The 71,438-nt window shown below is 47.1% G+C and overlaps 1 protein-coding gene across 1 annotated transcript; it reads right to left on the reverse strand.

Annotated features, from left to right (window-relative positions):
- Positions 1-21,655: 21,655 nt before the first annotated feature.
- On the reverse strand, positions 21,656-48,436 carry GARS1 (glycyl-tRNA synthetase 1). The gene is made up of 17 exons (XM_058808156.1): positions 48,275-48,436; positions 44,845-44,946; positions 41,624-41,726; positions 40,492-40,633; positions 39,781-39,869; positions 38,409-38,485; positions 36,853-36,998; positions 36,208-36,357; positions 34,418-34,580; positions 33,291-33,455; positions 30,958-31,065; positions 30,497-30,642; positions 29,231-29,316; positions 28,660-28,769; positions 26,294-26,387; positions 24,839-25,029; positions 21,656-22,002 (listed from the first exon to the last, which is right to left on the reverse strand). Exons 1-17 carry the CDS (start codon positions 48,413-48,415, stop codon positions 21,877-21,879), a joined length of 2,139 nt encoding a protein of 712 aa, XP_058664139.1. The 5' UTR covers positions 48,416-48,436; the 3' UTR covers positions 21,656-21,876.
- Positions 48,437-71,438: the final 23,002 nt, after the last annotated feature.

The raw sequence follows: 71,438 nt of genomic DNA on the forward strand, positions 1-71,438 counted from the left end.
AGAGGGGACTGACAGCTTCCCAAAGCACAGGAGCAGCTCTGGGTGACAACAATGGGGCATTTGGCTCCCAGCAAAGGCATTGTGCCTGCCTGGAGAGTCCTCCTGTTCCCAGTTCTGCAGCACAAACCACCAACTCAGCCCACTGAGCAGGAGATGAGTGCTTGGGATCACTTAAAATGACTTATTGCCACAAAATTAGCATTTGTATCAGGGAGCTGCAGCAGTTCTTTCTGAAGTCCACAATACAATGGAATTTTCTTTTAAGATGGGAAAGCTCTGGGAGTGTAAAAGCAAAATTTTTTGGACTAAAAATTGCAGAAATTGGAGGTATTCAAAAGTCAGCTGGAGATGGTCTTGGGCAAACAGCTCTAGGTGGCCCTGCTTGACAGGAGGATGGGCCAGGTGACATCCAGAGGTCCCTTCCAGCCTCAGCCAGTCTGTGATTCTCTTTAAATACAGGAATAATCCATCTGCTGGGCTTCATGCAGTTTTCCTAGAGGACAATTTGATGTCACCATGGACAGCCCAGGGTGGACACCCAAAGTAAATCTCTGTATAGACTAAGAAAGAAATGAGAGAAGAGCTAGGAAAAGAAGCATTGTTGTGAATTTCTGCTCTAACCCGGTGGTGCCAGCACGTGGGGCAGGGTGAGTAGGGCACAGAGGGTGGAAGAGCCGTAATGAGGGATGCAGGACCCCAGGCTGCTCTTCCAAATGCAGTTTATTATATCCAAGATGTTACAGCAGTCCAGGGTCATGGGTGACAGAGCTGTGCCCACAGCTGTCAGCTCCAGCTGCAGGCAGCCCTGGACACCCTTTGGTTTTGGTTACATTGCATTCTATACTTTCCTTTGCTGAGCATCTTAATATAGAAGAACCAATCTATGCCTTAACTTTTACCTACAGCCTATCATAACTACTGTAATTACCATATTCATGTTACTGTTCTCCAATCACTAAAAGTTAGTACATTACAGTTTAGCTAGAAGTTGTTTTACAGTTTTCTTGCAGTGGAAAATTCTGAGACCTTTTTTCTACTTGCCATATTTGCTGACTTTTTTGCCTGTGCTCTCTTTCTGCTTGGTAAAAATATCTTCTTGTTTGAGGTGGGTTTATTTTTTGCTCTAAGCCATAAAAACCCCTTCTAATAACACACCCTTTGCCTCCTTGGTTATCCAGTAAGACTGGCTCAGCAATTCTTTTCTTCTATATCAAAACTTGCTTCCATCTCTATTCCTTCTTCAGATTTTACATTCAAAAGTCTTTCTGCCAAGCACACATATCTGAGAGACTTTCTTGTCAAACTTTCATCCTTCCCAAGGATGGGGTTTCTGATTTGGAGGCATCACAGCCACAGTCCTTCCTTCTCCCTCCTGACAGAGCAGGACAGAGTGACCAGGAGCTCTCCCCAAGAAAACAAAACCAATTTCAGTTTCAAGAAGCCCATTGACTGTAGGAAGCAGATAAGTCACTGTGATCTGGCCTGGCTTGAAATCAGCACTTGGGCCATTTGTACTTACACCAGTTTTTAATTTTGAGCTCTTATCAGATGAATATGATGGATATAGAAGCAGCCACAGACACTGTGGTTATTTGCTTTGTGGCAGGAGAGGAAACTGTGGGCTTGGGCTGCACAATGAAGCTCTAAGAGATGCAGGCCAAAAAAAGAAAAGATTTCCTTGCTAATCAGATGCTCAAAAGCAATTAAAGAAAAGCAGAGGGTTGGAATAGCATAGAAAATTAGTTGTAATTTTGAACACTTTATTCTGTTGTATCACATTTGCCTTGCTGTGAGAGCTGTTTCCTAAATTAACACAAACAATCCCTAGTGCAGCAAGGCAGCGAGGGGCTCCCTCAGCCTCAGCTGGCACCTCTCATGTTTGCAAATCTCAGGAGCAACCACAGCCTCACCTGAACAAATAACAGGGCTCCCTGCTGCCTTATCTGCCCACACCCAATTGTCCATCCCTCCTGCATTGTGTGTACCCAGCACAACGTCCCACCTCTTGCTCTGAAGCCTCCTGGTGTGATTAATTGTGGCATCTTTAATAAAACCTGTGGCAATATTTCCTTCTAAATAGGAAAAAGCGAAAATTTCCTTCACCCATCCTCCTTGATTTTGCCAAACTTCATTTTTATTCCACTGAATAATTAATCAGGCAGTGGTGCATATGACAGCTTGGCTTAAATTTAGTTATCACTTTCCCCTATGTAGCCTTGTCAGACACAGCTGGCAGGTCAAACACGGGGTTGGGGTTGTCTGAAAAAGCAGAAATCTCCAGCCTGGATCAGATCTTTTCTCCACCAATTTCAGCATCTTGTCTCCAATGGCAACCAGCTCCAGGCCCTCCTGAGAGCGAGAGGTACACGGGTGCTGGAGCAGAATCACAGAATCACAGAATCACAGAAGTTCAAGACTGGAAGAGACCTATAAGATCATCAAGTCCAGCCGATGTTCTAACTGTTCAACTACATCATGGCAGCAAGTGCCACATCCAGTCTTTTTTTGAATTCTTCAAGGGATGATGACTCCACCACCTCACTGGGTAAATGATTCCAGTATCTGACCACTCTTTCTGTGAATATTTCCTTCTTAATTCTAACTTACATCTTGCTTGACGCAGCTTGAGACTGTGTCCTCTTGTTCTATCTGTTGTCGCCCGGAGAAAGAGGCCGACCCCCAGCTCACCACAGCCACCCTTCAGGAAGTTGTAGAGAGCGATGAGGTCGCCCCTTAGTCTCCTTTTCTCCAGGCTGAACAACCCCAGCTCCCTCAGTCGCTCTTCGTATGGCTTGTGTTCCAAGCCCCTTATTAGTCTCGTTGCTCTCCTCTGGACACGCTCAAGTAACTCAATGTCCCTCCTAAAGTGAGGGGCCCAGAACTGGATGCAATACTCCAGGTGAGGCCTCACCAGTGCCGAGTACAGGGGGAGAATGACCTCTCTGCTCCTGCTGGCCACTCCATTTCTGATACTGGCCAGGATGGCATTGGCCCTCTTGGCTACCTGGGCACACTGCTGGCTCATATTTAATCGACTGTCAACCAGCCCCCCAGGTCCCTTTCCACCTGGGCACTATCCAGCCACTCCATCCCCAGCTTGTATCGGTACAGGGGGTTATTGTGGCCGAAGTGCTGTACTCGGCACTTGGACTTATTGAAGTTCATCCCGTTTGATTCTGCCCATGCGTCTAACCGTTCCAAGTCTCTCTGGAGAGCCCTACACCCCTCAAGCAGATCTATACTCTTTCCCAATTTAGTGTCATCAGCGAATTTACTAATAAAAGACTCTAAGCCCTCATCCATGTCGTCAATAAAAATATTGAACAGAACTGGCCCCAACACAGACCCCTGAGGGACACCACTGGTGACTGGTCGCCAGCTGGATGTGACACCATTCACCAGCACTCTCTGGGCCCGGCCATCCAGCCAGTTCTGAACCCAGCAAAGGGTATTCCTATCCAGACCACGGCCAGCGAGTTTGTCTAGGAGTATGCTATGGGAAACAGTGTCGAAGGCCTTGCTGAAATCCAGAAAAACAACATCTACAGCCTTCCCTGCGTCCACTAGCCGGGTTACCTGATCATAACAGGTGATCAGGTTAGTCAGACATGATCTACCCCTCCTAAATCCGTGCTGGCTGGGTCTGATACCCTGGCCGTCCTGCAAATTTTGCATGATGGCACGTAATATAAACTGTTCCATTATTTTGCCAGGTGTAGAGGTCAGGCTGACTGGTCTATAATTGCCAGGATCTTCCTTTGCACCCTTTTTGTGAATGGGTATCATTCATCATGCACCAACACCCAACCTGCCCAAAGGTGCTCCAGAGCTGCCATCAGAGGGTGGCAGGACACATTCCCACATCCTCCTCAGCCTGCTGTGGCATTCACATTCCCTGAAAAATCCCTTCACCCAGGGTTTTTCTCCTGGGAAGCTGAGAAGCCTCAGAGAAAAGGAAAACAATTCTTATCTCATTTGCTTCTCCTGTGTTGTGCTCATGTGGAATGTGTTTGGAGATTGTTTACCCACAGGTGATTGTTCCATTGGATTCTGCTGTGAGTTGTTTTGACTCATTGGCCAAGCTATGTTGAGACTCTGGAAAGAGTCACGAGTTTTCATTATTATCTTTTTAGCATTAAGAATTTTTTCTGTATTCTGTAGTATAGTATATTATATTATAGCATAGTACAGTACAGTACAGTATAGTACAGTATTCTTTAATACAATATAGTATTATAAAATAATAAAATCAGCCTTCTGAGAACATGGAGTCAGATTCATCATTCCTGCCTTCATTGGGGCATTCCCTGCAAATACAATACCCTGGCTGGCTGCTGATCCTTGTTCCCTCTGAGTGCCCATGGGACAGTCCAAGCACTCAGAGCTTGGTGGCTGCTCAAGGGTTCAGACCTGTGGAAATGTCAGGGGGTAAAATGGGAGAGATAATTATGTTGTATATCATTAAAAATTATTTTCTTCAAAGTGCAGAACTCCAGGCACTGTAAGGCAGAATGTGGGAGCATTTCAGTCCTATAGCTGATCTCTGCACCAGGGAAGTGCAGCACAGAAGTTGCAGGTACACAGGGCTGTGAGATTTACTCTTTACCCTTTCTCCATGTAGGGTTTCTCTCCTAGTTTCATTCATTTCACCTTCCCACCAAACACAGAACACTTGCGGGCTGGGATAGGCACCACTGCAATAATATCCTTCTACTCTTTGATCCCTTCCCAGCTCTGTGCAGATCTGTTCTAACAGGTTATTATTCCCACAGATGGGCAAGCTGGACCTGTGTCTTGCCTTTTGCTGACCTGATATGAGGAATGATCTCCCAAAGGAGGATGGGGCTTGGACATGCCATGCCAGCACCTCTGTGTTTCCTGGAATGAATCAGGATATCAAATCATGATGCAGTGGAGAGAGGATTTGGCAGGTGAAAATCTTGGAGGATTAGGGTGGTTTATGAGAAAAGGAGCTTGGGGACGAGATCTTGGTCTGGGAAGACACTGGGAAATAATTCTCATTTAAAGAAGAGCAAACAAAGGCAAATTTATAATATATTTGGGAAACAGAGAGAGAAATGGAGAGAGAAACAGAGAGGATGTGAGCAAAACACATTCACACATTTATTTATGAAAGAGACTTTATTAGACCAAAAGTGAAGCATTACCTTAACAAACAAAATAAAACAAACAGGAAAAAACCTACAAAAAAACCACTAAATCCCCACAATATAACAGCAAATTGTCCCAAGTGTGAGATTTCTAAGTGGGAGAACTATGCAGGGCTTTCACTGGCATCTAGTGGTGGATTGCAGAGGCAGCCGATGGCACAGCTTCACTTCCAAAGTGGATTTCCCTGGGATAGTGGAGACACTTCAGGCTGGGGCATCACCACTTCCAAACTGGGTTTAAAGAGATGCTTTTGGACCCATGCTAACTCTGGCAAACTGTGACAGTTTTCTGTGTGAAACACTTTGTGCATAAAACATAAAATGCTTGGAGTCTGGATTTCACCACATGAACAAAACCTTGGGATCATACCAAGGAATATTTCATCACTCTTCCCTTGGATTTTGGGGCTTGGATCTGTCTGAGGGGGCATCAGGCAGATCTGGTCTGTTTGGAGGAGAGGCTGAGCTGGGGCTGGGGGAATGCAGGGGTCAGTGGAGAGGAACAGGAGCTCTGAGGGTGCAAGTCCTCTGCCCTACAGGAGGTGTCCACTTTGGAATAAGCTAAACTGTGTCCCAGTGGACAAATGGACACAGCTGGGATGGCACAATCCTGGCCTCCAGAACCTTCTGGAAGTCAAAGAGGTGACACAGACAGTCTCCATCCCTCCAGCTGCTCACTCTGTTCCTACAGCATCCATTCCAGCACTCTTTGGTGTGTGTGTCCTGGTGGATTTTGCATCCCCACAAAATGGCTCTGTTGTACCCACCTGGCAGCCACTGAGAATCTGTCATGAGGGGCATGGTTAGGGTGAGGGTTAGGGTGTGAGGAGAGCAGGAAATCCTTCAGCAAGAAGGAGAACCTGAGGTGGCACCAGGAGATCCACAGTGTGGTGGTGTTCAGAGGGGTCCCAGGATGAGGGAATAGATGAGAATCTTGACTCCATGTTTCAGAAGGCTGATGTATTATTTTATTATATACATTATATTAAAAGAAAATTATATATTAAAACTATGCTAAAAGAATAGAAGAGAGGATTTCATAAGAAGGCTAGCAAGGAATAGAAAGGAATGGAATGATAATAAAATCTTGTGACTGACCAGAGAGTCCAGACAGCTGACTGTGATTGGCCATTAATTAAAAACAACCACATGAGACCAATCACAGTTGTGCACCTGTTGCATTCCACAGCAGCAGATAATCATTGTTTATATTTCATTTCTGAGGCCTCTCAGCTTCTCAGGAGGAAAAATCCTAACAAAAAGATTTTTCATAAAATATATCTGTGACACCACAGGGGAGCAGAGGAGCTCTTCCCTTGTGGGGTTTCACCTGGGACCAGCTGGCCACCCCCAGAGCATCCACACAGGGGAGAGACCCTTCCCCCTGGGGATCTGCCCAGCAGAGGACTCACACCAGGGTGGGATCTGCCAGGATGTCTCCAGGATCTCCCCCAGTGCTCAAACACACACCCCTGGTGAGGGGAGCACGTTGGCCTGCACCCAGTGCCAGAAGAGCTTTGTGAAAAATTCTCAGGTTTTGTGTTGCTGAAATGGCTCCCAAGGTATTAAAAGTCTTTTTTCCCAGCCCCATGCTCGAGGAAGAAGTTGAGATTGCTCAGCTCTGGTTCTCAAGGCTGTTTATTTTCTCTTATCTATGACATTCTTTCTCTGACCTGCTGAGATCTGTCCAGCCGGTCAGGCTGTGGCACACTGACCACCCTTGGGGTGGTGTTGGCTTTTTATACTAAAAACTACCTGTACTTTATTTACAATAATTTTCCAATACCTATCACCTATGTTAGACAGTCTGTCTCTACTCTAAACCAATCCAGAGGTGTCACCATCACAGAAGAAGAAGAAGGACGAAGAAGAAAGAAGAAAAAATAAAGAAGAGGAAGGAGAAGGAGAAGGAGAAGGAGAAGGAGAAGGAGAAGGAGAAGGAGGAGAAAAAGAAGGAGAAGAGGAGGAGACAGGACATGCCCAGATTCCTCCATCTTGCCTCTTGAACCCCCATTCTAAAAACCCCAAAATTCTACTTTTTCACCTTGTGATAAATTCACTATCATTCTACTCAAACCCTTGTGGCTTGTAACTCCTCACACAAAGTTGGTAATTGTTTCCATGGGCTAAAATCAAAGGCACAGGTGTTTGTGACTCCGTGCCAAGGGCTCTGAGCCCCCTGCCAGGGTCTCAAGCTATCCAAGGCAGCCAGAGGGATGTCCTGGGTTCTGACAGAGAAGGACACCCTCACAGGGAGGTGCACAGGCAGGAGAAGCTCTCCAAGTGTCCCCAGTGCAGCAGGGGCTTTGGGCAGAGGGTCACACTGCTGGCTCACCAGAAGGTGCACCGCTGTAATGTCTCCTCAATAAATAAGTATTTAGGGAAAAGAAGGAAAACTGAGCCTCTTTTCTGGTTTCTGGGGTGGTTTTATCACAAGCATCACTGAGAGAACCACGCTGTGTTCTCCCCACACTGCAACAGGTGAGCAGTGCCAGAGCCAGGTGTGCACCTGTGGCAACCAAATGGGTTTAACTGGGGATTATCACAGAATCACAGAATGGTTTGGGTTATAGGGACCTTAAAGATCATCCATGCCATGGGAAGGGATATCAGGATTGAACAAAGCAAAATCTTTTCTGTAGCAAAACAGCCTTCATCCTTTTCTTTCTAAAGCCATTAAAAGGGCTCCCAGATAATAACAAAATAATTAAAATCTAAATCATTGCCCCATTTTGCACTGCATAGGTGTAACAAAAACCCACCTTTGTAAGCATTCCCCGAGCAGTCTCTGTCTCCAAGGAAAAGGATGCCCACAAGTGAATTGAACAGGTAAAACTGAAACCAATGGAGTTCAACCTAAGTAAAAGTCGTGTTAATGAAGAGACAGCCAAGCTCTGATGACTTTTAAAAAGAAATCTGGTTTTGCACTGTAGTAAGGCTTGTCTCGAGACAAGCTAGGCACATTTTTTCCACAGAATTCAGGAGGAATTTCGCCGAGGACTGTAGCCATGATATTTTCTGAAAAATACTTTCCTTAGGATTTTTTCTCCTGAGAAGCCTCAGGAACAAAATGTAAGCATTGATTATCTGCTGATGTGGAATGCAACAGGTGCATCTGTGATTGATCTCATGTGGTTGTTTCTAATTAAGGGCCAATCACAGTCAGCTGTCACAGACTGTCTTGGTCAGACACAAACCTTTGTTATCATTCCTTTTCTATTCTTAGCCAGCCTTCTGATAAAATCCTTTCTTCTATTCTTTTAGTATAGTTTTAATGTAATATATTTCACAAAATAATAAATCAGCCTTCTGAAACATTGAGTCAACATTCTCATCTCTTCCCTCATCCTAAGACCCCTGCGAACACCACCACAGAGGATCACCTCACTGACCATCTGTGGGTATAATTTCAGCATCAGTTCTGTCTCCAGCCTTCAGCAGAGCCTGTCTGGATGGAGATGGAGCTGGGCCCAGGCTGTTTTGAGCAGTGCTGGAGCAGGAGGGCTCCTCTCGTGCTCAGTGGGACACGGTTGGTGCTCGGCGTGTCCTCTGTGGTGGGAACCAGAGGGTCCTTGGCTCCAGAGCAAACATCTGCAGCAGCAGAAGTGCCTTGGGATGTTTACTTGTCCTTTGAGAGCAGGACAGTTCCCATGAGAACTGCTTGGAAAATCCCAGGCTGTGGAGAGTCTGATGTCCCCAGAGATGGGGCGTGAGGGGAGGAGAGAGAGCAGGGTGAAAGCAGGGTGAGCAGCAGGGCCCAGAGTATCCCACACTTCCAAAGGAGCTTTACCTGCTCAGATTTGACTCTGGGGAATGAGTATTTGCCAGCCATCACCCCCCTGGCTGCCTCTCATTCCATCCAGAGCCAAGGGGAAGCACCACGTGGGGCCAGGTGGGCTCAAGGCGTGCTTGGAGCCACCTCCTCCATCTCCTGATCCAAATCCCTCCCTTCAGAGGGATTTCTTGCGCTGGAACAAAGCCAAGGGGAGAAATCTCCATCAGAGCTCCAAAACTTCTGGTTTGTCATCCCCTGCAGATCTTCCGAGGGGATGAGGCCCTCAGGAGGCCCTTGTGAAACCACAGAAAAATTTTCAATGGCCCTTGTGAGACCATAGAAAAATCTGTGACCTCTGCCAGGTTTAAGGTCCCTTCCAACACAAACCATTCCACAATTCTGGTATTTCATCCCCAGGAAATATACCTGGTGTAGCAGCACAAGGTCATAGATGTCAGAGGAACTGTTGCCTTCTCCTCTGCCTCCCTTCTCCTACCTTGTCCTTCAATAAACCAACAGTTTCTAATGTCACCTCACATCCTTAACCAAAAACTGACAGAAGCAACCAAAACAGAAAGAGAATGTGAAAATATCATCCTGACAGGGCATGATCCAGAGTGAAAAATGGAAAATTGGAGCTGTGTTTCCCAAGATTTCAAATATAATGGCATTTCCTTCCCCTGAGTATACTAAATTTCTGTAAAAAACAGTTTTTCAGACTGATTTTGGAAAGGGAGAAACTAAGGGAAATATTGGATCTCAGCAAAATCCCAAAAGGATATGTCAGAGGCACACCCTCATACTTCTGTTCCCCCATCCCATGCTTTGAAGCAGTTGTGGGCTCATTTAATCCGAATAATGACAATCAGGAGAATTAGGTTTGACTTCTAAGTGACACACATGTGAAATCAGAAAGCACAAACTGCACAAAATATGCAGTGCCCTACACAGACTGAACTCCTTTTTTACAGTACTATTTTTTTAATTCATAATGAATTAATTAACAACATTTTCTTTAAAAACTCCAAATTCTGAGAGTGTGTCCCCAACATTTTGACCTGTGCTGCCAGAGGAAGGTGCTGCTGATAACCAGGCTGGGTGGCTGTGGCTGTGATTCAGCCAGGCCAAGGACACTTCTCCAGCCCTGAGGGCACCCAGCTGCCCTGCACCCATACAGATGAACCCCATTTGGGTGGCATCATCCAGCTCTGCAATTGGACCCATCCCTGCCTCCAGCCCTGGCTCAGGCTAAAAGTTCCAGCACGAGAGCTGAGAAAATTTTTTTTATTGATGATATGGATGAGGGCTTAGAGTCTTTTATTAGTAAATTCGCTGATGACACTAAATTGGGAAAGAGTGTAGATCTGCTTGAGGGGTGTAGGGCTCTCCAGAGAGACTTGGAACGGTTAGACGCATGGGCAGAATCAAACGGGATGAACTTCAATCAGTCCAAGTGCCGAGTACTGCACTTCGGCCACAATAACCCCCTGCACCGATATAAGCTGGGGACGGAATGGCTGGATAGTGCTCAGGTGGAAAGGGACCTGGGGGTGCTGGTTGACAGTCGATTAAATATGAGCCAGCAGTGTGCCCAGGTAGCCAAGAGGGCCAATGCCATCCTGGCCAGTATCAGAAATGGTATGGCCAGCAGGAACAGAGAGGTCATTCTTCCCCTGTACTCGGCACTGGTGAGGCCTCACCTGGAGTATTGCATCCAGTTCTGGGCCCCTCACTTTAAGAGGGATGTTGAGTTACTTGAGCGTGTCCAGAGGAGGGCAACGAGACTAATAAGGGGCTTGGAGCACAAGCCATACGAAGAGCGACTGAGGGAGCTGGGGTTGTTCAGCCTGGAGAAAAGGAGACTAAGGGGTGACCTCATCGCTCTCTACAACTTCCTGAAGGGTGGCTGTGGTGAGCTGGGGGTCGGTCTCTTTCTCCGGGCGATAACAGATAGAACAAGAGGACACAGTCTCAAGCTGCGTCAAGCGAGATGTAAGTTAGAATTAAGAAGCAAATATTTCACAGTAAGAGTGGTCAGATACTGGAATCATTTACCCAGTGAGGTGGTGGAGTCATCATCCCTTGAAGAATTCAAAAAAAGACTGGATGTGGCACTTGCTGCCATGATCTAGTGAACAGTTAGAACATCGGCTGGACTTGATGATCTTATAGGTCTCTTCCAGTCTTGAACTTCTGTGATTCTGTGAAAATTGTGCTGTGTCACAAACACGTTTTATGAAAAATCCTTTCCTTAGGATTTTTCCTCCTGAGAAGCTGAAAGGCCTCAGGAACAAAATGTAAACATTGATTATCTGCTGCTGTGGAATGCAACAGGTGCATCTGTGATTGGTCTCATGTGGTTGTTTCTAATTAATCACAGTCAGCTGGCTTGGACAGAGAGCTGAGCCACAAACCTTTGTTATCATTATTTTTCTATTCTTAGCCAGCCTTCTGATGAAATCCTTTCTCCTAATCTTTTAGTATAGTTTTAATATAATATATATCATAAAATAATGAATCAGCCTTCTGAAACATGGAGTCAGATCCTCTTCTCTTCCCTCATCCAAGACCCCTGTGAACACGGTCACAGTGCTGTGAACAGGAATATAATTGTTTTTAGTTAGGTGTCCCTTCAGCCTGAATCAGCCCATGCCCAGCAGCCACCTAATGCTCCAGGAGCTGAGCCAGGCTGGCAGGAGCATGGATTTATTGTTGTGGCTTTCTCTGACCGTGTTCACAAGGGTTCTTGGATGAGGGAAGAGACGAGGATCTGACTCCATGTTTCAGAAGGCTGATTTATTATTTTATGATATATATTACAATAAAACTATACTAAAAGAATAGAAGAAAAGGTTTCATCAGAAGGCTGGCTAAGAATAGAATAGCAAAGAATGATAACAAAGGCTTGTGGCTCAGACTCTCTGTCCGAGCCAGCTGACTGTGATTGGCCATTAATTAGAAACAACCACATGAGACCAATCCCAGATGCACCTGTTGCATTCCACAGCAGCAGGTAATCAATGTTTACATTTTGTTCCTGAGGCCTTTCAGCTTCTCAGGAGGAAAAAGTCCTAAGGAAAGGATTTTCCATAAAAGATGTCTGTGACAGCTTTCTGAGGGCACCAGCACTGCTGGCTGTAGCACAGCCTAATCCAGTCAGGCTGTTCTAGAGCTCCCAGGCTTCCCTTGGAGCTGGGGGTTCACAGGGAAGGAACCATTTTCCTGGACTCCACCTCACCCTGTCAGGCAGAGGATGCTGGCCTGGCTCTGCCACTGTCACACTAAACATCCTCTTTCACTCCCCTCGCTACATTTCCCTTTTGTGGAGAGTTTTGAGCTCCACACACAAAAAGGCCATGGAAGAGGAGAGCAGGAGGGCTCATGGGGTGATTATTGTCTGTGCAGGGCCAGGAGCTGGGCTCGATGGTCCCTGTGGGTCCCCTCCAACCCAGGATATCCCATGAATTCTGTGATTCTCTCCTTGCCCAGCTCTGAGGGGCTCAGCCACAGAACAGAGTGAGGGCATCCACATGGACAACACGAGGTGCCTGCTGGGCTTTTATAATGCAAAGCAGCTCAGTTTAGCTGCCTAAAAACAGCAATTAAAAAAGACAGCTATTGTAAATAAAAAGCCATTTCCAGCCTGCTGCATCATGGGCACTGCATCTCCCTAAAACAACACCAAATTTTTATTTTTTGACAGATTCCATATGCTGCATCCCCTCACTTCATTCTCTCCCAGTAGATCTGTTTGCTTTTGAAGATTCCCTCCAGCATTTCTGTCCTTTTAATTGGCCTTTTTTCCCCCTACATTTGTTTCACTGGTGGTAAATCCATCAGCCCTAAACAGGCAGAGTGATAACAGACCGTTGATAACAGGAACACACACCAAACCACCACGTGAAAAGCTGGGAATGAATCCATTCACTGGGAAACAGGCCGTGGTGGAGGACTGCTGCTTCCTGAAGGCTTTGTAGCCTTTTTTTTTTTCATTTTGTTTTGTTTTGTGCAAGATGTTCTTGCTCCAGTAATCTTTGCACAGCTCTGCCCTATTTCTGCAAGCTGCAGACACAGCAAGGCTGGCTCAGCCCTTGCAGCTCCTCTCCCCTGGCTCAGGGATTTTCTTTCAGGAATGAAATGAAAGTGGGGAATAAATTACCCAGCACCCCTTTTCTCACTTGTTGGGAAGGATGAAAGTTTGACAAGAGAGTTTTACAGATATGTATGCTTAACAGAAAGATTTCTGAATGTAGAGTTTGATGGAGAATAGAGATGGAGGCAAGTTTTGATATAGAAGAAAAGAATTGCTGAGTTTTAGTTATCTAGTTTTACTAGATAACTAAAGAGGTAAAGAGTATGATAGTTAGAAGGGTTTTTATGGCTTAGAGCAAAGGATAAACCCCCCTCAAACAAGAAGATGTTTTTACGAAGCAGAAAGATTCCACAGGCAAACAAATCTGCCAATGTTGCAAGTAGAAAAAAGGTCTCAGAATTTTCCACTGCAAGAAAACTGAAAAACAACTTCTAGCTTAAACTGTAATGTACTAACTTTTAGTGATTGGAGAACAGTGACATGAATATGGTAATTATAGTAGTTGTGATGGGCTATAGAGAAAAGTTAAGGTATAGATTGGTTCTTTTGTATTAAGATGCTCAGCAAAGGGAAGTCTATAATGCACTGTAACCAAAACCAAAGGGTGTCCAGGGCTGCCTGCAGCTGGAGCTGACAGCTGTGGGCACAGCTCTGTCACCCATGACCCTGGACTGCTGTAACATCTTGGATATAATAAACTGCATTTTACAGAGCTGCCTGGAGTCCCACATCCCTCATTTCAGCTCTTACACTCACTAATTTCTTTTGCCTGTGTTATGTAGTGCTAATTATCCCTCTGCACACAAACAAACAGGGGCTGGGATGGTGGAGAGGCAGCCACAGACATCACAAAATCGTGGCAAAACTCCTACCCTGATGAGGTGACAGCTTTTCCAGCCAGGGGACTGTGAGTGATGAGTACCAGACCATGTTCCCGGAGCAGGGATACAAGGGGAAAAGGCTTTGCCTCAGCATCTTCCAAATGAGACCCTGGAGGACAATTAGAGAGTGAGCAGGGCCTGGCTGGACTCAGCTTTGGAAGAGAGCAGCAGCTCTGTGTTCATGGGATGTGCCTGGGGCTTTCTAGAAAAGTCTGACAGCTGTGGGGTGAATGGAGATAAATTCTCATAACCAAGCCTCTCACCTGCAAATCTTCCCAGTGTGAGTGAGGAAATTAAGAAAGTTTGGAACAGTTGTGCTTTTCCCTGCCTCAGTGGTTGTAGGTTCACTGGGTGAGATGTTTGGGGGTGATTGTGCAGGGATAGGAGTTGGACTCAATGATTTTGTGAATTCAAGGTATTTTGTGATTCTGTGATTCCATTTTGAGTTGGATTCAATGATTCTGTGAACTCAGGGTGTTTTATGGTTCTGATTCCATACTTAATCTCACGTGATACTCCTGATGTGAACACCTGAGCTGGCCACTGTTTATTCAAAACCAAAGGAGAGAAACAAAGAGATGGGGAAAGTGATTTTTCTGCTCCATTTCCATTATGACTCTGGGATCAGACCCCAGGACTCTTTCTGGCTGTGTCTCCATGAGCAGCAGAGGGGAGCCAGGCTTGGAGTGAGACATCCCTGTCAGTCCATGGTGCTTTTAGCCTGCAGAATAATTTTATAATTTATTTGATTTATAATTAATAAAATTATTTGGGAAGAACAGTGAGGAGTTTTTAGTTATTAGACACAGTTGGTGCACAGGGTAAGCACTGCAGATACCTCTGGTGCAAAACCCCCTCTGGCAGAGCTGGCTGTGCTGGTGGAGCTCTGCCTGCAGCATCTCTGAGAGAGGTTTCTGCTGCAGCCAGGAGGGTGGAGAGGCTGATATAACCCCCAGAATTTCCCTGTTATATTTTTTATTAATTTATTTTCCATTCAGTGGTAGGCAGAAGGTAGCTGGGCAGGACATGGAGTAACTAGCAGGAGTGAAATATTAATATATGATCCAATGCTGTTTGATGTTCATGGAACAAAATAAATTGAATTTTGTACTTATCCTTCATTTTAACATCACATCCCACCATGCTTTTGCTGTGTAGGATCCTCCAGCTATGAGACTCACCCTTCCCCCTAGATTTTTTCTGTACGTGCTCTGATTTGCAAGTAATTTGCTGTAAAAAAAAAAAAGAAAAAAATATATATATTATCTAAATATATAAATATTAAATTATATAAGTATATAAATATGTATCATTATATAACTAAATATGAAAATGTGTTTATATATATATATGAAATTATAACATGTAGAGATATATAAATAAATATGTAAATATTTGGAAATATAACTATGTAATTTATAAATACTAAAACATATTAATATATAAATTTATAGATATATAGATATATAGATATATCAAGGTATAAATATATAGATATATAGATATATAGATATATAGATATATAGATATATAGATATATAGATATATAGATATATAGATATATAGATATATAGATATATAAATATAAATAAAAGCTGTACTAGACAAATATGTGCATCAGTGCTGTCAGATTCAAGTCATCCTGAATGTGGGGGGAAGTGAGAGCTCAGGATGGAAGCATCCACTTGGGACCATCACCCTCATCTCGATTCACCTGAGGCGAGGATGGTGTGAGGCTGAGGTTTTCCTGCAGGAATCACTGAGAAGGAGCTCAGCTTTCCAAGTCTCTCTTTAAACATCTTGCAAAAGCTCAGGGTCCTCACTCATGTTGGTGTAAATCAGTCTGGAAAAATCTGTCACAAACGGAGGTACCTGGGATGCTCCTCTGGGGACATCTCTGAGCCAGACATCACCTGGTGACCCACTGGGATGCTTCAGGTCAGCTTGGATGGGTTTTGGGGCAGCCTGGTCTGGTGGGAGGTGTCCCTGGACATGGCAGGGGGTTGGAACTGGATGAGCTTTCAGGTCCCTTCCAACCCAAACCCTTCCATAACTCTGTGATTGTTTCCTTAACCGTTTTCTGTCACTGTCATATTTTCTGAAAAATCCCTTTGCCAGGATTTTTTCTCCTGGGAAGCTGAGAAGCCTCAGAGAAAAATGAAAACAAGAATTATCTGATTGCTTCTCCTGTGTTTTGCTGCTTTGGAATGTGGTATGGAGCTTGTTTATCCAACATGTGAATTGTTTTTACTGAATGACCAATCATGGTCCAGCTGTGTTGGGACTCTGAAGAGTCAGTCATGAATTTTCATTATCATTCTTTGTAACCGTCTGTCTGTGTCCTTTCTCTATTCTTTAGTATAGTTTAGTATAGCATTCTGTAATATAACATAAGTACATAAAATAATAAATTAGCCTTCTAAGAACATGGGGTCAGATTCTCATTTCCTCCTTTGTCATGGGGACCCCAAAAATATCACAATTTCCCAACAACTCTTCACTGAACAGGTGAATTTCTGGATTCTCCGGCCTCCATCAATCCCCATTTCCATTTGCTGGTTGAGGGAGCAGCTCTGCCCCTTCTCCCCCACAGAGGACATTTGTTATTCAGAACAAAAATGTTGCATTGCTGTGTTGATTTAATCAAGTCAAAATTCATAGGCAGCATCTGTGCAGAAGATAAAATGTTCTGGGACAGTTTAGTCCTTTTCTTATCTGAGTGATTAGGGTTATGTAAAGTCTTTTCTCTCAAACACAGAGATGGAGTTTCATAAGCAATGGACCAAAATAGTGCCAAGTATCCAACCACCTCCCCTTGATCACACAGGATTAGTACAATTAATCTGTGGGCATTAGTGACCAGCAGGGTTTTGCTTGGAGGATATAATATATATTTATTATTTCATATCTGATTTCCCCCAAGAGCAGAAAATTCACCTGTGGGCTTTGCTCTTCATCGTTATATTTTATTTTGCAAATGGCTCTGTGGGATTTGGAAAATTATTGCTCAGAGGAAAATAAAGCTCAGGGATATGGATAAGATGGGAGGTGATTGTCTCCCTGTATTTCACTCTCATGTAGAGCTGTGCCTTGCTTTGGGGTGCCCAGCATAAAAAGGACTTGGATCTGCTGGAGTGAGTCCAGAGGAGGCCATAAAGATGCTCCAAAAGATGCATCCTTTGGAGTATCTTTATGGCTCCAGGCTGGGAGAGCTGGGAGTGCTCACCTGGAGAGGAGAAGGCTCCAAAGAGACCTTGGAGCCCCTTGCAGGGCCTCCAGAAGGGCTGGAGAGGGACTGGGGATAAGGATGTGCAATGATGAGACAAGGGCCAGAGCAGCCAATGGCCACCAGAAAATGCAAAGCAGAGGAAGAACAGACAGCCTAAACACAAATCTTTTCTCCCTCCTTCTTTTCAAAGCTGTCACCTAGTAATTCTATAAATTATTCACCATTTCCTGTATTAGAAGAGAAAATGAACTTTTCTATTTTACTCCTCTTCAAACACTTCCTAAAAGTAGGGGGGATCCTAAATTGTCTGAATCCACAACTGATCCAAGGGATGCAAGGGGAGACACTGGGGGGCTGAAGTGTGTCCAGGGAAGGGAACAGACCTGGAGAAGGGTCTGGAGCACCAGGAGAGGCTCGGGGAGCTGGGAATGGGCTCAGCCTGGAGAAAAGGAGGCTCAGGAGGAACCTTGTGGCTCTGCACAACTCCTGACAGGAGGGGTCAATATCTTGTCCCAGGTAACAAGAGATAGGATAAAAGACAACAGCCTCAAGTTGAGACAGGTGAGGTTTAGATTGGATATTAGAAACAATTTCTCCACCAAAAGTTGAGTGGTGGGCTTGGCAGTGCCAGGGGAACAGTTGGACCTGATCAGCTCAGTGCTTTTTTCCAACCTAAGGGATCCTATAGTAACTTAGAAAAAACCAGTGGGGTTTGCCAGCACTTTTCATCTTTCTGAGCTTTATGAGATGAATGGGCAGTGTCCTCCTGTCCCAAAGCAGGGAGATGGCTGCAGATTACAGAGGTGTTACATGATCAGCCTGGATGGGAACATGGAAATGAGGGTGGCAGAGCCATGGACTTACCCTGGGGCTCAGCAGCCTCTGCTTATAAATACTAAACTCTGCCTGTGTGGCACAGAGGGTGAATTGCAGGTCACAGCAAAGATAGGAATCAAAAAGGTTTAAGCTGAGCCTCCAAAGTGCATCTGTTGGAGCCATCTTTGTTAGGACAAGCCTGTCACCTTCAGCTGGTTTTATTTTTTTATCAGGGTGATTTTTGCAACACACCAGCAAGGTAAAGTTCATGTTTTTAACTTCAGACTCCTTCCCACAGCATCCCATTCCAGCAGCAGAGCAAAACCAGAGGTTCCATGACACCTGTTTGCAAAACCTGCTTGAGATTGAGCCAAATTGTGTCCTGGGCTCTGCCAGCCACAGAGCCTGCACTACAGCCATCCACACTTGGGCTGGTTGGATGGGGCTTGGAGCACCCTGGTCTAGTGGGAAGGGTCCCTGCCCATGGCAGGGGGCTGGAACAAGAAGGTTTTAATCTCCCTTCCAAAACAAGATGGTTTTAATCTCCCTTCCAAAACAAGATGGTTTTAATCTCTTTTCCAACTTGAACTGTTCCATGATTCATTCCAGGCACAGTTCTGTGCACCTCCCTGAGGATGAACTACCACGAGTTACATTTCTCAGCCTCTCTCAGGTTTGTTGTCCCACCTGCATTAAAATCCATGCTGCAGCACCGTTTTCAGCCATTGAATTAACAAAGAGCATTAGAGCCAGGCAGTGCTGGAGGCTCAGGGCTGCAGCACAACGAGACACCCAGGAGAGTTAAAAATAAACAATTTCAGTGCCTAAACACCATCTTTCCACTGCTATTTTCTGCCTGACAGCTCCCTCTCCTGGGAAGGAGTTGCTGTGCTGGCTGAAGGGATTCCCGGCTCAGCTCCCATCAGTGCTGAGCAGCAGCAGGACAAGGACAGAGCCTCACAGGGTGAGTTCAGGCAGAAAGGCATCAGGCAGCCCCTTCTGAGCCATTTCCTGCAGCTGCCTTTGGAGGAAGTTGGAGATTTCTTCATGACTGTGGCTGGTCAGCCACAGCACCCAGGTATGGGGTACCCACAGGGGATGGGAGCAGCTCCCAGCACTGGCAAACTGCTGCTTGGGGGTGCTGGAGATAAATCTGCACTGTCCTGCCAAGGATTGCTCTAAATTTCTGTCCTCAGATATGTCCCAGCCCTCTCATTTGTTTGAAACACAGGTGAGCCATCAACTTTTTGGAAATCATGTGAGTTTTAGAACAGTTGTGTTCAGCTGGGTACATCTCCCAGGCTGTGAAATACAAAGGGGGTGAGCATCTCAGGGATGCTGGGCAGGGCTGGGGCACCACCATCAGCATCCATCCATCCATCCATCCATCCATCCATCCATCCATCCATCCATCCATCCATCCATCCATCCATCCAGGGTCCAGGTCCCACCTCCTCCAAAATCCTCCTCCTTTGCCCTCTGCAACAGCAGGAGAACCTCACTTGTGCCTGGCATTGGCCTGGTCCCCACTTGAATTAAATAAACATCGTGCAGCTGGCTCAATAAATTGTTTTATATTTTAAATAACAAGGTTTTAACTACAAACCACACACAGGGTGACCTGCATCCTGGGTAAATCTCCCCTTTGAAGCCCAAGCAATGAAGTTATGACAATTTGCTGTCTAATTAGTTCCCTGGCAATGGTTTTTCACTCCCTGTGAACTTTCCCAGTCAATGCAAAGTTTTCAGTGGTTTTCCATGAAGGATATAGCCCTGCTGCATCTGCTGGGATGTTTAATTACCTTTATCAACCATGGATAGCAGCAGGGGATGGGAGATAGATGGTGAGGAGTTGTCCTGACCCTTTAGCCACTGCTGAAAGCTGGACAGAGGGAGTGTCTGGCAGTGAGCACGTCTGACACCTCCTTTGAGGCAGAAAGGTCTTTCAAGACAGCTCAAAACCCACATCATTTCAGGGATTCCTCAAAAGCAGGGACACCCCAAAGCACTGATGGCTTTGGAAAGCCCTTGCTGCCCTTCTCCAATGCCCCTGGTCCGTCTGCTTCTGGAGAAGCTTAGCTAAAACTGAAGGAATCACTCAGAAACATTCCCTAATTGCTGTTTGACTGCCAGGCTGGAGAAGGCAGCAGCTGCCGGTGCAGAGAGAGCTCCCAGTCACATGAATCCCATCGATGGTCTCAAGCATCCTCTCCTGCATCCTTTTGTTAAAGCCTTTCCTTGCTGAGTGTCAGAGCTAATGCTTCCCAAAGAGGATCAGTGCCCCTACAGCTGACAGAGCCAAATCCTGCTTTGGGATGCAGAAATCCAAATCCTGCTTTGGGATGCAGAGAGGTTGAGATCAGTCCTGATTCAGCTCCCACAGGCTGCCAGGTGGGGCAGGCAGGTAAATTACAGAGGGGAAAGTGTCGTGGGCAGCATCAAAGGCAGGGCAAGGAGGGGGATCCTTCCCCTCTGCTCTGCCCTTGTGAGACCCCTCCTGCAGTGCTGTGCCCAGGACCTGGAGCAGCTGGAATGAGTCCAGAGGAGGCTACAAAGATGCTCTGAGGGCTGGAGCCCCTTTACTATGGAGAAAAACTGAAAGAGCTGGGAGAAGAAAAAGCTCTGGGGTTACCTGAGAGTCCCTTCCAGTGCCTAAAGGGGCTCCAGGAGAGCTGGAGAGGGACTTGGGACAAGAGCCTGAGTGACACGACAATGGGGAATGGTTCAGAGTGCAGGTTTAGATGAGGTGTTAGGAGGAAATTCTTCCCTGTGAGGGTGGGGATGCCCTGGCACAGGTCCCCAGAGAAGCTGTGGCTGCCCCTGGATCCCTGGAAGTGCCCAAGGCCAGGTTGGATGGGGCTTGGAGCAGCTTGAGACAGTGAAACATGCCCTGCCAATGGCAGGTTGAAACTGGATGATCCCTTCACACCTCAACCATCCCAGGATTTGTGTTTTCTGATTTCTCTTTAAATGAGTGTTTAAACCCAAGCAAAAACTTGGAGAACACTTCCCAACCCTCTGAAGGGAAGGTTTCTAGCCCAGGGGTTTCTCAGTGGGATGAGAGCCTGCAAGACAAGGTGTGAGGCCTCTCCTACCTGGCCCAGGTCAGGAGGGTTTAAGGCTCCCCAAAACTAACAGCACAGGGATTTGAGCTCCTCCAGTGCCCAGGGAGGGGAAAGGGTGCCTGGATCTTCTCCCACCTGCTCAGGGCAGTCTCTGGTTTCAGCCCTTGCTGCCAGAAGACACTGAATGAAAAAACCAACCCTGCCAGCTCTTTGCTGCTCGCTCCCTCAGCCAAGGAAACCAACCGTGTCCAGCAGCAGCAAGAACTGGAACAGGATTTTCCAGCCCTGCTCTGTTCTCCTCTGTGCAAGTGCTCCCAATTCTGCCCAAATACAGGTATTTAACACCTGCAGCCAAAAATACAGCACTGAACCCATCTCTTGAGGTGGCTGCTTGAACCACAGTGGAGAAAAGAGGACTGGAAATGGGATTATCCCTTCACAAACACAGCCCTTGCACCTGGGACCACCTTCCACCAGAGCCCAGGGTGACCCAAACCCAGATGAAATCCTGTCCATGAACCTGTAACACCCACAGCCCTGAGCAGGAGGGCAAAAAATAAGAGAAAAAAAGGGGCATTTTTTCTAAAGAAAGCACAAGGCTGCAGGAACAGAGAGGCAGGCATATACAATGGTGGTTTTATTTGTAACACCTTCAGTTCAGGCTGCAATTATTTCAGTTTTTAAAGTTAAATCTGATCAGCAATTGAGGAAAAGAAAAATATACCCAAATAGTCCCTGTGTGCACAAATAATGCAGCTCTGAATAATACATGGTAAGTTTATTTCATATTAACATGAACAGTAAAAAGTGGACATTTTGACAGGATTTTTCTTCAGGTCCTTTTCTTTATTCCTCTATTGTGTCCTTTTTGCCAGTCTCTTGTCCCTCAAATTGTGGATACTTTGCCTCAACATCAGCCCAGGTGAGATAACCATTGGCCAGGTCTCGGATGATGCCAGGAAGTTCAGAGATCTGCAGGAAAAGCCACAAAGACATCAGAAACACAAAGTCACCAAAATCAAGCTGGATATTGGGCAATTTTTACATCAGCAATAGAACAGGTACAAAGTATCTCCTGGAAGATCATTTTTGGGGAGAAAAACATTAATTAAGACACCTTAGATCAAACTGTTCTTAGGGTGATCCAGGAGGGAAATGGTCAACCAAGGCAAGGTAATGTTGTGCTACAGTTTGGGAAGGAAAAAAACCCCAAAAGTTTTTTTTACACACATCCAAAAGATGCTGTAAGCCAGGATTCAGCTAGGCCCTATCCACTGTAAGACCAGCACCAAAGAAGCTGCAAGTTGCCTTTTCTTTGCTCCTCACAGCACACTGTCATGGTGCAAATGGTCAGCCAGAAAACTGAAAATTTACAGAAATTGAAGGACAGCAAAATCTCATCTCTGCTGGTTGGCAGTGAGAGGTCGCCCAGGAGAGACAGAAGGGTGCCCTGAGGAACTGGCACTGCCAGCCAAACCCCAGCCAGCTCAGCAGCCCCAGGCACTGCAGGTGCTTCTGTGGAGCTACAACTCAGCCTCACAGGTGAGCACCATCTCCTCCTGTGCCTGGGGTGAAGGCCAGGGAGAAAAGAACATCAGGGAGAAAAGAAAAACCTAAAAACCTCTCAAGACTGCAGATCCACAGCTCTGAGCAGAGGCAGAGCCCACCACAGGGAGGATTTTGCTATTCCAGTCTGCACTGCAGCCACACTGGCCAAGTGTGCTTAGGGCACAGCTTTGGGGCAGTGGTTCATCAGCTCCTGTGGTGCTGCACAGGCAACAGCAGCTGCAAGGCAAACCCGTGTTCTGCTTCTTGGTGCCTGTGGATTACAGGGAGATCAGCCTCTGAAAGCCAGACACAACCCAAAAGTTGTGTCAATGCTTTAAAGTCAATGCTTTAACTCAGCAGCCTGCTCTTGGAAAGAGCCACTCTGAAGAGCAGTGCAGTCAGCACAAGGCATGGCTTCCAGGTAAGATCAACACCTCTGCATGCAAGAACAACAAAAACTTCTGCTCACTTTATCAGCTGGGCCAGCACCTTCTGTCTGACCCAGATCTGGTCCTGGGGATTTCTACAACAGCTTAATTGTTACAGAGCTGAGGCAGCTCCCACAAGGATTAGTGACAGATCAGAATCAGCAGGGGATATTGTCCCCAAGGCCAAAAGGAGCATCCTTGGCTATGCCAGCCCCCAAGCCCTGTGTGCTGTACTCAGCACTGCTGGGGTCACACCTCGAGTGCTGTGCCCAGCTCTGGCCCCTCAGCTTGGGAAGGACCTGGGGACACTGAGCACATCCAGAGGGGACAGCGAGGCTGGAGAGGGGCTGGGAACACAAACCCTGTGAGGAGCCCCTGAGGGAGCTGGGGGTGCTCAGCCTGGAGAAAAGGAGACTCAGGGCTGCCCCCATCACTCTGTGCAGCTCCTGAAAGGTGCCTGTGCTCAGCTGGGGCTGGGCTCTGTCTGCAGCAGCACTGACACAGCCAGAGCACACAGCCTCGAGCTGCACCAAGGGAAATACAGGCTGGATAGCAGGGAAAAGTTTTTTACAGAAAGAGTGATAAAGTTCTGGAATGGCTGCCCAGAGAGGTGGTGGAGTCCCCAACCCTGGGTGTGTTTAACAAAGCCTGGATGTGGCACTGGGTGCCAGGGTTTAGTTGAGCTGTTGGGGCTGGGTTGGACTTGATGATCTTGAAGGCCTCTTTGAACCCAGTTATTCTGTGAGTTGTGTGAGCTGTCTGAGTTCTATGAATTCTGTGAGCAGTGTGAGCTCTGTGAGCTCTCTGAGTACTGTGAGCTGTATGAGCTGTGAGCTGAGTGAGCTGTGAGAGCTCTATGAGCCCTCTGAGTTCTGTGAGATGTGTGAGCTCTGTGAGCTGTGTGAGCTCTGTCAGCAGTGTGATCTCTGTGAGCTGTGTGTGAGCCCTGTGATCTCTGTGAGCTGTGTGTGAGCCCTGTGATCTCTGTGAGCCCTGTGAGCTGTGCGAGTTCTGTGAGCAGTGTGAACTCTGTGAGCTGTGTGTGATCTCTGTGAGCCCTGTGAGCTGTGTGAGCCCTGTGATCTCTGTGAGCTGTGTGTGATCTCTGTGAGCCTTGTGAGCTGTGTGAGCCCTGTGAGCCCTGTGATCTCTGTGATCTCTGTGAGCTGTGTGAGCTGTGTGAGCTCTGTGTGATCTCTGTGTGATCTCTGTGTGATCTCTGTGATCTCTGTGAGCCGTGTGAGTTGTGTGAGCTCTGTGTGAGCTGTGTGATCTCTGTGATCTCTGTGAGCCGTGTGAGCTCTGTGTGAGCTGTGTGTGATCTCTGTGATCTCTGTGAGCCGTGTGAGCTCTGTGTGAGCTGTGTGTGATCTCTGTGATCTCTGTGAGCTCTGTGTGATCTCTGTGATCTCTGTGAGCCGTGTGAGTTGTGTGAGCTCTGTGTGAGCTGTGTGTGATCTGTGTGATCTCTGTGAGCCGTGTGAGCTCTGTGTGAGCTGTGTGTGATCTCTGTGATCTCTGTGAGCCGTGTGAGCTCTGTGTGAGCTGTGTGTGATCTCTGTGATCTCTGTGAGCTCTGTGTGATCTCTGTGATCTCTGTGAGCCGTGTGAGTTGTGTGAGCTCTGTGTGAGCTGTGTGTGATCTGTGTGAGCCCTGTGATCTCTGTGATCTCTGTGATCCCTGTGAGCTCTGTGTGAGCTGTGTGTGATCTCTGTGAGCCGTGTGAGCTCTGTGTGAGCTGTGTGTGATCTCTGTGAGCCGTGTGAGCTCTGTGTGAGCTGTGTGTGATCTCTGTGATCTCTGTGAGCCCTGTGAGCCGTGCCCCGCTCACCTCGGCGCGGATCTGGCGCATGGAGTCGCGGTCGCGCAGCGTGGCCGTGTGCGGGGTGCGGTTCACGGTGTCGAAGTCGATGGTGATGCCGAAGGCCACGCCGATCTCGTCCGTGCGGGCGTAGCGCCGGCCGATGGACCCTGCTGCATCATCCACCTTGTGGGAGATCCCAGTCCTGGTCAGTGCTTCGGCTGCAGGGAGCAGAGCAGGGATGGTTACACAGCCCCAGAACAGGCTCCCTGTACCCCTGATGTCTCAAGTTTTAGCTTTTGTATTTTCCTGTACTGCCTTAGGGTGTGACTCTGAACTTCATATAGAGTGTTAGCAAGTTCTCCTCACAGTTCAGTCACACAAAACACTCCTTTTCCAGCCCCAGAACCAAGGACACCGTTGCAGCTTCAGGCACAAAAAGTGTAAAAACAGCAAATTGAGGAGAGCAAACTGGGAGGGTGGGACTGCATAACCTGGAGCTGTAATTGGACAATTAACCCCAATATGAAAATGGACCAAAACTTATGAAAGTGTGAAAACCCAGCATCCATCTTGAGTCCATTCTGGGTAGAGCCACAGCCAGGCTCTTGTACTGCCCAAAGTGTATTCTTTGAAGGCTTTTTAATAAATCCCTACTTTATTCCTTTAACACTCTCTAGCCTCTGTTCCAGGTCAGCCTCTCTAGGCATCACCCCATGAGGCACCGCCTGTCCCAGGTGCAAGCAGCATCTCAGAGCCCCAGTTTCACTCTGACAGAACATCCAGTGTTCCATTCTTTGTAGGACCACAGGGTCAAACCCACGCTGCTCTCTCCCAGCTCTCCACATTGCACTACAACTCTCACTCCAAGAGCAAAGTCACCGAGTTTTTCCCCTTGCCATCAGTGCCATGACTCTGCTTTAACACCAACCCCCAGCCTCAGTGTGCAGGGCACATCCAGAGCAGGGAGACCAAGTCCCAGCAGAACTGGTGCTGACAGCAAAAGGCACTGTCTGACATGCAACCCCTGTTCCTACCCTTCCTCTGCTCAGTTTTATGGCCCCTATATTTGCCCATGATGCCCATTATCAGTGGGCAGTTTGACAGAATTGGTTGCAGACTCAGCAGCTCTGGGACAGACTCAATAAATGAGGTGGCCAATAAAAACAAAGCAAACTTTAACAACAAAACAAAAACCCCCCACTGCTCCAGCTTCTCTTAAGCAGTGGGAAAGATTTATTTTTGAAACGGAAAAAAAGCAATGTCTTCTACACTCCAAACCAACACAGAGACAAAGATGGTGGTGGTTTTTTTGAGCATAGCTGAAGAGTTTGATGGATACCCAAAGCTTGTGGACACTCAGCTGGTTCAGGTCAACAACTCTTCCTGTGCACTCTGGAGAGCCACATGATCCCAGTGCTATTTTGAGCGCCCTCTCTTCCCAATGCACAGCCCCATCAGCCCCAAAGTGCTTAGCACACTTACATAATTCCTTGACAAAAGGCATGAATTCCTGATTCTGGCTCAGAGGAAGAACGGAGCACTTGAACGGTGCTACAACAGCTGGGAAGCTGAAGTACTGTGGAGAAAAGGAAAAGCACAAGTCAGTAAATACCAGTTTTGTGGTCAGATCAGATTCTTAGAGGTGAGAATAAGCTCTGACTGAGGCAGGGGGAGTGTTCCAGGGGAGTCTCTGGCCTACTCTAGGGCACCAGCAGTGACATCTCTCACCACTGGAGCAGGACTGGTTTTCTCCAGCCTCCATTCCCCCTTATCTCCTGACAGCTAAATGTTACCTCCCACCAGAATAGGTCTATTAGAGCCCTCCCAAAGAACTGTAACCTCATCTGAATTACAGAAAAATTAAGGGTGGAGGTGTCTTTCCAGGAGATTTAGTCTTAGCCACAGTCTAAACCAAACTTCCTGTTTGAGACTCCACATACATGGAGCATGTGCAGCAAAAAGATTTTTAGAACCCTTCAGACACCCTCAGAAAATAAAAATGTGCCAGAAGTGAGGGAAAAATAATAAAATCTTTCCTGGCAAGGCATAAAAGGGACAGAAGCAATGCACGTGAGATGTACCATAATATAAAGGAGTTCAGGCTACATGGAAAGTAAATGGGTACTAGAAGGAAGGTAAATCCAATATTTTATACTTCAGGAGCAGTCTGGGATTCCAAATCAGCTGTGTCCTAACTGAATTCCTGAAACTTGTTCCTCCAGTCATAAATGTTCCACATCCTGTGGCACCCAGAGACACAAAAAAGCACTTTTTTAATGTAATGTTTCTTTTTTATGAACACAGTCCAGGAGCCAGGAAAACAAGCAGGAGGCAGCACAAAGTTTCCAGCCAGCTTCTCGTGTACCACCAGCAATGGCACAGAGCACCACACCTGGGCACTGGCTGGAGGAAGCTCTGTTTGAAACACACACTTCCCTCAGGCCCCTGCTACAACAAAGCTTCAGGCCAAGGTTTTAGGGGTGTCCAGAACCAGAGAAGGCTGAATTTCACAGGGGACTGAGCAAACAGTCCATTGTCCATCCTGCTGCACAGAAGATTCCAGAAAAGGCAACAGAAAGAAAGGAAATTAAACACTGAAGATAAGCCTTTCTTTGAGCAATGGAACACTGTCAAGTGTGGATGCAGAAGGAGGAATTTCTCACCCCCTTGCCAGGAATCCAGCAGGAGCCTCAGGCACACATGAGCAGAATACTCTGAGGTAAAAATGAAAAGTACTCTGGTGTAACCATGATATTTATGAAAAATCCCTTCACCAGGATTTCTTCTCCTGGCAAGATGAGAAGCCTCAGCTTCTCCATGTTTTGCTGCTTTGGAATGTGATTTGGAGAATTGTTTACCTAGGATTGTTGGGTAAATTTGGGTGGGTTGTTTTTAATTAATGGCCAATCACAGCCAGCTGTGTCAGACTCTGAGTCTGTCATGGGTTTTCATTATCACTCTTTTCTAGCCTTCTGTCTGTATCCTTTCTCCATAGTTTAGTATAGTTTTAGTATATAATATAACATCATATCATATCACAGAATAACAAATCAGCCTTCTGAGAACTCGGAGTCAAATTCTCATCTCTCACCTTGTCCTGAGGACCTTCACAACACCAACACTGGCAAATCCAGCAATGCCACACCCCAGCTGGCTCTCCCCTCTCTGCTGGGCACTGTGCAGTGCTGTTTCAGCCCTTTCCCTGGATGTCAGGCAGGGCAGGTGCCTGCAGCTGCCCAGTGTTGGAATCCTTAAGGTTAGAGGGTTTTTAGGAAATGGTTAAAAAAGTATAGGCCTCAGACTGAAGTTTTGTTAGCATTGCAAATACAGCAGAAAAGTTTCCCATGCAAGCAGAAAAGTTTCCCAAGCAGTAGACGTGACAAACCACAATAGGTCTTTGTGGAATTGGCTTTAGGATGGCAACAAGGTTATTTAATGTATATCTTTAGAAGGTTAGCATGAATAGAACTCTGTTCTTTGTCTCTTATGAACTAGTCTTTGTTTTAGCTACGATTACGTATGTTTTATAAGATTGGATAGAATGCTTGTCAATATGTGTTTTCTGTGTCTGACCGGCTGAATTCTAGTCTGAGATGATTTTATGTATTGCTGTACCAGCGCTGTTGGTGGAGACATTTTTGGTGTGGATCAGTGAGCTGTCATGTCTCCATTTTGTATTTTGAGACTGATGTGCTGGAAATAAAAGCAAAAAATCTCCTCACTGGTCTGGTTACAATGTTATCCATATTTGGATATTTTGCCACGGCCTAGTGGGTTCCTTTTTTAAGGCGTGGGTTCCTGACACCATTGGACTTATACCTGCCCCGTCCCCCGCACCCAGCACTCACCGTTCTCTGCTCGTCTCCTTCCCGGATGCGGAATGTGTGCTCGAACACTGTGTACATGATCCTTCCAATGCCAAACGAGGGCTCAATGACATTTGGGATGATTTCTTCCACTGAAACACAAAGTAACACACATCACCATTAAAAATGTGTTTAGACAAGAAAAAGATGTGGTTGCTGACGCTCTCCTATTGCTCAGTACATGGAATAAAAGATTAAACATTTCTGCTCTAAATTCAAATACCTGAAATAGAGATTTGGACTTAGCTCATGTACAGGACATATTCAGGCTGTAGAAAACAACTCAGGGTCCTTTATCTGGCTTCTCTGAGGAACTAAATCCATGCATTTTGGAAAAAGTTTCCTTCTAGTCCCCTTTCCTGTATCAGGACTTATCTCTGTGGAGATGCAGTCACTGACTTTCCAAAAGCCTTCTCACTCTTGAATTCCAAGGAAATTACATTTGGCATTTTTCCTATGCTGTGTTACAATATTAACAGGACAATGCTACCAATAAAGTTCATACAATAAAGTGTATGCTGATGATGACCAAACAACAAAGAATTAAATTTACCATGTAGTGTTTTCTGAAATCTCTTCACAGTAACCATGTCCTTTGTTAATAGAAAAGTTTTCCCTTCAGTTTCAACAGTGAATTCCCTGCAAAGGAAAAAGAAGTCATTTAAAAGCTACAGCAATAAACAAACAAGTTTTATTTCCTTAATTGCATCACTTGGTTGACTCTGAGAGTGGGATGATAGAAGCCAGGGAAAACCCCAGAGATGAAAGAAACACGTAGCATACCCATTAAAAGAAATTTGCATTAATAATAAAATTACTACATGTACATTAAAAGCAATCATTTTCATAATCACAGTGAACTTTGCTGTGGTTAACAGCCTGAAGCAAAGTCAATTGGGAAATTCTCAGGATGAAGCCTACACACCAAAGAGACAAAGGGAGGCACACAAAGCAGGCACTGCACTATCAATAAAACCAGGGATATTGCTTCTAACTCATCTACTGAACCACTTCAGGGAGATTCTGGATGGACTAAGTTTCTTCTCTGCAATAATTTCTCTGCTCATTTTGAGTGCTACTGTTTTTTCCTACACTCTCACATTCATAGAGATGTGAAAGAAATAAATTTTAGCTCAGGGGAAGAAAGAAAGAAAGATGAAAGTATTACCATTCTGTAATGTTTTCATTTATCCTACACCTTGTACCATTTCAAGCAGGAAATTAAGTTTATTTTTTTGTTATTGCACCATTAGCTTTCCCCTAAAACAGACAGCTGTTGGCCTGCTTCAGCCAAATCTGACAACTGTAAAGATTTCTCATATTTTCAGTTGTTAGGAAGGCAGGTCAAAGAAAATCCCAAATCATACAAATCATACAAATCCCTGCCACAGTAAATTAAAGGCTGTAACAGGTCCTAAAGCAGCTCACTAAACACTGAGGATACTCAGGCAAGTTTTACTTCTCATTAAACTATTTTGTTCCATCAGTCACAGGATTATGTTATTAAAGTTTTAAATCAGTCCTGGTCCACTCTCAAACCAGAGTGGGGAAGCTGGTAAACAATTCCCATTTTACTGAACTCTTTCTCTTCTAGGATGATCCTACTAAAGCCAGCAGCTCATTCCCACACAGACAAACAAATATTTATGTGCATATACCCAGAAATATGTTATGGGTGACCAGCAATGCCTGGTGAGAGCATTCAAACATCTCAGATAGCCAACACAGCCAGCTCTCACAAGGAAACTGGTTTCAACTGGCTCAAATAATGCAGCAGCCCTTTGGGGTGTCAGAGGAAGGCACCACACAGAGAGCTCACCCTTTCTCGTTGAGCAGCTGCTCCATCTCGTTGATGTAGCACTCATCACACATGGAAAGGTATTCCATCACCACCTTGGCATCCTTCTTGTAAGCTTTGCCAATGGCTCCCTTATTTGCCTCAAACTGAACAATGTTGACTGTTCTGTGCAAGGCTGTTAAGGAGCTTGTGAGGACAGAAAGCAGGGCTTGGTTCCTTCATTATGTCTAAGTTAATTGCTACACAACACAAAGGCATCTCCTCCACTACTGGATGAAGGAATTTCCCTCCAAGAGAGGAAAGGAGTAACAAATGCTCAATTCTTTCCAGGTCACTTCCCAAAGTCATGCTGGCCTGTAGTTATATGTTTCCCTGCTAAATAAACAGATGTAACTTGAAATAGAGGTGGGCAGATCTCCAAGCCATCTCCCTGCCCAATCCCTGTCCCCTTGAGGAGAAGCTGCTTTATTCTGAAAGGATATAGGTTCCTTGAGATGCTTCTCAGCTATGAGAGGAACTTTGGTGGCACGGGCATGGCAGGAAAGGTCATAGCAGGAACGATCAGCACAGCCAACGATCTCAATCCAACCCTGAAAAAACAAAACTGGAAGCTTTCACCAACTCCACTTTTTTGTCCACTTAACCATCAAATATGTTTATTCACCCTTAAGCCCTCCCTGCTCCCATGGCTGTTTTTTCTACATAATTAGCTCTGTTACAATAAGCAGCCCTCCCTCACCAGTTGCTCCCTCATTTGAGTGATTCCATTTGTTTCCAGAGGAAACAATCAGTCATCTGCCCAGTGCCTGTGTTCAGGGCCAGCTTTTCCACATGGCTTGGCAGAGCACAGCCCTGTGCCAAGAGCTCAGGCTGGGGCCAGAGCACACAGCCCTATCACTCACATGCCACAGGCACACAGGGCATCATGTCCCCATGGGACACACAGCAGGGAATCAACCACACTGGAATGGCCAAAAGCCTGGCTTAGGAGCTGCTACAACAAAGATCACATGCAAGGGAAGCTCTTAATTCAGTATTTCAGCATGTATGGCAAGGAGGAATCTCAGAACACTGGTCACACTGGATTGGTGAAGCAGCAAATCCAACCTCCCTCTGGATTTCCTAACAGACAATCCCATCTAAGACAAGGCTCAGCAAGTGCCTCCCACTCACTGTCACATCAGTGTGGGATGTACAGACAGCCAGATGTTGTGTGGTTTTCCAAGCTTGAGTGATATAGCAGGGTATCAGAAAAGGTGTGTCAACAGGAAAAATCCCTGTGCTTGACAATTGTGGTGTTTCAGGGTGTTTTGGAGGATTTTTGCAGAAATTTGCCTATTAGTGTAAAAAAGCAGTAGCAATTAGCTACTTCTCAGAAAACATAGAATACAAGTTTATGTGGTTGTTCAACCTGCAGAAGAGAAGGCTCTTCCAGTACCTAAAGGGACTCCAGGAACTGGACAGGGACTTTGGACCAGGACATGGAGTGACAGCACAAGGGGGAATGGCCCTAAATTGAAAGATGGCAGGTTTAGATTAGACATTAATAAGAAATTCTTCCCTGGGAGGGTGGGGAGGCCCTGGCACAGGTGTCCAGAGAAGCTGTGGCTGCTCCTGAATCCCTGAAAGTTCAAGGCAAGGTTGGATGGGGCTTGGAGCAACGTGGGATACTGGAAGGTGTCCCTGCCCATGGGAGGTGGGTTGGATCTTTAAATCCCTTAACCCACACCATTGTGTGCAGTAAATTTATAGAATGGATTTTAAGCTACTCAGACCACTTCCCTTCTTACAACTGAGTGCTGCAAATATTTTTAATCAGACTTAAGCAACAAACCAAAGCATGGTCCAGCTCCCAAGGTTCTCCTTTCATACCCCTGGGATTGCTGTGCTCACTCCTGGGTTGGGCTGTTTGACACCCTGCTCTGTGAGCATTGTCCTGATCATCATGACAAGGTTTGCAAAGTTGAATAATCTTATTTACGTGGTGTGGCTCACACCATGTCCAGTTTTGGGCTGGCTGGAAAGATAAGCTGTGAACTTGTGGAGGACAGCTGTGGACATTCAGAGGAAGCCATTCCTTCAGGTCTTTTCTATATGAAGACAAATCACTCATCTGAGCTGCAGGAGGTTTGGTTTTTTCCTAAAAAAATCTTCAGTTTGGCAGAATTTTACTGGCTGCTATTCCTCTGATGTGCTGTAATGAAACATCACTAGTGATGAGTCTAAATCCAACCAACAATACATGGGGGGGAAAAAGGCACTCAACAAGGCTTGAATGAAAAAGCTCTTAATGACTCAGCAGGAAGATGATAACAAATCCTTGAGGAATTTGAGGAATTTTCCTTCCAGTACCAGCTGTCTGAACTGGCAGGAGTGAACTCATTTCTCACAGCATGGAAGAGGGAAAGGAAGTGCAAGCATTCAAGCAGAAAGCAATGTGCCTTGGAATAACACCTCCAGCAAAACAAATCCTTCCCCACTGCTGTTAGAGAGGTTACAGTGTTTGGAAAGCACCAGGACTCAGTTCCCTTTAACTCCAGATGAGATTTGACCAGTGAAGTGTCCCCAGGCTACTTCAGGCTCCAGCAAAGGAGCCTGGACCTACCAAAGCAGCATGAACAGTTCAGAAACTTTGTGCAGGGAGCTGAGCTGCCCCTTGGTCCTGGATTCAGAATATTTCAACTGCATTATGTGTGTTTAGACCAACATGAAGCCAGAGAGATGCATCACACCCACAGCCCTAACTTAAAAAAAAGTCAGAAATAAACCAGATCTGACAGGGCTTCCCCTTGCTGTTTGCACTTTGCCCACTCACATAGGAGGTTTTGGACTCTGCATCCCAGCAGTCACAGGCATAATGAGCCATCTCATTCTCCATGTGCTGTCGGAAGCGCAGCTTCTCCGGGGACACGCCGACCTTGGTGAGGAAGAGGTAGATTCTGCCGATGAAGTAACCCAGGACAGAGTTATTGATCACACCCTGCAGGGGGAAAGAGCAGGAAGAAAACACCCATGTGAATTCCTAAGGAAGCAAAGTCATGACTTGTTGAACTTCTGCAGGCAACCTGACACGTTACAGATAGAACTTGTGGTTAAGTTCTGTCTCTCCTGAAGCTGTTCCATCTCTTCAAATTCACCAGGTGGCACTGGCAGCATCTCCATCTGATCAAACAGTGAGTTACTGTCACTCCAGGACTCATCACCCACTGGCTCTGAGCATCACCTACTTGTAAATACCCCACTGTATGCAGAGTGCAGTCACTGGCATTACAACAGCTGCACCCTGCAGTTCACAGCTGCAATACAACAGAGGGGTGGTGCTCTTTTTGGGTTTTTTTGGCTCTTGTTTTTGGGACTTCTTGCTTTGCTTGTTTTTTAAAGGCTGTGTTTTGGTGGCTTTTGGGTTTTTTTTCATTTGGGTGTCATTTTTTCATTTGGGAGGAAATGAGGAGGAGGAGGTTGGTAAATCAACTCATTCATAATTAGATTAATCAGGTAGTGATTCACCTAATTATGCAAGCCATGTACTCATGGGGATCGGCAGCTGAATATGAGATTCTAGATACTGCTTGTATTAATATTGCTTACTGCCCTTCTTCACTAGCTAAGTGTGAAGTTTAGCTTCCAACCCCTATCCCAGCATCACCTACACTCTTCTAGGGCCAGTCCTAGATCTCAGTCTCACTGATTCACTGAAGAGAAACTACTCATAAATCAGGGAGCAAACCCCAGCTGGCACCAACACAACACAAACTTTGTGCAGGCCCAGTGATCCATGTCCTGAATTCAGAATATTCCAACTGTATTACATGAGTTCAGACCAACACAGGACTGGACAGACCCATCAGTCAGAGCCCTAATTTTAAAAATCCAGTTTGTAACTTAGCCCTGAGTGCAATACTGCAAGGAGCAAGCTGGATGAGCCTGCAGGGGGAGGGTTACCTGCTGGACAGCGTCTCCCAGGCGCATGACGTGCGCTGACTGCCCGCTGACCTGCGCCTTGGCCGAGTACAGGAGGATGTTCAGATCTGCCACGTTCTGAAACTTGGGGTGGTTCTTCTCACTGGGGTCCACAAAGTGCTCAATTTCTGCCATGGTGAATTCCCTAGTGAAAACAAACACACACACATTAAATATTTTATGCATTAGACCCTAATAAACCATTGTGCTTCAGCCTCTCACAGAAAGCCAGTAATTTAAAATCCTATGCAGGACACGGACCAGTCTCATCACTGGATTTAGTTTCACCTTCAAAATCCTAACAAAACTTTCTACAGATTCATCTAGAGCTCTCCAGGCTGTGGTTGACCCCACTGTGAATCAGAGCAGAGAACACCACCTTTGGAAGTACTTCCAGAAGCTCTCTAGACTAAACTTTCTATAGATTCATCTAGAGCTCTCCAGGCTGTGGTTGACCCCACTGTGAATCAGAGCAGAGAACATCACCTTTGGAAATACTTCCAGAAGTTCTCTAGAGTTTTTCCAGACTGCTTTGATGCCCATATTAGAAGCAGTTGTTCCTCACAGGGTCTGCTGATTAAATCAGTAGCTTTAACTCATGTCAGAGGTGCCAAAAATAACCAGGTGAGGTGGTAATTTCCTGAAGATAATGATACTGCTGCATGCAGCAATGGCATGAATTCTGTTTTAAGAACTTGTCTTTAATATATCTTTACTCAGAGATTGATTCTGAGCTTTCTTGCTTGAAATCACTTTCCACTGAATTAGCTTGTTATCAACAACCTTTAAAAAAGCTCTAGGTAATCATTAACTGTAAATCACAGCCATCAGGGTGTAATTTGCTGTGATTGCATAATAACAGTCTCCAATAAATGTGCCACAAGCATATCATTTATATTTGACTGAAGATGATTTCAATGAGAGAAGTTCTCATTTCCAGATAAGCAAAACAGAACAGGAGGACTGAGGAAATTCCTGAGTTCCCTCTGTGCTAATGATGTCACGGCCTCTCAGTGACATTTATGGCACCACAAAATAATCAATTACCAAGTTTACAACATGCACTGCCTGTGCATGGGAGCCCTTGTTCCAAATTATATTGAAGAGATTTCCAATTAGGATAGATCAGTTTAAATACAGAGATTATCCCCAGTGAAAGGCAATAATCACTTTTATCCAGAGACAGAACTGCTGTCTGAAGTAATTCCCAATAACCCTGAGCTTTCCAGCTTGACTGATCTTGCAACACCAACCCTGGTCCTGAGTCAGGTTATCTCCCAACTTCCTCTTTGCAGCAAGCTGTAGAGCTGCAGGATCTGCAGGACTGAGACAAGGAAATATTGCTGCAAGGTCAAGCACGTTTAGATTTCAGTTTCAAAGGAAATTGCACATAAGCAATAGTGCAATTTCCAAATTGCACATAAACAAATTGCACTTTGCAAATAAGCAAAGCCCTGTAGAGTACACAGCTACCTTGGACATGATTCTTTTAGACTATGATGGAAGCCAAATTCTGTCCGTGAAACTGAGTCTATCTCTAATACAACAACCATTTCAGAGATTCTGCTTCTCACAAGCCAATCTTAGAATTCTATACTTCAAACCTAAACTGTGAATTTATCTGTAGAGCCTGAGGCTCACCAGGCACAAAACCAGGATTCCTCTGGGAGAAAGCACTAAAGTGAAACAATGCTGCACAAACCCTGGAAACCAAGGAAGATGCTCCCTGCTCCCAGGTGCCCTCCTGCCCTGGAAGAGGAAGTTGGCAGTACCTCACTCTGATAAGGCCGGAGCGGGGTGAGATTTCATTCCTGAAGGAATTTCCAATCTGGGCAGCAGCAAAAGGCAATTTGCCTTGGTTAAACTCCAGCAGACGTTTGAAGTTGAGGAATATTCCCTGTGCAGTTTCTGGCCTCAGATAGCTGAAAAGAGATGGCGGAAAGGAAAAATCAGGAAGTTTTAAGGGTGGGGAAAGCAGGGAGAAAGCCACAGTTGTTATAAAACTCACAAGTGAAAGTTTTTCTCTTCAGACTTTTAATTCCAGACAAAAAAACCAATTAAGCAATAGACTGAAGGGGAAAAAACTTCACCTCCTTCCTCAAACAGATATCCTGAAGTAGGTTCTCCACAGCCATGAAGTCAGTGACAATTGGAGACCAGCATTAACTGGCTTTATGAAAACTACTCCAACCAGCAAGGGCACAGCTGGGATCAGTATTTTGGGTGCTTTTAAGTATTTTCATGGTTCTCCAACAGCCCCTTGTTTCTCCTGCCTTTCCCCAAGACTCCAGGGAATGCTAACCTGCTACAGGAGGCTGGGAGTGAGAGGCAGGGGAAGGCTACTCCAGAGATTTCATTTTTATTCCAAATCATCTCTAAAGCAATGAGAGTGTGAGCAGAATGAAATTAGCACCTACCCAGGCATATTTCCTCCAGGCCCAATGGAGGTCTTGAACATCAGATTGAAAGAAACAGGAGGGGACAGGTCATTCCCAGTGACAGGGGACTTCACATTGTAGTTCACAAAGAGATCTGCAAGCTCTTGCTGGCCATAATTGTCCAACTAATACCAAAACACAAGAGAATTATTTTAATTACTAGACAAGATAACAGGAATGAATGTCCTCTTTATCTTTTACTGAGCATGATCTACAGCTCTGAATCACCTGCCCAAAATATTCCCTTCTAACCTAAATTTTCAAGCAAGCTGAATTTTGAACCAGTGATAGAAGACTACACTTTGCACATTTGCAAACCCATTTTAGTAATAGGTCTGGGACTAGTCATACCACAGGAGGTCTGAGCTTCAGAGTGGGTGTAAAGCACAAGGAAAGTCATTGGGACTGCACCACCACCCACCAGAACAGACTCCTTTGAACAGATTCAGCTAAAACATGGGGAGATCTGTGCTGGGAGCAAAAAAATACAGCAGTGAGAGAGAAGAAAGCTAAAATTTCTGCAGGGCTTTGTCTGCATTCACTCCTTTTTCTTCTGCTGCTTGAAACACAATACTCAAGCTATGCATTAGATGCTCTTTCAGAGCTGTTCTGCATTTCTAGTTGTCATGATCTTTCATATATCAGGAAAATAAATCCAAACACAGGATATAAAAATACTCTATTATTAATAGAGAGATTTCCCTAAAGGATGGTAAAAGTGTTGTAGTGTGGAGAACCTAATGACAGCTGCTCAGTGATGCAAAACACTGACAAATAGTTTCTGTTTCTGGAAGGAAACATTCATTCAATGCGTGGCTTTGGAAGCATTTATCCTAGAAGTCACAAGAACAAACATTAAAAAAAAAGAAAACAAAATAATAAAGGCAAATATTTGTACAGTTGTTCAGGAATGTCAGACTGAACACCAACTATTCTCATGGTAAACACAGGAAAAATCTTTGTGGGGTGCCAGAGACAGAGGAACAAATCTCCAGTGCTTCAAAGCACTGAGACAATTTCAGAACAAAGCAAATCAGTGCTGAGCTGACTCAAAGAAACCCTGACAAAACTTGTGATCCATCTCTGTTCGTTTGTATGACAATCCCACAGAAGGGTCTGACAAATGTAAAAGGTTTTTGCCAGGGTATGAAGTGAAACAGAGCAAACCAGCTCCAGCCCTACCAACCCAATACTCAAAAGATTCATTTACAGTAGAAACTCTCCAAAAGAGTGAGGGAGATGAGATTCATGAGCAAGCTCAAAGTATTTATTAACAATTCAACTGTATTTGAGAGGATCTCTGGGGTAAAGACTTCTGAGCATCCTCAGGAACAGAAATGGCCACTGCCTCTGGACTGTCACACACCCCTGTCCCTGAAGCAGCCACCTCCCTGTGCAGCACCCACCTGTGTTAGAACATTTTCCAATTCCTCCCTGTGCAGCACCCACCTGTGTTAGAACATTTTCCAATTCCTCCCTGTGCAGCACCCACCTGTGTTAGAACATTTTCCATTTCCTCCCTGTGCAGCACCCACCTGTGTTAGAACATTTTCCATTTCTGCCTTTTTCTCTGCTGTGCACTTCTTGTCAGACATCAGTTTCTGCAGGTGAGCTGGAAGAAAAGTTGGCCATGAGTTTAGATTGCAGCTCCATCACTGACCCCAGTATAAAACAGCTCAGGAGGATCCCCCAGCATGATTTAAGTGATGTCCACAACTTGTCCTGACAGGGTAACTCCAGTCATGTCTACAGTTCACTGTACTGGAGAGCCACAAGGAAAACAACACATTCTTATCCAGTTCCTTTCCAATATTATTTCTCTAAAACAAATCAGTCCCTTGTAATCCTCTTCTTGCTTTCTATTTTACAGACTAGAAATTAAATCTAGTTTGATCCCAAGCAGCAAGGCTGGTTTTGTTCTCAGAGGCAGGTACAGGGGGGCTGGACTGCATTCCATGTTACAGCACAACATCCTCCCCGACACACAAAGGCACACAGTGATGCCAAGGCTTCCCACTCTTGTTTGAAAAAAGCAATTTGACTTTTTAGTCAGTAACAGCTCAGTTTGGCAGTAACAGCAGGTGGCTGTTCACAGGGAGGGGCTGCCCAACAGGGACGCACTTGTTTGGTGAGGCTTCTCAGCAAAGGAGGCAGAGGTTGGATGGGCTTCTTTTGAAGTTTTTTTTTACCAAAAGAAATTCTTAATATCATGAAAACTACTTTAATGCCAATATAGATTGTTCTGCATACTTGAATTTAAAGGAAAAGGCTCAAAAACCAGAGAGCACCACTCATTTAGGCAGAGTGGAACAATCTTTCCATTCACAGTGGAGCTGTACCTGAAAAAGTTTTCAAACAGGCTTCTTATTTCTGTGACATTCTTGGTTTGTTTTTCCAAACAAATTTTAATAACCAGGAAGAAGTGTGAGGACTTTGCAAATTAAAGAAATGCCTGAAGTCTATTTCTAAGGTATACATGAAACCACTGCCATGTAACTGACCTCTCACAGGTAAAACACACTCTGACCCCTCACAGCATCAATAAATTGTTTTTCAGTACTTAAAAAAGCAAATTAAATTCAAGAAAACTAAGGCCAAAATGCACTGGAGTACAAAAATCTTGTTATATGGGAATCTTTGGCTTAGACAACACAGTAATCTTTCACAGCCTGATGACACTGGGTTTTATAAAAAGGGACACAACTGTGTTTTCACCAGAGATCCTGAACCCCATTTAAGACACAAACAGAACCTATGGGATTTTTGGTATGGTATGATTAATTACTACAATCACAAGTATCAAAGACTGGCCACACCAGCAGGCTTTCCTTGAGAAAGATTCTATTTCCAGTGCTTGTACCCCTGCAAGAAATCCCAAGGCCCACCCAGCTTGGAACAAAACCAAACCTTTCAAGAGATGATCAGCACGAAAACATTCCCCGTTTTTCACATCTTTCACCATGAAGTCAGCAAACTTGTCCACGTGGCCAGAAGTCCTAGAAGAGATGACACAAAACAAGGAATGTGACAGCTGCCACCAGACAGCCCCAGGTCTGTGTGATCCCAGTGGACAGACCTTTATCAAAGTGAAATCCTTCAAAAACTGCTTCAGATTACACAGTCAGGTTAAACAGCATTACCCCTCAGAAAATATGATCTGTGGGAAGTATCAATAATCTCAATCTTAAAATGTGTCACAAAGATTACACTTTAATGCCTTCAGGAACTGCATCATGATCAAAACTCAACAGACCTGCAGTAGTGAGGAGTAACCAGTAATTCAGGTGGAGATATTCCCCGTATTTTATATCTCAGCTGAATGGAAGCTTCTGCCCTTTCCTTGTCATCCTAATCTTTTAGAAAAAGGAATAATGACAATTTCTTACCTAATGGGTCTTCTAGGTAGCTTTGAACTCTCAAATGTGAATGCCACTGCTTTCCCTGATTTACAACAGCAGCTTATCACACTGACCTGTGCACTGGAACCTAATTATGGTGTGAAACTGGGTGACCCAGACTCAAGATCCCTGTGGATTTTACACAACACTGTAAAAAGCACCTGAGACCAGAAATTACATGCTGCAGGTGAAAAAAATTTAAAAAAAGACCCATATTTACTTTAGAACTGGCTCAGGTGTGAGCATGGTGCAGTCAATCTCCAGAATTTGCTCTTCCTGAATAAAGTGATGTCTCCATGCTTGGATGATGTTGTTCTTCAAAGCACACCCAACAGGCCCAAAGTCATACAGACCACTGACTCCTGCAAAGAGGAACAGGTAAAAAAAGAAGTGTGAGATTGTACAAAGCTGCACTGTTTGGAAGAGATGTCTTTTCCCTTCTCAGCATTTCCATCAGCTGGTTTCATTTATGAGCATGAAGCACAGTTCAGCTGCAGAGCACTGAGGCATCAGGTAGTGACAGAATTTAAAACTGATAAACTCCTGCAATCAACAACTCTAAAAACCACATTCCCTCCACCAATGGATTCTGTTTTGTGGAAAGTTTTGTGGGAGCAATAATCTGTGTGAAGGAGGAATCTGAATATAGAAGATTCAGTAATAAATAACACAGTGTGGCTGCAAAGATTTAAAGAAAGCCAATAAATCAACTCAGAGTGTTTAATTTGGTATCTAAAGTGAAAGAGCAGTAACCACAGAGGAACTGTGCTGCTTTCTGAGATGCTCATATCAGCCATCTGAAGAGGTTTACAGCCACATTTATTCTGCCATAAAGTTCATTGGCAAAGTTCACTGAGGGAACAGGTTCTAAAGCTCACAGTGGGTTTGAGCATTTTTGGTCTCCTTTTGGGCCTTTTACTTAAAAGTTGAACTCCATGATCCTTGTGGGTCCCTTCCAGCTCAGAATATTCTGTGATTAATTTGCCAAGAGAAGCTCAAGTAGAGATGAATGATTATAAGTAAGTTGATCTCCTTAAGCCCCAAGCACCCTACCCTCAGCAAAGAAGCCATCTTCTACCAATGTGTTCCTCAGGACATGCATACTAAAGTCCACTCATTTCTATTCAGAGAGCACAAAACAAACTTGAGCCCTATCTTAACCCAAACACTTCAGGAAGGAGGAATTTTTGAAAGATTTACAGACTCAAGCAGGAAAGTTTAAAGCAAACTTTAAAAAAAAATCTTGTATGCCACATTAACATAGCATTGCTAGAGTGCAGAATTTCACCCAGCTAGAAAAACCAGAAAATTAGCCTAAAGGGATTCAAATGCACATTTCTTCAAAGCCATACCTCCATAAATAGAAAAAGCTTGGTCATAGAAAAACCTCCTTTTGAGAGTGTCTTCCATCTTAACTCTGTCCACGATGTCATCTTTGGGCTGTAAGGCCAGCTCCTGTAAGTCAGGCAAAACAAAACCAGTTCATAGCTCCTGATTCTGGCAGGAGGAGAGATCCTCTTCACTCACCACTGTGAGTCAAAAGTCTGCAAAGACCACTCTGAAGAAAAGGTATCCTGTCAACATCCTCATTTTCCAAAGAGGAATCTTCCCACTGAGATTCAAGTGCTCAATGATGAACATCCTTGTCTGAATGCAGCATCATTTCAGACACTTGAGGTGGACTCATGACCTAACTTTCCCTGAGTGAGTTATCCTCAGCTTTCTTCACAATCATTGCAAAAAATGCCAATTTCCAAACCAATTCTGACCTTCTTCCCTCTCCTGACTGTGAAAAGAGCTTTAAGTGACCATCTCAGACTGCACACATCCAACTCTTGGCATACATAAACCTTTCAGTAAAGTGCTCCTCACATGAAAGAATTCTGACTATGAAGATTACAAGCACCATCATCCTCATGCTCTGCCAAACGGATGATTGTAGGTATTTGTGCATGAAAAATCTATTTGTAAAATTTTTTTCAGCACTCAGAAAACTTGGGAGTGCCTTAATGCTCTGACAAAATACTGTGACAGTGTTAAAGAGCAGACTCACTGCTTTATCTGAAAACCTGTGATTTTTGCAATCTAATCCATTAGGGAGGTCAACAGACTTCAAAGTTTTCTTTCAAGGCAGCTGTTTTGATCATTAAGGCAGTTAAACCCAGAAGTGCAATAAATTCAGATCCTCCTAAGTGTCTCACACTATCACTTGGAAAAGTCTTTGGGTAACAGAAAGTATTGTGTGTCCATGTATTTTCCCCTTTCTATCATATATAATGACAAATAAATGGTCTAATTTTAAAAGCACTGTACTCTGTGTACTCAGCTGCTCCACCCTGATCAAAGCTTCGAATTCAGAGCTGCTCTGGCATCTTCAAGTAGGAACCCCAGGGCTTGAAAACCTCCCCCAAAGGTGGAAGGGACTGTGATCCTTGCTGGGAACAGCATCAGGAGTGACACTCCCAGTACTGGAGTGCTGCACTCCCAAGGGCAGATGCTGCATGTGCAAGGTCAGCCCTGCACTGACAGCCCACACAAATTGTGTAAGTGCTCAGAAACCTCCCCACTGCATCCTACAGGCACCCTGCAACACAGAGCTGGGGCTCACAGGGACACCAGAACTGCAAACCTGGATTCTGACATTCACAGGGACACCAGAACCCTTCACCTGCCTGCTGACATCCACAGGGATACCAGAACTGCAAACCTGCCTGCTGACATCCACAGGGACCCCTCACCTGCCTGGTGACATCCACAGGGACTCCAGGATCCCTCACCTGCCTGGTGACATCCACAGGGACTCCAGGATCCCTCACCTGCCTGGTGACATCCACAGGGACTCCAGGACTCCAGATCTGCCTGGTGACATCCACAGGGACACTGGGACCCTTCACCTGTCTGCTGACATCCACAGGGACTCCAGAACTCCAAACCTGCCTGGTGACATCCACAGGTACCCCTCACCTGCCTGGTGACATCCACAGGGACTCCAGGATCCCTCACCTGCCTGGTGACACCTACAGGGACTCCAGGATCCCTCACCTCCCTGCTGACATCCACAGGGACTCCAGAACTCCAAACCTGCCTGGTGACATCCACAGGGACCCCTCACCTGCCTGCTGACATCCACAGGGACTCCAGGATCCCTCACCTGCCTGGTGACATCCACAGGGACACCAGGACTCCAAACCTGCCTGGTGACATCCACAGGGACACTGGGACCCTTCACCTGTCTGCTGACATCCACAGGGACACCAGGACTCCAGACCTGTCTGCTGACATCCACAGGGACTCCAGGACTCCAGACCTGCCTGCTGACATCCATAGGGACACCAAGACCCCTCATCTCCCTGCTGACATCCCATAGGGACACCAGGACCCCTCACCGGTGTGGTGACATCCACAGGGACCCCTCACCTGCCTGCTGACATCCACAGGGACTCCAGGACCCCTCACTGATCTGGTGACATCCACAGGGACACCAGGACCCCTCACCTGCCTGTTGACATCTCCCCGAGCTCCTGAGAGTTGGTACACAAACTGGGAGAACACCTAGGTAGTATTTCCTGCAGGATGACCTAGTTATCAATGCAGGTGTCATGCAATGGTTCCAAAGCCCAGTCCCTATGCTGAACACTCAGTAAAAATGACATTTTCTTGGGTTCAGTGGATGTAAACAGGCAGCCACAAGGGCAGAGCTGGCAGAGAGCAGCACCTGTTCATCCCACGTGACCCTGCAGGACAAACAGGGTCAATGGGTTTCAGTTCAGGTGAACTCACACTCTCACAGTCAGGCAGCTCTAAAAAGTGCTGCATTTACTCATTAATTCATTTATTTTTAAGAGTATGACCCAGGCACAGCTACAATCATGTTTACATGAAATAGAAATTAAAAGAACATGGGTGAATCTGCACAAGTGACTGTTTTTAAGCTTCAAGAGTTTCTTTTTGTTGTTTCAGTCTGGGAAGGGGAAGCTCACAGGATAAGAAACGTATTTTACTTCTTTATGGATCTAAAAACAACAAACTTCAAGTTTCATCCTTTAATTTGCACAAAGACTTCAGAGTTTGGCTGTATTTAAAAAAGGGGATACAATTTCACCTCTAAGGTTGAGAATAACTGCAGGTTATTTGAAACATCTACAGAAACTTTGTTACTGTAGCAAAATGGGTGGTTTCTAAAGAAACATATTCAATGACAGGGAATTTCAATGCACAAAGAATCTGAAAATTACCACAGTGATCAGCATGTGCTCTCACTCTGCACACAAAAAATCTATATAGCAAACAAAGATTAGTGAATATACACTCAATTTCAGCTTTGATTACAACCTGAACTCGTATGTATTTGTTTCCACACTGATTTAATGCTAACAGAAATTAGTGTAACAGGTAAAGAATGAAATTGCCACTAGCTGGAAACCTGTAAAAACTATTTCAGAAGTGATTCAGTCTAGGACTGAATCTAGGACTGAATTTGAACTGTTTAGACCAAACCTGCAATAAAGAATTAAGAAATTTCAAGGCTTTTCAGACAAAACTGTGGAGCTCAGAATTTATTTTCCAGACTCACCTTTGCTTCTAGAACTCTCTTCCGAGCTTTGAGCTCTGCTACAGCTCTGTCTATGTCCACCTGGGGAGCTTTCTCTTCCTTCAGCTTCCTCACCAGCTCTCCCTAGGGCAAAAAGAACATTACAGATTGATTCTTTGCCACAGATGAGATCTCTCTTTCTTCCAGCTCCCCTGGCAATCCAAAAGGAGATTTCTGTCCAGCCTGCACACAGGTGTCCGGAGGCTGCAAGTGAGAAACACACTTTTAAGTTAGCAGAGTCTTTTAAACACTTTTAAGAGTTAGGAGAGTAGAGTTCATTAGGGAAATCCAACCACCCCACAGAGCTGATAAATCACAGACCTGCTATTCAATCTCCATGTGGGACTACATTGCTCTATGCACATCATAAACTCCTGTTTCTGTCTTTGAGGATGCCCTAAGTGGATTCTCAGATGGTGAACCCAGGCTTTGTGCTCTCCATCTCCTTCCAGGAGGTTTCTCTTCCTTCCACTCCCTCCTTTTTCTTCCTATGACCATTTCAGACTTTTCCTCTGTTCTACCTGATCAAAACTGGCCAGTAAGGACACAAATATTCAGAAGAAAGTCTCACAGAAGACAGATATTTGCAGTCCAATGTCTAAGCAAAGAAAACATTGCATTTTGAGTGAAAATTATTATTATTTTTTAAACCTGCTCTGTAACTTTGAGATACAAAAAAGTCAACAACAAAATAAAAATACCCTTTTAAAAAATCCCCAAAGTCTAAATACTTCAGAGCAGCAAAACCCTGCAGTGGGCTTACAGGAGGTCTTGACCTGAGTCAAACCACCACCCCCTTGTTACAATTCCACAGAGGTGTCTCTGCCCTGTGGGGATGATTCTCCCTTTCAGCCCAGGGAAATCTCAATCCCTACACACCCAAAAGGGCTCTTTTATGAACATGATCCTCAGCTGTCAAGGCCAGCTTGCTCCTGGAGATAAATGAACTAAAAGTCTTCCTTTGAGTCCACTCTTCTTCACCAAAACCAAGATCTAGCTTGAATTACTGAGAAGGACAAAGGTGCTGGAGGAAAAAGGACAGAAATTTCAAAGCTGCCCCAAGTGGGATGTTCTAAAAATGGGATACTCCAAGTTCAGCATTTTTCTTGCACCTTGCATATCTTGAGAAAAAAAAAAAAAAAAAAAAAAAAAAAAAGGAAAAAAACCACAATCCACAGAGATTACAACATTTCCACAATACCAATTTTTTCCCTAAATTCTGAACTTTCCTGACAAAAACATTACAGGTAACTGAGAAAGCAAAGAGAAGAGAATAAACAGATTGCTATTCTGTAATCAGATTAGAAAAGATAAAAGTGCTCCAGAGACTGAGGGGTTCAAAAGTGCATTTTATTAATAAAAGGATGTCTCCAAGGACTGCATTAAAACACGCACAATGAGAAGAAGGAAAAATAAGAATCCTGTCAGGATTAACCCCATCAGCTACAAATCTGCTGTTTCCTTCCTGTTAACTACTTAAACAAAAACGTGAAAGTTTCACTCTGGGGCTGAGGAGTGCAACTGCCATTCCAGGGTAACGTGGCAGAGGGAGGGATCTGATCTTGGTGTTTTTCTGTTTTAAAGTAGTGAGTCCAAATTGCCTTTGTTGAGCCAGGGGGGTCGGCAGTGGAAAAACATCAAGGCAGCAGCAAAGCAGCTCCTGCTGACTCAACAGAGCCCTCACTCTGCTCAGTGCTGAGCATCCAAAAGCAGCACACAGCAACTCTTTGTCTTGACCTATAAGTAAGAGTGCTCAGACATACGCAAGGAGAAAAGAAAAAAAAAAACAAAAAATAAAAAGCAAACACAACTGAAGCAAATAATTATCCCTGCTGACAGGACTCAATCTAATTAAAGCTCCGATCTCCAGCCCTGCCCAACAGGAGGAGTGCACAGCAGCACTCGATGTGGCAAATTTTGCTGCAGCTTTGTCCCACAGAGCAGCAAAGCAGGGAGGGATCCACCCCTGGATCACGGCAGCTTATTGCATCAGGCACTGCTGCAGGAAGATAGGCTGCTCCCTCTCCATAGGCTGAGTCCCTTAGGTTTAATTAAACCACTTCTCCTGGAGCTGCCAGACACAGACTCCTGCATCCAGAGGCATCAACCACCCCGATCTTTGTTATCCCCTCCCTCTCCTCCTGTGCAAACATCTCCGGGAATTACTACAGCCAGTTGTACAGCACAGTATGTGTGGCCCCAGCTGGACTATTGTTTATTTTTCCCTTGGTGCCCCACACCACAGTCTCAACCCCTGAAAAGAAGGGGTGCCCTGGTATTCACAGACAAATGACAGCACCCAGGATTTTAAACTAAATAAATTGGCTGGTTCTAGAGATCACTGCTTTATTTACAAGCAGCTCTCTTGCCAAGGCATTATGCTGTACAGTGATTCATAATAAAAACTCACTGAAGTGCTGGCATAATTAGAGGGCCATAAATCCACTCATTTAATGGGGAAACACACGCACAAATCTGCAAATACAAGGGACACACGCATAGCTCTGTGTGAGAATAATATGGATTCAGCCACTTAAGGGAGACACATGGGGGACACACAGACACAGGTCTGGCAGGTGGTGAAGAGAGGAGAAGGAACTCCACCAGGTCCATTACAATACACAGCCAGAGTGACAATATTTATTTAGGAAACTAAAAGACAACCAAATCCTTCTCAGGTAAGAAGGATAATAAAGATAAAAGGAGGGAGACGGGAAGACAACGCGATGCAGCCCCAGCTAAAAGGACACATCACCCACCTAGATTAATCAGGATGATGAAATGGAAAACATGCAAAGGAACTACCATCCCTTACTGCATCAGGCAAACATGCGACTCCAAATGAACGTCATTTACCTCCGAGACCCGGCACAAACTCAGCTCTAAGGGGACATCACGGCGTGACCCCGAAGGGACGAGGGGGCTGCTTAACACGGGGGACACGAGCAGAGCCTAAGGCAGGGCACAGCCAGGGCCAGTCTGGGCACAGCCAGCCCGGGAGGGGACACCCAGGTAGGCTGAGGCACAGACCCAGCCCTGCCAGGCAGCCCCGGCACCGCGGCGAGGGCACAGAGCCATGAGGGGAAGCCCACACGCGGCACCCTCCCTGTGCCCGCGGGACCATCCCGCACCCGCCGAGCACCCCTGGGTGTCCCTATAGGTGTCCCTATAGGTGTCCCTATGGTGTCCCCATGAGTGTCCCCACAGCTGTCCCCATGGGTGTCCCCGGGGTCCCCTCCAGGCCGCGCAGTGCCGGAGCCGGAGCCGCCGCAGCGCCCGGGGAGGATGCGCCAAGACCCCTCCGCAGGGCGGGCAACCCCCGGGAGGGGCCGGGGGCATCTCCCACAGCCCGCCCGACCCCCAGGAGACACCGCCGAGCCCCTCGGGCGGGGCGCGGGCCGGGCCGCGTTACCTGCTGCCGCACCGCGTTCCGGAGCGGCGCCAGCAGCGCCTCGGCCTGCGGGCCGTCCATGGCGGGGGGGGCGGCGGCGGAGCGGAGCGGGCGGGCGAGGAGGCGCAGCAGGGCGGGCAGGACGCTACGGGGAAGCGGCATGGGCAGGAGGAGGAGGAGGAGAAGGAGGGGGAGCGGGCGGAGCAGCGCCCGCCCCCCGCATGATGAAATCGCGGCCCGGGGTAAAGCGCGGCGCGGGTGGAGCGCGGCACTTTCCGCACTGGGGCAGCGCCCGCAGATTCGGCACGGGGGGGAACGGGGGGGCGCGCGCGGCCGGCAGGGGGCGCGCGCACGCCGCGCCGCCGGTGCGCGCTCCCGCGCACCCGCCGTGAGGGGAGCGGCGCGCCCCCGCGCGGCGGGAGCGGGGAAAGGCGGGACCTGGCGCCGCCCTGAGGGGACACAGGGCACCCCCAAAGTGCGGCTGTCCCCAGGGTGAGGGGACACTCCTGGGCAGCCCCTCCGGCCCGCATGAGAGTTTGTATATGGCGAGAAGTGCTACACCATCCTGAGTGGTCTGCCCTGCTCCCCCAGGTGACACATGGCACCCCAAAAGTGGGGCTGTCTTTGGGATGGAAGCACCCCATCGTCCTTGGATCCACACTAGGGGTCATGCTGTTTGTGAGGCAGGGTAATTCCTGTCCCCACCCAGGTGACATGTCACTCCAAGAAGTATGGCTGTCCTTGGGGTTGTGGACACCCCATTGTCCCTGAAATCCTCACAGCCCCACACCAGGACTCTGCACCAGCCACCCCCAGCCCTCTGCTCAGTGTCCCCTTGTCCCAGAGTCACATCCCGGCCGTGGGGCAGGGGACAAAGGGGATGGCGGGGGCTGAGGGCGCTGTGATGTTGTTTTTCCGATCAGCTGCAGTACTTGAGCTCCAAAGGCTTTGTAGCTTTTGGGCCGGGCGCTGTTTTGCTTTGCGCTGATCCAGGGCCGTGCCTGCCTGCCCGGGGGCTCTGCAGGGTGGGTTTAGGGCCAAGCCCTGCTCTCCCCAGTCTGGGGGGGTCTTCCCTGGGAGCCAGGCCAAGCAAGCCCATGGCAGAGCAATGAGGGGCACAGTGCCACAGCAGAACTTCCCATCCTCAGGAGTTAAACCCTCTGTGGAAGAGAATCCAAACACTGGTTACATAAAACAAAATTTAAGGCAAATTTAAAATATATATATATTTCCCACACATGCTTTCCCCACTGCCCTCCTCCTCCTCACCCTCTCCCCTTCTCCCCCTCCCACTCCCAGAGCCGGGAGCATCGGCACTGATGCAATGTTGGCGTAATTGGAGTATTCAGGCTGCTATTTTGTACCTGTCTGTTTATTTGAGAGACAGCCTCAACCTCCTAATGAACGCGTCTGAATATTTATCTGCTGCTCCTGAATGGTGCATTTGTGTTTCAAATGCTTAACTGTTATTTTTATTTAGCTGCAAATTGCTGTTTTTATTTCGCTGGCGTACCTGCTTGGAAATTGCTCTAGCATGAGGTTAATGCCGAGCTGTTTTCTATTTCTGAATTCTTTTTTAATTAATCCTGTGCTGATAAAAGTGTAAGGACTGGCTCTGCAGTCCTCTTCTAGCTTGTCATGGAGCTAAGATGTGAAGATTGTGGAATCAGCCTTGGAAGGAACTGGCTCATGAAGAGGAATGAGGAATCCCAGCCAGCTGAGATGGTAGAGAAAATATGGGCAGAACCCTGGGAGATGGGAAACCCCAGAGATCAGGGGCAGCTCTGTTCTGCTATGCTACACTTGAAGGTACCTGTACCAAGTAACAACATTCCTCAGAAATCTCTTTTTTTCCTCCTCTTAGAAGGTTTCCTCCCCTCCTCAGTGGCACAGGCTTGGTCCCCAGGGCAGCACACTGCAGGATGGAGATGGGCCAGACTGGTGCCTTGAGCCTTTTCCCCTGGATAAAATCCTGCCTTGCTGACCTCTCCTTGGAAAAACAAACATGCCTGGGACCAGTTCCCAGCACTGTCACCAGCTGGTAAGGGGCAACCTCAACACAAGGGCCAAAAAGATCTCCTGCCTGCCCATTCCCAACTAACTGTGGGTGCAGCACTTCACACAAAGGAATTCAAGAAGCATCTGGCTGAGAGCACCTATGGAACAAGACCTGTCCTGGTGAATAAATCCTTCATGGTGTATTTGGCTACTCAGACTCTGGGCTAGCACAAGGTTTGGGCTGTACAGTCAACTTGAACTTTTAAAGTTGTGTTGAGTTTTTATTTAGATAAAAGAACAAAGCAATAAAAGAAGAAAAAACAGAGAAGGAAAAGGAGGGTGAACACATTTTTGGAGCAAGGTTAGAGGCAGGTGAGTGGGGAGAACACAAGGAAACCCCAAATGTCCCTTTTGTGATGGGACTGCTGAAGATGGAGAAGGTTGATTTGGAGTCCTCGGATCCAAGGCACACTACTGGATCCATATTAGGTTGTGCAGGATGGCAGGAAAATCAGGCAGGGGTTTCACCCAGCCATAGCTGCCATGAGAGACCATGAGCAAACTGGACCCCCAGAACTGGGTCACATCTGGGGTGGGTTGGTTGGACCTCACCTCCAAGCTGATTTCAGTGGGAAGGGCTTCGTGCATCCTCTGCCAATGGAGGGGCTGTGGGCACAGACACAGTGTCCCTGTGCCATCTTCCCATGCTCTTGGGTTCTAGGGTGCTGCCAGGCTGCTCTGACTCACTCCATCAGAGATAATCTGTGTGCCTGGTGCTGCTTTGCCAGGAGCACCCATTGCTGGCACCATCTTTGACTCCTGGGCACACCATGGCCACTGGCTGACATCTCCCAACTGCCCAGGGCCCAGCTTTCCCTCTCCTTTTAAATCTGATCCCAGCTCTGCACCTCTTGGCACCTGATAAGCATCCTGCTGGGGGCTGTGAGAACATGTCCACGTTAGAATATGTCCATGTTAGTTTTCTGCTCTGTACCCCTCAAAACGACCCCAAGAGGCAGGATGGGATTTAGGAAGTGCATTACTCCATCCCCTTTGAAAAGCCATCTCCATTTCCTTCCCTGGGTATGAAATGGGGCACTGTCACCCTCAAAGTAAAGGGGAGCTCCCAGCAAACCGGGGAGATTTAGTGCATGATGGAATTTGCAGGAAGGGGAGGTTCAGGTCCCCCCTTTCAGCTCCCAGACTTCTGGCTGCAGAAACAGAGAGGTGTCAGCATCCCTGAAAGATCTGGGGATGTTAAAGACACACGAGAAGGAAGAGAAGAAACGTGGCTGTGTCCCCCCCGCCGCTCTCCATGGGGACGAGCAGCAGAGGGGGAGCAACGAGACCACAAATGGGAGGCAGGAGGGAGCCTGCAGTGAATGTGAAGGGATGGAGGGGAGGGCGGAGCCCTGCTCTTGCCCGGGGTATTTCTTTTCATGGAGGGAAAGGAGGAGAAGCCCTTCGCAGAGGCGTAAGGAGAGGGGGGAAAGGTGCAGGAAGGGAATGGGGAGAGAGCCCCAGGCAGGAGTCCATGGCTGCTGGACCGGCGCGGCTCCTCGGTTCGCAGACACATTCACGCTCCGCCGCATTTCCAGGCGCGTTTTCCATGCAGATGCTCCAGCCCCGCTGGCAGAACCCCCTCGGAACCCCCGAACCCGAAGGCGATTCCCGCGCACGCAGAGGGATGGCGGGGGGTGCCGGAGGGCTCTGGGCTGTGTCCGAGGTTCCCTCGGCCGGGGCAGGGAGGGGACCGGCTCCCGGTGCCGCTAGATGGCAGGCGGCCCCGCTCCGAGCCCGCTCCGCTGCCGCCGCATCCCGGCCCCGGCGCGGGGCCCCCCGGCTCCCCGGCATCCCCGCTGCGCTCTGCGAGCAGCGCCCGGGACAGGCGTTCCGTGCCGGCATCCCTTGGAAAACCGAGGGGCTCCCGAGCCAAAGGCTCTTTCGCAATGCGAGGCGACGGCGGGGACAGTCCTCAGAGGCTCCGACGCCTTCCCGAGACAAAATCCTGCCTTTCCCTTCCCTCCCGCCTGCGCTTTGGGTTTCCTTCTGTTTTTCTTTCCTTTTTTATTTTCCCCTATCCCGCTCCAAAGGGCTGCCTGCGTTTCCCCAGCTCATTTCAAGCGTCAGGGTTGCAAAATCAGACAGATGCACCCTCCAAACGCAGGCTGAGCTGCAGCGACGTGCACACAAGGTCCAGGCTGATTTCCCAGCACTGGGGGATTTTTAGGCTGACAGTAAACTAGGCAGGGCCTGAGGCAGTCTAATAAATAGCTTCACCTGGCTTTCCTCTACAGGACTGCATTTTTTCAGCCTTTGAAACAGTGTGGCTGCATCCAGCCTGCTCCTAGGGCACAGCCCCCAGCTCCTGCCTTCCCCCAAGGAGAAATAGTGAGAGAAATACCTGGCTCTCATCCAAACCCATGCCACAGAGCATGCAGATAAATCTCTAGGCCCTGTTATCATCTCTGGGGGTCAAGCTGGCTGCAACAACCACCTCTGCTCCTTTCAGTGTGTCTCTCCTCCTGTGAGCCATTCCAAGGGTGATGCTGCTCTGTCCCTGGGCTACCTGCAGGGAAGGATGTTCTGAGGGTCCATCTGCATGTGGAGTTTCCATGTGCTTTACTGCCATCACCCCTGTGCTGGATACAAAGAATTGGAATATTTGGCGTGCATGTGTGGGAGACGCTCTGAATGTTACTGAAACTCACCCCCTCCTGGGACAGGGCTTTTTTTAGACTGAAATAGGAAGCACAAACCTCACCCTGAGCTTCCTCTAGGGTTTGGTTCTTCCTAGAGGTTTGTCCTTACTGGAAATTTCTTTTCTGCACCTCTGGCCCGGATCCAGCCAAATGCTTAAGCACAGGCTTAGCTTCAAACCTGCATTACCACAGTGTCTTCTTGGATGGGTTGGATTCTTTTGGTCCTCCTCACCTTGGGAAAGCCTGTGCCTCTCCATGCTTCTGCTGTGAGATGATGGCAGTGGGAACAGGAGTTTCAGCTTGCTTTGCTTGTGCACCAACCACAAAACTAACCCTGCAGGTGTGCAGGAAGAGAGTTATCAAATCTGCGAGGGCATGGGAATGCTGCATGTGAAGATTTGGGGTCCCCAAGAAGGAGCACCTGCTGCATCACCCCTGATGTGCACAGCTCAGCTCATCGTCATCCTCTCTGCTCTTCTCACCAGGGAATGCTTCAACTGCCAGTAGTGCCAGTGAATATTTGATACTGGCTGAAATGGCCAAGGAAAATCACAGCTGCTGTCACCAACAGGGACTCAAAAATTTGCTTCCATATCAATAACAAGCCACAACACCCATTCTCCATGGACTGGGACCACCAAAAAAGTCTGATCTATTTGGTCACACCCCCTCAACAGCTTGGACCCTGCTGATCTCCCAGGTCTGGCTGTGTAAGAGCTCTGATGGAAATTCATTATGATTTCTCGACCCTTCCCCTGCCATGAATTTAAATTCCTCAAACCCTAATGCAAGGAATTGAAGTGCATATTGATTAAAGGCCTTTTATGGATGTCTTGCAGAGCATATTAAAAATTATTTAAAACTTGCATTCCAGTATTAATGACTCTTGTCTCCAGCACTTTGTAGCAATTCAGTCTTGACTTTTAATTGAAAATCTTTAGTCAAGACAAATTCTTACAGCCAGGGAAGATGAAGTGCTCATCCAGGTATGTGCCATGGAGGGGCTTTCAACCTCAAGGTTTTCAAGTGGCAGTGAAATTCTAGAGAGAAGTCTCTGTCCTTCAGGTGGGTGGGTGTGGGTTGTTCTTGGAGGAACCAGTTCTTTGGGCTTCCTCTCTAGGTGCTGCAGAGCAGGTCTGTCACTGCTCCATCTCTCAAAGCAATGACATGGCAAAGATTAAAAAACTCCTTCCAAAGGGCAGTCACTGCATCCATGTGCAGAAAAATGTGGCACCTCAGGGCTGGTAGTGCTCTCACATCCCACCTCCAACACCACCCAGGAATATCCACGAGCCAACAAATCTGAGCCAGTTACTGCTGTCACCAGGTCAAACACCTCGTGTCTCCTTAGTCATGTTTCCTTCTGCCTCTGCAGTTGATCCCAGAAGGCTTCTTCCCAGCCAAGAAGTTGGGGTCTGAAAGGGCACCTTAGCCTGAAAACACCCCCAGAGAGGATGTGGCATTTTGTAGAAGGAGCAGTGTGGCATTCACACTCTCTGAACAGAGACATCATTTTCTCTGCCTGGATTTTTCCTGGAGAAGCACAGAGAGAAGAAGAGAAAACAATTCTTATCTCTACTTGCTGCTCCTGTTGTTTTTGCACATGTGGAATGTGTTAGGAAGATTGTTTACCTGAAGGGATTTGACAATTGGATTCTGCTGAGGATTGTTTTGTTTCCTTGGCCAGTTGGGTCAATGCTGTGTCCTGGCTGGCTCAGACAGTCACGGGTTTTTCTTTAGTATCTTTTGTATAGGATCCTTTTAGTATTCTTTAGTATAGTACCTCTTTAATATAGTATAGTATAATGTAATATAATATAGTATAGTATAATGTAATATAATATAGTTTAATAAAGCAATTGTTCACCACTCTGAATCATGGAGTCAGATGTCAATCATTGCCTGCAATGGGGGCACCCTGAATTTGATAGAGCAGCAAGAACTGTCACCTTGGGACTGTCAGCACCTTGGTGGAGACAGCGCTTAATTTAATGTTTGCTGGCTCAATGTTGCTTGACAAAGGAGCCAGGAGTCTGTATTGTGGTCTGGTGTAGAGAAAGCAAGATCTTGCATGTTATAGAGCCTTGTGTTATCAGTGTTATCTTCCTGCTCCATTCCTAGAGCCTTCAGCATGGCAGGGAAAGGGGCTTTTTCTTTGCATTCCCTTTGCCTCCAAGGAGAAACAAGCCCTCCATAAAAGCATCTCTGAATGTGCCTCCTCTGAAAGGAAATCAATATTTTCCATCCAGTCTCTGGTGGGACAGGATGTTGAGCAGCAATCAGTGCCTTCACCCCCCTGCATGGGCCTGGAGCCAGGGGAACACCAAGACCACAGGGGTTTCCAGGTCACATCAGCACAGGATAGGAGAGTCCCCCCGTGCATCAGAGGGGACCTCTGACCATGACAGCAAGGAATGAATCAGTACTGGCCACAACCTGCTGTGACTCTGGTTTAAAAAACCCTTCCTCTATCCTCTTATTGCATGCTAAACGGTTGTTTGATTTTTTTTTTAATGACTGCATGTAAAACATGAACCAGCTGGGACCCTAAGTGCTTCTCTCCCCCATGAGTGGCTTTCCTGTAAGCCTCATCAAAGCCACCCGTCACCAGACACTACCCCAGGGACTGAGCTGTCCATTCAGCCCATCACATGTGCAGTACAGCTGCTCTTCTTATGCATGGGGGAGTTGGAACTGGATAATCTTTATGGTCTCTCCCAACCCAAACCAGCCTGTGACTCTGTGATTTACATCCTGAGAGGAGTCACAACCACCAGTGCCATCCAGGTGGTGAATACCCATTACCCCGAGGAAGGATATAAAAAGAAAATATTTTCCCAGATCCTGCAATTTTTTTTTCCTAAATATTCATTCTGTTCCTTCTCTGGTTTTAGTTTTTTGGTGCCATTCTTGTCCCTTCTTCTCCTGAAGAAACAGAAATAAGCAGTTTTACTTTCACATCCAAAGAAGGTCCATGCCTCCTTTCCTCCCAGGTGGTAAAAGTGCTGCTCCATAACTGACTGTGCCATTGTGGTGTTTCACAGGGTAATGGAGTCCACTCATGTTTCCAAGGATTTTTTATTGTTCTTGTTGGTGATTTTTCCTGGTGAGTCACACAATTATTGGCTTGATTCTCTGGGTCAAGTGCTTGGCTGGAAACCATGGAGTTCATCAGACTGCAAGCAAACCAAGCAATTACCCCTGTAATGTCCAGGAGTTAAAAATCATGAGCTAAACCTTGAAAAACCAGAGCTGAGGCATCCTCCAGGCCCAATGCCCACATATTGGCCTAATTTTTCCAGACTTTTAACCAACAATTAGAGTAATAAACTCCAAGTGTAGGCAGGAGTGCATCACCTATGCCTTGACTATCTTAAGGTGTGTGTTTAGTGCTGTAGTTGGGTGTATGAAGAGGACCTTGCCAAAGACCACCCAGACTTTCCAAATTATGGACATGGAGAGAACTGAACCCAGTCCTCCTGAAAGAGTCCATCACATAACCAAACATCCTTTTCCTCCTCAGATTCCAGTGCCTACAGAAGGCATTACCAAAGGACTTCCAGCAGGCAGTGAGTTATGTTTAAAACCTTGGTTATCTATAATAAACAGAGCATTCAGATGGAAAACTCTTCTAATTGTGCCCCGAGGTGGCTGCATGCTCAGGGACACCCTCCCCTTGCTGTTGTACCACAGCACTGTACATCATCTTCCAAAATCATGATGAAGTGACTTTGGTTTTGCTTTGAGACATGGGTTTTGTTGTTCAAGGAGAAAGCAAGACCCCAGCCTCTTCCCATAACCCTTTAATTTTTCGGTTGTTTGTTTTTTTGGTTTTGTTTTTTTAATTTGAATGGAAGGCTGGAGTTGCTTTTCTACGCACAAAATGAGGATGCTGGTGGAAAGCTTTGCAGAGATGGTACATTTTATTTCCAAGCAGTCCCAGATCTCAAAAGCCCAAGCCAAGATGCTTCTTTCCTTACCCTCAAGTGCTCAGCAGCAGGAGTTTCTAGCTGGGATGGAAATGACCTGCAGGTGAAGAACCACTTGGAGGATGCCACAGCTAAAGCTGAAGAAAACCCACACAGCACCATGTGATGTTTTCACCCTGGGGATTCTGAGGGTTTTTTTTTTTCAAAGTCTGATGTGTTTCCTGAGTGGAGACACAGATGCATTGCTGCAATATTAAGCTTCTTCAAAGCTGAGACACAGCTTTGAGCAGAAGGATTTCACCTTTCCAATGACCCCTGTGAAAATACTCAACCCAGACACTCCTCACCACTTAGGGCAACTCAGAACACAGAAGTGAAGTGTTGTAACTTGAACTCATCTCTAATTATCTGGAATTTGTTCACACTAAATCAAACAAAGTGAAAAGTCCTACAAGCATAGTCTATAATTCATGACTCTGTTGATTTCTCTCCTAGGCTACAGTGACATCAGTAAATAACAAAAGACTTTATCCTGTCAAAAAAATCAAGGGGGAGATTTCTGAGGAACTGGGCAAATGCTCTCCAAGGGACATGAAAACTGCAGCAGCCTGCCATCACCCTGTGAGAAAAATAGAGTGAAAGCACATGAGATTTAACTCATTAAAAATGTGTGTTTAATGCAGATTTGTGTTTTTATATTGTAGCATCTGGAGTTTCCAACGAGTGTGACCACATCCTCCTTGGATTCAACCAGCCTTTAAGAGTGAACCACAAAGGAAGAACAGAAATTACTTATTTAGGGACAAAGAAAGGCTTTTGTTTTCTGTTATTTTACACAATGCCATTCTGACAGAACCCCGCTTATTCTGGGACCTGTGTTATGGAAGCAGATCCTCCTTGTCCCAAAGGACATATCCCAGTCTTCCATCTTTAGGACATATTCCATTCCCCTGCCTTTAAGACAAGGAAATAGTATTTCCCTAGCACAACAATATTGTGTTTTTATATTTCTACAGCATCTGAATAACATGGCAGAACAAGGAGACCAGACCTCACTTGCTTTTTTTTCTCTTCAAGCTAGTGACAGACCATATCAGAGCATCCTTGCTTTTCCATCTCTCAGCCTCCAGCAGCACCTGTCAGCAGCCCATCTGTTGAAGAGAAAACCCATTTGGCTCTGCTCTGTAGTTATTTAAGGAGAGAGACGACAAATGCTTGCATCATTCAGGAGCCTGACTCCTGGGGGAAACCATCAGGTTTTGATTCTTAACACACACCAAACCTGAGCATTGCCTGGTGGCACAAAGCTGGTGGGATAGGGATGTGTTCCCATGCTCCCAAGGCTGTGTTTTTTTCCCCTCTTCCCACATTCCAAGTTCAGCAGTGCCCTGTAGGGACAATGGCTCTCAGAAGTGGCCTTTCCCCTTGAGACAGGGGTGGAGATGAACACCAAGTCTTTGTGCTGGGCCAGACAGTCAAGAGGAAGCATCAGCAGCAGGATCAGCAGCTTTTTTCCTAGAGGAGGATGAATCAAAGCCAGTGAGTTCCTGGCTGCTGCCCTGGTGTCCAGTCCAGGAAAAGAGAGAGGTGGTGGTGGCTGGGTTGGGCCACGAATGTGGGAAGATCTCTGAAGGAGGCAGAGCCTTGAAAGCAGGAAAGTGAAGCTCAGAGGGATGTGCTGAACTCACTCTAGACTGGGTGGGGCAGAAAAGCAAAACATGAATCAGCTCCTGAGCACTGGAAAGAGGCTGGTCTTGGCCATTTGGACTTGGCTGCCACCGACTCTCCCCATGGCCAGGATGTCCAGCACAAGCTGGACAGGATGTGTCTGGCAAAGGGCCTGCTGAAGGGGATGAAATCACCATGCTGAGGCTTTCTGAAACCTCCTACTGGAGCAGGAGCACCACTGATCATTTCTCAGGTGTCTTCCCATCTCCCAGCTCTCCACCCTCCTGGGAAGGGTGGAGCAGCTGAAGTATGTGCCAGGTTAGTAAAAGAAGATGGACCATTGTACTGATTGTTGCTTTTCCCCTGAAGGATATAAGAGCATAAAGGGCTGGAGCAATGAACCACAGCTCAGGAGAACCAAAACCACCATGGACTTCTGGGGCTCTCTCCCTGTTCTGTAGCAACCAGGAAGGATGAATCAGGAAGCAAAACAACCTGCTTGGTCATGGGATAGAGATGGACCAGTGGAGAGGTGGCCCGGAGGAACAGAAAGCTGAACCCATGAAAGCCAGGAAGCTCTGCCTGACTCCCAGTGGGAACCTGGAGAACATCAAGGAACAAGATCTTCCTGCAAGTCCTGTCCTATTTCTCCACAGGGACTGACCTGGGCCCTTTGCTCACACCTACCAGCTCTGCCTCATTTTAATTTGTGTAGGCGAGTTGAGTTGCTCAGAAGTCCAGTATGTGGAATGTTCTGCCAGTAAGTTTCATAGGAAGGAGCACAAGCCAGGGCAGTCCTGCCCTGATTATGAGCAGAGAGCTTTGTTATGGATGTGGGTCACAAAGAATGGGGAAATACGGCCATAGGTCAGGCAAAGTTGGGTGAGTGTCCAGCAGAAAAGGGCAAACTCAAGACAGTTTGCATGGAGTGCCACAGTTATTTTGAGATTTGGAGCACAGAGAGCAGAAGGATGGGTAAAGAACTTGGGGAAGATGAGCCTGGGCCAGCTCCAGGCATCCCAGCAGGGAGGTTAGAAGAGCAGCAGAGGGATCTTATGGTAGGTAATCTTTCAAACAGTGCAAAATCTTTAGAAACAATACAATAGTCACTTTATATCAGGTTCAGTATCTGGTTTTTGTAGCCCTGGTGTTTACATCTGGCCCTAAAACTCAAATTACTGCACTGTCTGATGCTGATGCCTTTAGGTGTCTTGAAAATCTCATGTATTTCTGCAGTATAATTGGTCTAAAACATGTTTTCCTTGTTTTTCTGGTGCCAGCGCCAGTCAGAGCTCCAAGTTTTGTAAGCTGCTTGTTTACACTGCTTCAAGCAAATCAGAGTCAAGCCTCTGGATGTTGTGGTGCTTTTCACCACATTCTTCCTTCAGCCTTTTTTTTTTCTGCCTTTTCCACCCCATCCCTGACAGGGGAAGCACTGTTCTTTCCGTGCTCCTTGGTTCTGTGTTCGAAGCAGTCACAGACAAAGTGACAATTAGGAAAGAAAGAACCTTCAGTATCTGCTTTGGCAGGCACAACACATCCCACTGCTGAGCTGCAGCAAGGCAAAGCAGCTGCTTGCCTGGGTCAGATGGAGATTTTTGCTGCCTTGTGCTGTGGGATCTCCCCAGAGAGCCTGGTGCTCTGCCACGCTGCAGAGGCAGTGAAAACCCAACACCAAAGTCAAGCAAGGCACGTTTATAGCAGTCCTGCAAGGAGCAGGGAGTTGGACTTGTTGATCCTCGTTATTTTTCATTTTTAGGGTGCTGAGGGCTTGGCACAGGGTGCCCAGAGAAGCTGTGGCTGCCTCTGGATCCCTGGAAGTGCCCAAGGCCAGGCTGGATGGGGCTTGGAGCATCCTGGGACAGTGGAAGGTGTCCCTGCCATGGCAGGGGGCTGGAACACAAAGATCTTTGAGGTCCCTCCCAACCCAAAACATTCTAGGATCCTTCTGGGACTCTTCCAACCTGAGATATTCGATGATTTCAGGATGCTCAACTGCAATTCAGAAAACAATAGTGATTAGAAGCAAATAATAAGGTTAGATAAGTTAATATTTGGGAGATCAAGTAACCTGGGGCAGGGAACAGACATCAGCTCCGTCCTTCCCACATTATTGTGCTCTACCAAAATGATTTAAAGGTTGCTAAGCAATGTCAGTGTTTTTCCCCTAAACTGAAAGAGCACAGCAGAAGCAAATGAGTTCACTGCAGTAGAACTGAACTTATATAAAATCTAAATATATATATATATGTATATATATATGATCATTGCTACTGAAGATTTTTGTTTCTTAGAGCATTCCAGACAGATGAAAAATCGAATGAAAGCCAAGATCCTTATTTTGTGTCATTTGAAGTCTTCTGGATCAACCAAGGTAGACCTGCAACCCCTTTATCCAGGTCTTACTTGGCTCTGGTTCAGTGTCCAAGACTGTTGCCAAATGCTGCATGATGCCCCATTTTCCTTCCTTTTTCAATCCACGGAAAATGAATTGAAATCTCCACCCCAGATGATAAAAAAGAAAATCTTATCAAAGCACAACTTTATGAAGGGCAAGGCAGACAAAGACAGTAGGAAGAAAAAGAAGATAATGTCCTAAATCATTAAACAAGACTCATTTTCCCACACCATCACTTCTCGCCCCTTATTTTTATGAGGCAGCAACCAGCCCCTTGCTGTCAACACATCACCTCTGTGTTTGGTGGGTGAACAGGGGAGGGTTCTGGGTCTGAAGGTCCCTCTGGAGCTCTCTGCTAGTCCCTTTTGTCCCTGCTGGTCACGTCTCTCATTTCCTCAAGACACTCTCTGGTGCTTCCACAGCACCACAATCTAGAGAGGACCTAAAATCAGCATTTTCATTTTCATGCCAGAAAAGGGAGATTTTCCCAAACAGACTTTTGGGACTATGGTAGAATGACCAAAGAAGTCTGGGAGCGACACAACAAAACAGCAGATGCCAGAGGATAAGAAATGAGGACTTGAAATTGTCCTGTTACATCCCACAGGGATACAAAAAGGACACTGAGGTGCTCAGCAGAAAGCTCCCAGTAGGACAGGAGCCATCAGCACTTCCTGGAGGTTTCACCTGCCTCTCCCAGGTGAGGGCCAGGCAGCATTGGAGACAGGGAATGATGTGGAGCTGGTGCTGCCAGCTCCCTGCAGCTCATCCCTGCAGCTCACCCCTCCAGATTTCCTAGTATTTGTTCTCCTGTTCTGGGAAGAGTCGAGAGCTACAAGAGGCCCATCTCACAGGGATGTTTAGAGAAAGGACAGACCATTGTGTGAAAGACTTTGGTATTTCAGGGTTTGTTTTCCTTCTGACACAGAACAGAACACCGCCACGGCAAAACCCTCTGCAGGGCAAAACAAAACAACAACAACAACAACAAACACCAGCCACTAAAAAAAACCAAACCAAACAAACCAAAATAATCAAGCAGTGGCATTTTGGACATGGTCTGTGGAAGTGTTTTGGGCTTTTCAATCTGAAGATCTACTGTTGTAGCTATTGCAGGAAATTTTTTTAAAAGGGGAGAAAAGAAAGAATTAAAAGAAAATAAAAGCCACACTAGAGCAGAGAAGAGAAGCCTTTCCTGTGCCAGGGTCTGACCCTGCCTCGGTGGGTTTTCTATGCCGTGGCACCAGGATCAAAGAGTGTCCTCTCTTTCTACCCTTGATGGGACGCAGAGCTGCAAAGGAGCCTCCAAGTTTTAAGCAGGAAAACTTGGGAATGAGCAGTGCAGCCACCCTGTGTGACACCAGCAGAGCTGTTTTGCACCAGCTTTGCTTGAGCAGAACTCAAGGAAGCCCAGAAATTTCAGAAAGGTGGAACATAAGAGTTGGATCCCAGGAGCAGACCTGGGGGAAATCCATTGCTCTCGGCGGTGTTTGGGTGGAAGTTCTTTCACTCCAAGGGCTCCAAGCCCAGCTCCTCGCTGCCCTGGGGGTTCATGTATCTCCTCACGCTTTCAGCCCAGGCACGGGGATGTTTTTGGGGTATCTGGGTGAGTTTCCCGGTGGGGCAGCCCCGGGTGCCGATGCCTTCCCCGGCGGCAAAGAGCAGCTCGCCACCATCTCCCTCCCCGCGCTTGGCACCGCGCCCGGCCGCCTTTCACTGCCGCCTTTTCATTCGCCTTAATTCACTGCGTTTCCTTTCTTGCTCCTTGCGAGGAACAGAGGGAAAGCTTGTTCCAGCAGACGGGCTCCATCCGCCCCACCCGGCTCCGCTGGAGCGAGGGCTGGAAAAGCGGGATGCGGGCGAAGGGGGGAATCTCCCACCCCTGCGGGGCCCCCGCGCCGCTTCCCAGCAAATACGGTAAGAGCTGAGCCTAAAAATGTGAGGCTGATCTCATGACACAGGGTGGCCCTGCATTCCTCACCTCTGACATAACCCGCTGGGAGTGTGCTCCGCACAAAAACACAAACAAGATGTCCTGGCGGGCTGGCGGCGGGGGCCGGGCCGCTGGCAGATGTTCCGCAGAGCCCCCCGGCTGCCCGAGCTCCGGCACAGGCTGTACCCGGGCGGGCAGGGCACGGCCACAGCCCGGACTGAGCCCCTAGGGCCTGGATGGGTGCCCGGGCGGGCAGGGCACGGCCACAGGCGGCACTGAGCCCCTGGTGCCCGGCACAGGCTGTACCCGGGCGGGCAGGGCACGGCCACAGCCGGCACTGAGCCCCTGGTGCCCGGCACAGGCTGTACCCGGGCGGGCAGGGCACGGCCACAGCCGGCACTGAGCCCCTGGTGCCCGGCACAGGCTGTACCCGGGCGGGCAGGGCACGGCCACAGCCGGCACTGAGCTCCTGGTGCCCGGCACAGGCCGTGCCCGGGCGAGCAGGGCACGGCCACAGGCGGCACTGAGCCCCTGGGGCCCGGCACAGGCTGTACCCGGGCGGGCAGGGCACGGCCACAGCCGGCACTGAGCCCCTGGGGCCTGGATGGGTGCACGGGCAGGCAGGGCACGGCCACAGGCGGCACTGAGCCCCTGGGGCCCGGCACTGGCTGTACCCGGGCGGGCAGGGCACGGCCACAGCCCGGACTGAGCCCCTGGTGCCAGGCACAGGCTGTGCCCGGGCAGGCAGGGCACGGCCACAGGCGGCACTGAGCTCCTGGTGCCCAGCACAGGCTGTACCCAGGCGGGCAGGGCACGGCCACAGATGGCACTGAGCCCCTGGGGCCTGGATGGGTGCCCGGGCTCTTCCCCGGCCCTGGGCAAGGTAACGTGCTGTGTGTGGTTCTCTATCAGCCAGGGAGAAAGCTGGAGCTCTTCCCAAAATCTCCCTGGCATTTTGCTTGACCCATGCCCCAGGGAGTTTGTAAGGACTTTGCGGTGCTGTTGCAGAAGGCTGGTGGTTGTTGGGGGTTTTTTTGCCTTGTTTTTTGTTTCTTTCCGAGTGTCCCTGGGCAGGCTCTGTTCTGGCTCTGGCTCTGCCCTGGCCATGCTCTTCTGCCTCCGTGTTCACAGGGGTCTGAGGATGAGGGAAGAGACGAGGATCTGACTCCATGTTTCAGAAGGCTTGATTTATTATTTTACTATATCTATTATATTAAAACTATACTAAAAGAATAGACAAAAGGATTTCATCAGAAGGCTAGCTAAGAATAGAAAAAGAAAGAATGATAACAAAGGTTTGTTGCTTGGACTTTCTGTCCGAGCCAGCTGGGCTGTGATTGGCCATTAATTAAAAACAACCAACATGAGACCAATCCCAGATCCATCTGTTGCATTCCACAGCAGCAGATAATCAATGTTTACATTTTGTTCCTGAGGCCCCTCAGCTTCTCAGGAAGAAAAATCCTAAGGAAAGGATTTTTCATAAAACATGTCTGTGACACCTCCCCATCCCACAGCAGCTCCTCGGTGATTCCCAGGCCCTGTTTGCTTCATGTCCTGCCCTACAGAGCTTGGCACCCAAAGCCTGGGCTGCTGTGGGGTGGTCAAACCTCCAGTAAGTGCTGATGGCTCCTGTCCTTCTGGGAGTTTTCTGCTGAGCACCTCAGTCTCCTTTCTGTGTCCCTGTGGGATGTAACAGGACAATTTTGAGTCCTCATCTCTTATCCTCTGGCATCTGCAGCCAGGCTCAGCCCTGGGGTGGGATGCTTTGCCAAGGATCACGTGGAGAATCTGAGTCCCGCTGCCGTAAACACGAGGCTGTCTTTGCTCCCAGCCAAACCCTCCTTCAAAGCACAGCCTTGTCTGGAGCAGGAGCAGATCCTGCTCTCCCCTTAGCCCAGCCACGCTGCACCACTTGTTTACTTTCTTCTGCAAATGCCCTAAACCTTGACAACGACCTATTTTCCCTTCTGTTACGCAAAGCTCCTTTCCTAGAAAGAGGCTTTGTAACGCTCAGTCCAACCAGCCCAGCTCTCCTCCATGTGTGTCAAAGCAAACTGTGAGAGCCTGGCAGATTCAGCTCAGCTCCAGCACATCCAAAACCCACACAGGGATGAGTCAGGAGGCTTGGGCAGATGTTACCTGAAACCATCCTGCCAGACAGCCGGGCCCTGTTTGTGGGGAATCAGATAAACAGTGAGGCAGCCTTCAGGTCCACTCATCAAACTTTGCTTTTTATTATTAGTGCTTTTCATCCATCTCCTTCTTCTCCAGCATTCAACAAAGCTGGGAGACAGTGTTTTTCCCAGACATTTCTCTTTCCTTACTTTTCACTGGCAGGGAAAACATTTTTTTTTTTTTTAATTTCAAATTTTTAAAAAGGAAATAAAAAAAAAAAAATCTCATCCTTCCTGCACAATACTTCCAAGTTTTCAAAATTGCTACTCCTCTGGCAGAGGATGCTTTGCAAGCAAACACAAGACAAACAGTGATAATGAGAAACAATAGTAACAAGAGAATAAAAATTGTTTCTAATTTGCTCCTTCAGAGCAGAAGAGAGCTTTTCCTCATGAGTCCAAGGCTCTTTTCAGACACTCCTTTATCCTGGGGCTCTGCTCCTTTCTTTTTTCTCAAGGAGGTGCTCTGGCCATGCTCAAGCTGTTGGCAGCATGGAGTTGTCGCCTCCTCCCCTCACTGGTGATCACAAACAGCTCCTTCCACCATTCCTTCTACATCTCTAATCCACAGCCCAGCTTTTTAAGCTAACACAAAGTCAGGGATGGTTTATTTTAACATGCCAGGCTGTAACCTGAAGCTAGAGATACAAATTCAGCCTAACAAGTTTCCCTTGGCCAGCTAAGAGCGCAGGTTAGAGATTAATCCAACAGCAGCAGATGGTCTGGGCTGGGCTCTTGCTGCTTCCCACAGCTGCTCTTTCCTGTCCCCTCAGTACCTGCAGCCTGCCTTGGCTCCTATCCCTGCTCTTGCCTGGACAGGGACAGGCTGCTTTACACAAAAACAAAGCAGAATTTGAAGCTTGATGTGCTCTGACTTTGAGTGACCCACAACACCAACACCCACACATGCACACTCGTGTTTTCCATCACTTGGAACCACCAGGCTTCAAACCACAGCCAGGGACTCTTTGTGCCTCTGTTATCTTGTCCATGCAGGACAAGGATGATGGGGAGGGCTCAGTTTAAGGCAGAGAAGTTCTGCCGCGGGTCTTATCCCCTGTTTGATGTGACACAGTGGGTGCAGGTCCTGGGGTAGGTGACAGACCCCTGCTCCTTGGGAAGCCACTCGTTGGAGGAGTGAGTGATCCCATACATGACCCTGGTTGTAAAAGTTCAGGTTGAACCCTTGGATGGGTTCTTGTGTCCCAGAAATAGTAAATTTCCTTTTTTCTCTCTCTCTCCCTCCCCTCTATACCTGGCTGCCCGTTGGCACAAACCTTGTCAGCTTCAGCTCTTTGGGAATGCAAAGGTGCCATCAAACAAAGCTGGAAATTATCCCTTGGTTCACAAACTGTGAGCAGGAAGTGACAGAGAGACTGTCTGATCACATCTGCCTGTTTTCCTGCCAAAAATGCCCAGGACTGCTTAATCCCAAGGTGCTGATGAGTACTTTGGCTATGTTACCCATAACAGTCTATGCCAAACCCCCAATTTTCCATGCTTTTAGACCAAGAGGAGGCGGCTAGAAAGTCAGCAGGAGTAAAAGACATAGTTTTAATTTACCTGAAGAGGCATAGATCAAGTGAGGAGGAGGTGGACATTCCTTCCCACTTAGACCTGAGAGGGCATCTCAGGCCACACAGGGGCCATGAGGAAAGCTTTCCCTGCTCAGGATGCTTAAGGGAATGGTGGATATAAATGCACTGAGGGGTTGTACAGACACCCCCTTTCCATCTCTGGGATTAAAGAAAACAATGGAATTAAAGGAAGCAATGGTTTTACTGGTATTTTTGCAAAGCATCACATGGGGCTTTTCCCAACTAAGGGCAAAACTTGCTTAAGGTCACTAGGACATTGTGACTTCCCAAATCCTCCTGCCTGGCTGAGCAGAGCTGTCCTTCTCCTCTCCCCCAGCCCCTGGCCAAGGCAGGGGGCTCACAAATGACTGGGAAAAGTTTAATATCCTTGCAGGAGGCAGCAGCCTACAAGATGGGTTTGTAGGAATTTTCTTTCCTTATTCCAGCTGACTCCTTTGGGGTGAGATGAGCTGTGCTCTAAAAGGGTCATTCCTGGCTGGAGAGGGAGCACAGGAAGATTTACCCAGGGGCTGCAGCTGTGACCCAGTGGAGCAGCAGACAGCCCTCAGCATCAGCCACTCCTGACTGTCCCTGGCAAAAGAAGGATGCCATAGGATCCTGTTTGTTTGGGTTGTTTTAGGGACCCAGGTGTCCTGCTTGGAATCTAGTGGCAGGACACAAAGCTGCTTGCAGTACCCATCAGTCTTCCTCCCTGAAATTCTTTCCCAAAAATAAACCCAAAAAACCATGATCCCTATGCCAACTGCATAAGCCCTGCCTGGAAACCCCATGGAATAAAGGGTCCTTGGCTGGAGCTGTTCTTTGAGCTTTGGTAGCCCTGCAATAATTTTCCCAGATCTGCTGGCAAGTTTTGAATGTGCCGCTAGGCTGAGGTGATCTGAAGGACAAGTGACCTCCCAAGGAATGTTATCCACTCACACTATTTTATTTTTTGCCTGCTTTTAAATTCACATTGAGTGCAAACAAGTCAGGGGTTGGCTGCTGGGCTGATTCCTGTGCTTGCTCACACAGGGATTATTGGGCACTTGGGATTTCCAGTGGCACAAGGTTTATTAGGCATGCTGTGGAAACCCAAGGCACTGGGAATATTTCTGTGTCTGCTCTGGGACCACTGACCTTGACCCTCATTCATGGAGAAAGTTTCCCAGACTTCAAGATAGACTGGAATCCACAAAAGTGTGAAATAGATTATAGAGAGCAGTGTAGGTGTGTCACTTGGAGAGAAATTGAGGGTTTGGGATTTTTAGTGTGTTGTGGATGGAAGGCACAGGGTGTCATCCTGGGTTTCTGCTTCATGCTTCTTCTTCCTTCTTCCTCCTCCTCCTCCTCCATGGGTTTGGGTGGCATTTTGTAATTGGGCAGAAAAGTCCCCATTGCAGCTCTGTGGGATCAGTTATTGGGTTAAAAGGGAAAATAATCCAGGTGTCAGTTCTTCATTGGATAGTTTAGTCTGAAAATACCTTGGAACAAGAGATTGTTGGCCATTTTGTGCCTTCTAATGAAAAGCTGCTGAACTCCCAGCAGTGAGACTGTTTTACTGATAAGAAATAATAAACACCTGAGTCTGAACATGAACTGCTGTCTCAAGTGCCTTCAATCCAGACCCAGAGAAAGTGATAGGAAACTGATAGAAACTGATAGAAACTGTTAGAAACTGTTAGAAACTGTTATCTGCTAACAATGTTCTGGAGCAGGGGCTGGGTTTTGTAGGTGATGTGCTGGTTTTGGTTCTTTGGCCAACAATGATGAGCAGCCATCTCAAAGGGACAGAAGCTAAAAGTTGGGTGCTATGAACAGAGCAGGGCTGGGATGTTGGCAGGCTCATTTCCCACAGAGGCAGCACTGATATATTTCCAGTTTTATTTGTTTTCCTCATTTTAAAACTGGAGTCAGCAAGTAAGGGAATGCCAATGTTAGGATTAAAAATAAAAATAAACTAAAATTGAAAAAAAGGCAAGAAAAAGCTTTCTTTTGAGCATCCAGGCACAGCAACCAGAGGGAAATAAACCATGCCCCAGAGTTATTATCTTGCTGTAATTCTGTGCACAGTGACAGGATAAATGGCCTATTCCTGGAAGTGCTCTTTCCATGGTTGTGTCTGGGCTTGGATTTAAGGTCAGATTACCTGATTTAACAAACTGGAGAGTGTCAGCTGATCCCAGTAACCAACCAAGTGCCTGCTGTGCCTCCCAACCTTCCAGCTCAGTGTCTGAAACCATCTCCCTAAACCAGCAGTTCTCAAACCTCAGTGTCTGGGCTGTGATTCAGCAGCATAAGGAACATCCCAAAATACAACCCCTAAAGTATTCAGGCATCAGCTAAAACCCATGCATGGTCCTCATACTTGGAAATTCCTTTTTTTTGAGGCTTTCAACATTTCAAAGCTTGAAACTGCCTTTCATACTCACTTCTAACTAAAGGATGTGAGTGGGGAAGCACAGCCCTGTGTGCAGTCAGTGCTGGACAGAAAATCCCCACTGCTGCTTCCTCCATCAGGCAGGAAGGACCTTCAGGCTGATGCTGGAAGGTCACATATTCCATTGCCATCTTGTTTCCCATGGGACTGCTGCCAAAGCTGAGGATCTTGCCCCTCTGGGCTCACCTAGGGGATGTCACTGCCTTGCTGCCATCCCTTGGTTTCCTTGATGAGAAGTTGATCAGCAAACTACTGATCTTCATTCCACTGGTGGAATTTCCATGTCTGGAAATCTGCTCAGCTTTGCTCTAGACCCACCACAGCATCATGAGCCCAGGAGCAAAACAGAGGCACTGCAAAATTCTCCATTTTTAATTCTTCACTCTGATTTCCTTTTTCTAAACCCAAATGTGTTGACAATTGGGTTTTCTCTTCCCTGAGTCTCCCAGGGCTGTAGGCATGCCGCAGTGAGTGTGGGATTTAATGAGGTTTGTTCTGTTGGTTGATCCAGGGAAGGACTGATGTGGGTAGCAAGGCAATTCCCAAGATCTGCAAGGAGAATTGCATGGGCAGCATCATTGTGTTGAAAAAATAATTTCGTTTCTAATACCTTGATAGAGTAAAACACAGCCCCAGCCTTTAACATGGAGGAGGAGGAGGCCTGGTGACCCTGAGATCCTCAGCTGGATTGTGCCAGATGCAACAGGAGGCTGGAAAACTTCAGGAACTCACTTGGGCCACATTCAGCTCTCTTCCTGTGGAGTCTGATAAAGCCTTAAACATCAGCAGGGCTGGGGACAGGTACAGGCACTGTCACCCAGAGCAGGGATGGACCTAGCCTGCTCTGCAGCCTTCCAACAACCCTGAGGCAGTGCCTTTATTTCTCCCCCGCTGATGAGGTGCAGAACTGAGGGCCTGGCAGCCCTGGAAATGGAAAATTCCTGATGTAACCATGGTTTTCATGATAACAGTGGGCACTGAGTCTGCAACAAGCTCTGTGGCTGGCAGCCCTTGGAGAGCCCTTGGTTTCACAGTGCTGCATCCCTGCAGAGTGGCCAGCTCTCCCTGATGTTTGCAGCTGGAAAATTGCAAAGAAAAAAGCCCATAGAGCCTCATTTGCTGCAAAATACAGCAACTGAGGAGCAGGAACACTCCTGAACAAAGTGCTACAGAGATGTGATGCTGTTTGTTCTCTCTGGAGCTGAGCCCAGGGCCTGTGACTGAACCTGTCCAATCCCACACCTTCAAAGCCAGAGCCTGCTCTGTGCTCATGCTCTCCTATCTCAAGGTCTGAGCTTTCCTGGAGCCACCAAAAGAGCCCAGACCTTTCTGTAATCTGTCCTGCCTGTCAGGATGCCAAAAGCCACACCAGACCTGGAGCCTGGGCAAAAACTGCTATGTAGACATGCCCAGAGAAGAGAGCTGGCACAAGGGGCTGAAAAAAGTGAGATATGTGAGGCTGCAGGCAAATAGTTTGGTAATCGCACAGGTAGGTTGGGCTTGGCATGTCTGCTCATCAATAAAGAGGCAAAACAGCTTGGGAAAGGTTTGGAGCCTGGTTTGGTGGGAGCTCAGGAGAGCTTCCAGGGGTTAAACAATCATTCTCTGAGGTGAAGCACTCAGTGATATCCCAGTGAGGCCACAAAAACCCTTCCAAAAGAGGTTTCCCAGGCCACAAAAACCCTTCCAAAAGAGTTTCCCAGTGGGGAAAAATGACCACATTGCTGATAATGAACCCCATTCCATGGTGGGGTTCATGGTGTGTGCTTAGCACATGTGCATGGGGATTCATTCCCTGGGAGGCTGCCCCTGGTGCTCACACCAACCAGGCCCCCAGTGAATATTTCTGATCAAAGCCTTCCCAAGCTGATCTATTTTCAGCCCAACCCACTCAATACCTTGATTGCCACACAGCTCTTTTAGCTGCTCTTAGGTAAACAGGCTGTCACTCCTTGGCATTTTGCCTCACTAAGCCCAAAAATACAAGTGGCACAGAAAATTAGAGAAGCTGCTCTCCCTCGCCAGGAAAAATGATGCTATTTCTGAAATAAACTGGTTTTAATACACCTCACTGGCCATGCAGGGATAAATATGCATAAATACACTTGAACTGGAGGTTCAGCTGTTGACATCTCAGTGTGGAGACTGAGACAGAGAGAATTATGTGTCTCAGGGGAGATGAAGCACTGCACAGGACACTTTTCACATGTCCTCCCTCAGCCAGCATCCCTGGGGCTGAGCCACAGACTCGAGCAGATCGAAATCAGAGCTCAATCTTATTTTTGAGGAATGGCAGGAACACTGGCCAGAGCTGGAAATTGTGTTTTCAGTTTCCCCTTAGTAAGTAAACACAAAGAAGTCAACAA

The sequence above is a fragment of the Ammospiza caudacuta genome, chromosome 1 (genome assembly GCF_027887145.1).
Source record: "Ammospiza caudacuta isolate bAmmCau1 chromosome 1, bAmmCau1.pri, whole genome shotgun sequence".
NCBI classification, from domain to species: domain Eukaryota; kingdom Metazoa; phylum Chordata; class Aves; order Passeriformes; family Passerellidae; genus Ammospiza; species Ammospiza caudacuta.

What these genes read in the sequence shown, in the direction of transcription:
- GARS1 (XM_058808156.1), bottom strand. Translation starts at nt 48,415, where the DNA reads ATGCCGCTTCCCCGTAGCGTCCTGCCCGCCCTGCTGCGCCTCCTCGCC. An exon ending in AGAGAGTTCTAGAAGCAAAG is followed by an intron (nt 41,727 to 44,844) that starts GTGAGTCTGGAA and finishes CCTGACTTACAG; the next exon opens with GAGCTGGCCTTACAGCCCAA. An exon ending in AAGGAGACGAGCAGAGAACG is followed by an intron (nt 26,388 to 28,659) that starts GTGAGTGCTGGG and finishes TTTTCTCCACAG; the next exon opens with TACTTCAGCTTCCCAGCTGT.